General features: G+C 42.2%; 2 protein-coding genes across 4 annotated transcripts; one reads left to right on the forward strand and one right to left on the reverse strand.

The window, feature by feature from the left end:
• Nucleotides 1–3,153: 3,153 nt before the first annotated feature.
• MSANTD3 (Myb/SANT DNA binding domain containing 3) lies at nt 3,154–19,605 on the reverse strand. 3 transcript variants are annotated; one of them, XM_085310705.1, is made up of 4 exons: nt 18,873–19,172; nt 13,475–13,920; nt 11,851–12,274; nt 3,154–4,322 (listed from the first exon to the last, which is right to left on the reverse strand). In XM_085310705.1, exons 2-3 carry the CDS (start codon nt 13,887–13,889, stop codon nt 11,865–11,867), a joined length of 825 nt encoding a protein of 274 aa, XP_085166831.1. In that variant the 5' UTR covers nt 13,890–13,920; nt 18,873–19,172; the 3' UTR covers nt 3,154–4,322; nt 11,851–11,864. The 3 variants fall into 3 exon arrangements, with proteins under 3 accessions (XP_085166831.1, XP_085166832.1, XP_085166833.1); XM_085310706.1 differs by lacking the exon at nt 3,154–4,322 and adding an exon at nt 19,552–19,605 and having other exon boundaries at nt 10,953–12,274; nt 18,873–19,016; XM_085310707.1 differs by lacking the exon at nt 3,154–4,322 and having other exon boundaries at nt 10,953–12,274; nt 13,475–13,523; nt 13,617–13,920.
• A 696-nt stretch (nt 19,606–20,301) lies between these two features.
• Nucleotides 20,302–46,306, forward strand: LOC146592632 (uncharacterized). Its single transcript, XM_085310708.1, is given in 15 exon segments — nt 20,302–20,334; nt 20,875–20,952; nt 23,644–23,712; nt 24,185–24,215; nt 32,097–32,177; nt 32,892–33,028; nt 34,765–34,887; nt 37,016–37,058; nt 38,288–38,407; nt 39,238–39,285; nt 39,288–39,372; nt 41,176–41,221; nt 41,661–41,720; nt 44,288–44,340; nt 46,117–46,306. Coding segments are annotated over 15 exon segments (1,197 nt in total).
• Nucleotides 46,307–71,643: the final 25,337 nt, after the last annotated feature.

The raw sequence follows: 71,643 nt of genomic DNA on the forward strand, positions 1-71,643 counted from the left end.
AAAGATTGATGGTATCCTTGGACCTGTAATGATTCAGAAGAGCCTTAGAGGTCGGCAAGGCAGTGCAGAGAACAAGTTGCCATGACTCCAGGTGGTTGGTGGAAGTCGCAAGGAGGTGGCTTGTGAGCAACTGGCCAGGAAGGCAGTAGGGAGCAGCAGTGGCTGCTGTGCTGCCTAGTGCTCAGGCCACTTCCTGGAGCAGAAACACACTATTAGGACTTCTCTAAGCAGTCACAGAACTTCAGCCTCTCCTGCTGGGACAGGTGATAGATACCCTGTCCTACAGGGTGAGAAAGTCGCAGCCCAGTCCACAGAGAGACTGGACCCTTCCACGCCTGAATGATGAACTGTGAGTGGGTTGTAACTACTCGACAGGGCAGTCTTCTGTCTCAGCACAGTGCTGTGAAGGAGGATCAGGTTAGGACACTTAGCAGCAGCTGATATTTTTTCCTACTATTAGTTAAGCAGTGGTAATTTTTCTCTTTTGTGGCCTCTCTCATTGGGTCAGAAAATGTGTATGTTGTTTAGAACCCTTTTGTTTAGATCTCAGTTGGGGAGTGASAAAAAATTACTCACTGCTGAACTCTCATGAGATGATTTTCTGGGTTTCTGCATGATGATTTAAACTGGTGTTGCTTAAGTGTTTTCAGTCAGAGCATGGAGAAGTTGCATTGGCAGAAATGATATGACAAAGTACAGGTATATTTTCTTTGAAAAATAGAAACAAACATGAATGCTACCAACAATGTCAACTCTCTGGAACTTCAGTTGTTTTGTGTGTATTTCAGTGTTATCTGCTCATCAGCCTCCCTAGTCTTTAGTTGTCTTTGTTTTCATTATCACATGAACACAATGATGGTGCTTTTCGACTGAGGTATTTCAGGCACTGCATCTTACGCAATGTTGCTTTTAAACAGCTGAAACATGGGTGCCTATCTGTGTATGACAAGGATTACTTTATTGCTCATTTAATAGAGATCTTGGAAACTTGTTTATAAATGTTTACATGCAAATTTTTCAACAATTCTGACTGCCTAAGGCTACAGCATGTTCAGTGTGCTTATGTGCATAACCCCCATTTGGCCCCAGGCAAATGTAGTAGTTAAAAGATTTATGCACTGTGTAGATAAACAAAATCTGGGAGAATTTCTCTGAGGCTTTGCCTGGATTGGCAAAATGGTGTGATTTTAAAACATGATAATTAGTACCTGGCATTTCTTGATGAGGAAAAGCCTCTGCTACCTGCTCTCCTACTAGAAAAATCTACCAGCTACGCTGATGAGGAAAAACTTGTATCAGAAAACCGGGGTTTTAAGAAAAAATATACTAAAACAGTATATGGTTCAACCAATAGGTTGACTTGGCTCACTAACTTTTACAAGACAGTAACTATTGTCATTTTAGAACAGCCTTTTTTCCTAACGTAGATGCAACGCAGTGCGGCGACGGCGAGGCCGGGCGGCGGCGGCCGCGGCACCGAAGCGGCTCGTGGCTGCCCCCCGCTGGCCGCAGCTGCTCACCTCCCGGGGCTGGCGGGCAGGAGGCGGTGCGCGGCCGCCGTCCTTCATCTGTGCGCTGGCTCCCCGGTTAAGGCCGCGGGAAGCTTGAACTGAAGTGTCAGCACTGCGGAGGTTGGCCTTGAGGGCGGTGGGGAACTGCATCCTTTTGTCTCGCGCAATAAGGTTTAGAGCCAGGCGAGGCTTGACTAGTTTGACTCCTGTTTATCTCCAGTTGCTGCATTTGACCCTCCAGCACTGGCATTGGCTCTGAATCAAGTCCATTATTAACTTAATTCTGACAACAATATCCCCTAGAACAGTGTTCAGTCTCAACACGATGACATCAACACAAAAATATAATTACCTTTGGTAGTTTTCTTCTCCAACGATTGATTATTACCACCATTAATATTTTTATCTAATTCTCAGGCTTACTCTGCTAGAGCACATTTTTGCTAGATTAAAGAGCCCTTCAGAAATTCCTAAAGGGAATTTTTATGTACTGAAATCAATGTATGTAATGAAATTTCTTTTTCAGCCAAAAAAGATTAAGATAATCTAAGGAAACATCTTTTATCCATCACTTGGAACACTTAACAGCTTATGTCTTTACCCTCACCTATTCAGTTTTAATATCATTTTCAAATGTAGGCATGAGTACAGCATACAATATTTTGTTGTAGGACTCCTAAGGGCTATATAGAGACACATTACTTCCAGCTTTTACTACTGTTACTTGTTTATATTTCCATTTAATCCTCTTTACTGGAGCAGCCTTCCAGGAGTCCATGTCAATCCAAACTGTCTTTGGTAATCCAAGAATACTGTTCAGAGTGTCTACTTTTCCATTCTTAGGCAAGACCTTTGTGTGTTAATTCCAAATGCTTTGTTTCGCATTTTCCTCTACATATACCCATCATGAAATCACACACGTACTCTAGGTAGGTGAGACACCAATGTAAAATCTCCCATAGCAACATGGCTTTCAGTTCCACAGGCCTGCACAGAAAACCCAGGAGATGCAGGGAGAAAGCACAGATTGTCCTTATTCTCACATTGTTCTCTTTTTCCTCTTCTTGCTTCTAATGTTAAATCTTGTTAGTTTTTAAACCTTGCTGTTCAATTTGCTGCTTGTGAGTGGGAGAGACTTGCACTTTCTTTAATGTGTCACAGTGTAATTTAGTTTCCTGTAGGCTTTGAAGTGATGTTGTTAAGATGCTCTTAATAGAAACCCAATTATTTTTATTGCCAATTAGTGTCTGACACAAAGGTTGTTCATAAAAAAAAGTTGTAGTGCCTAGCTCAGGTTCAAAACTGATCCACTCAATAGACATACAGGACAAAGATTTCAGAGGAMATCATAACTATCAATATTTGGTCAAACAAAACAAAATTCTGTAAAGAATATGTACAATAGCCCTTACAGATAGCACTTTCTCCCACATAATTTGATAGTGCAAAAACTGAGAAACAGTTTCTTTGCTACATGCAGTTGAGCAGAATTCAGTTTAAGACAGAAATGGCATAGACATATTTAAGTTAGATGACATTATTAGAAAACACTGAAAGAATGAAGACTAAAAATCTCATCTAATTAATACTTAACAATAATTGATGATTTATTGACTTCTCTGTGAATATACAGTTTCTATTAACAATATTTAATTACATTTTCTCAGAAATCATTTGCTTAGTAATTTATGATTAACCAATTTACTAGAAACAAGGCACTAAAATATACAGCTAGTCTTCATATTATTTGAGTTTCAGACATACAGTAGATACCACTCACTTGGACAAATATTGAATCTCTTCCTCCAATATTACTTTTGTTTTGCATTTCTTGCATCCCCAATCATCATAGAGTATACATTTTAGAGCCTACTTTTGCCTCCTTTTAGTCACTGCTTCTATTGGAAAAACAAATAATTTGCTCTGAAAATTTGCTACACAATAATGAAAATCCTCTATTCCTTACATTCCTAAAGACTCAGATATATTATGAGCTCCTTAGAGATTCAAAGTAGAATGTAAGTATTATTTATCAGTTAAAAAAAAAGGTGATGATATAGAAAATAACTTGCTTAGAAGTGCAGTTCCTTAAACTATTTCTGTGTGGTGCAGAAACAGCTTTTGTGGTATCTGAGGAACTAAAACACTAAACAAACACTTTACAATAGGTGAGATAATAGAGGTTGATATATGATAGAAAAATCAGACTAGCCTAGTGGGAAACCATCTGGCTAAAAAGGGGTTAGTTCTTAAATGATGTATATTTTTCAGTGCAATTTAGAAAACAAACCCAGAAATTGCTGCTAATAAAAGGCAAAGACCACAAGAAGTACCATCTAATACTTCATTAAAATATATAGTATCAGAAGGAATGTATACATTTTCAAGTATCTTATGACAAATGGCCCGGTACTTAAGTGCTAGTTTTGTTTCAGATGCTCAGCAACTAGAAGCACAAACACTATACAATGTAATTTTATATACTGTTAAAATACAACAGAATCTAATATTACAGAATAAACACAACACTATGTAAATAARGAGTGGATGCCTAATGATTTGACCACTTACACAGAAGTGACAAAGGGGATGCCTAGACTCAAGTTTTTCTTGGGATAGTGTGCTGGCAGTATTTTAGAGGTCAGAGTTTCAGTTCCTCTGCATTTACACTGCTGTGTTTTTCAGCACTCTGAACACACATGGGAAGATTACCAGTTTGGTTTTCAGAAGATCCTTGCAGTCTCTTCGACCAAAGGAATTCAGGTGCAATTCCATGGATGGCAGAACAGAGATGCAAAATCGGTGAAGTCTCTGCAGGATAAAAAAATGACAGTGGAAAGAGAACTTCTGACAATAACTTTTAACAATACCCTGAGTTGTTGACGAGTTAAATTGAAGGTTGCTTTTTCCCCTTGGGAAAGGTATCACTTCTCAAAACCTGGCCAACATAGTGTACTATCACAAAATGGTAATATTGCTAAGGATGGCAATAACACATTTAGAAGCAAATGATCTCTTAAAGCATTCTTGCTTCTCAGGCACTCTAAAAATACTTCTGTAAAACTGAATGAATTTTTGGAAAAGAGGGTTTCTTAATGATTTGTCAGTAACAGTGACTCAAAGATCACAGAAAGAAAAAAGTTAAAGAAAAACTATATGCAGTTTCTTTTGATAAGCATTTTATTTTCCTTATCAGTCTCAGAGAAGAAATTCAAAAAGATGCCTGTGAGATATAGGGCTTCAGTGTTTGCTAGAAATCAGTGAGACCTGAAAGTGTAACTATCATGCTCTGTTGAAACTCCAGTCCATAGTTTCTAGAGCCCTTTTTGCCCAGAAATCCTAAATTGCTGTGACCTCAACTGAAGAGAATGGGAGCTCCACCAGACCAGTACTTCAGAAAAATATGCTTGATAACTTTACTGGTGTTGCTGAATGCAAGTTGATGACAAGATAACTTGTACAGTTTATGACTGGAAGTTCAGAAACACAACCACAAAATGAAAGCTAATTGGGGCTATGCTTTCTACTCCTATAGGAAGTTTTAAAAAAAATGAATATATTTGAATTTGCATTTACAGAATGCCAGAACTTTTTCTGGTATAGATCTAAAATAGTAGGACAGTTGGCTATGTAGAACCTGAAGACTAGATCTCTTGTGATTTAAGTCTAAGACTCTTTAGAAAGAAAGGCAGAAAGTGTAAACAAACACAAAAGACCACACACAGCTGAAAATATGAGATTTTAGAAGAGTATTTGTTATATTGTTCCTTTTGTTGAATTATAGATATACTTCCATCAAAGGGATGACTTAGGATAGTTGGCTTGCATTTTTGTTTGTTTGAAAAAACGTGAACTAATTTCATGGAAGTATCCAAGATTTTATGAGGAAGAAAGATTAGAGGTGTCTGTGTGATATATTAGCCATACCAGTTAACCAAATCCTAGCAGAAAACTGAACCTAGCAGACTGAAGCTGTGTTAATGTATTGCTCTTGCTGGTTGAACACTGACAGGTTATATTTTAACCTCTCCTATGATTTGCAAGATTTTAATAAATAACAATTTAAAATTTGCTTGGCACCCAAAGCCATTTTTACAGTACACCGAAGTGAACTACTCCTATTATTATGTTCATACTTGTTTTTTTAAGTTGCAACAGGGTTTGGACTTGAGTTTGCCATAACATGTGGTTTGAGCCACTTACAGCCATCCTGTTTGTAGGAGAAAGGATGAAGTTTAGGCCAATCTTCTCTCATGCCTGATTGTCCCTGCTTGGCTCCCCAGCAGGACACTTACTTACGCAAGCAGTTTTGGTAGCCTGGAATTTGGATGAGAGTGAAAGCTGAGATCTGGACTTATCCACCAAACCCAGTAACGTGTAGAGAAACAAACTGGCTTCAGCAGAACTGTGCAAGTGTTAAACTGGAAGCAAGCAATTAATTGGTGGGTCTACAAGTGAACTAAAAACAGGATTTGCCTCAGAAGAAATTGTTGTAATTGGCTGGGATAAAGATACAGGTACTGGTATGATTATGTATTGATTWTATCACTGACTGTATATTGATTATATCTCTGACCTTGCCACATTCTCAGTGTGATGAGACACCTCAGTGATGGAATTAGTAATGGCAGCTGTCATTACTGCCAAGGCCTCTCAGTTTTTATTTAAATTAATCCATCACTGCTGATTGGGTAATTAGAAAAGTTGTAAGGAGTCACTGCAGGACAACCTTTGCATGATCTGGTCAGCACCACTGCATGACTAAGTGCATCCACATAGAAGTACTGCAGTTAAGACCAAAAGACCGAAATCACTACAGAAAATTTCCTTAAAATGCTATCAGCCAACCACAGACTGCAACATAAAGTCCACTCTAGCCTTAGAGCCCTTACGTAAGCTGGTACTTGAAATTAAATCAAATAAAAACGAATGCATTTTGGGAACTACTGTTGCTTTATTTGGCAAGGACTTCTCATTATACCTCATTCAGATGGAAAATTGGAGATAAGGATGTATTGGATTGGATATTACTGTTTTTCAAGCAGAGGTTGAACCTCTGTTTTAGGTCGGCATTGATATCTCCCAGTCCACCAAAATTTCAGCTCTGGCTTAAATACCAARTCCATCATGTCCCCACCTACTATGTACTTTCTGGAGTCTTAAGATGTGACACCATTTACAAGATATTTTGCAGGCAAAGGAATTTATCATGTGTGTGTCAATTCAGACTTCAAGTCCATAGGCTTGGCATTCAAAAGCTGAAAGTCGAGTGACTCATTTAGTTGAAGGACAGTTCTGTGGGAATACGTAGACGTCTAACAGTACAATACAATTTTAAATAGAACTTCAGTGAGAGGTCAAATACTCAAAACTCCAGAACTGAACAAAAACAGAATATTTTTTCCCTGCATTATACTACAGTACAGAATGCATTGCAGGAATTTACAAGGGTAACTCAGCTGGTCCATTTGTGGTGTAGTATTTTATTTCATGGCATAATTCTAAGAAAATGGAAGGGTTTTGTACATGACCAAGTAATACACAGAGCTTGGTGAACTTGTATTTCACCTTGTTAGTGATGTGTAAATAATAAATTACTACTAAATTGGCATATAATGCTAATTCCAGATTCAGGACTGTCCACGAATAGCTCCTTATATATGAGAAGAAATATCTGAAGACTAGTGGAAAACTACCAATCTCAAGTCCTATTTAATGCAAATTTTCCTCTACTCTCTTGCTAAACAAATTTGATTAATTATGTGCATTAATGTTCAGTAAGAAACTGAAGCACACAGGTATTCTGCTGCTCAACTGAATAATTGAATAACAAATTCTGAGAGCTAAAAAAATCTTTCCCCCCGCCATTCTCTGTTTTAACAGAATTGGATGAATTAGAAGACCCGTCAAAGATATTTCATGATTCTTACTGTTAAACTGGTTGACCATCCAGTGAGATACATCTATACATCTACCCACATCTACCCTGCCTCATCAACAGATTTTTTTTTTTTTTTTTTTTTTTTTTTTTTTTTTTAGTCACATAGCCCACTGCATTTGACTGACTACATGCTGGACGAATTTCACACCTCTTTTCTCAGTATGTAGCATGCATACCTGGACTGTGTTACAGCCTAAGAAAACTGTCCAACTTAATTTAGTATAGAGGGAGGCCTGGTAATTCTGGGGGGACTTCTACCTGATACAGTTACATTTTTTATGGTCAGACACCCAGAGTTGTGACTGGTATGGTGGATGTGTCTAGTTTCTCAAAGGAAAAGGTAGTCAGGGAGAGTGAAGACCATAGGGGAAGAAATATTTGATGTATGTGACAGTGTCATCTATTAGGACATCTCTTAGCTGTCTTCACTTCTGACTCTCTTGAAAAGCTATCCCAGCCCAATTTTTGCCTGTGCAAATGTTTAACATTAGTAACACAACTGATGATGTTGTGGGATGCCTAACCCCTTCACCACCAGAATTCTAAAACATTCAGAGACACAACTGGTAGTTTTCTATTTTATTGCTCTTGTATTAGCTCCAGAAATCTGTCCACATTTCTACATGCCCCTTCTTTATGTATTAGGAAACCAAACTGATTTCTGTAATTGCATGTTTTAAAAAAATAAAAAGCTAAAAGCAAAATCATCAGCAGCACAAAAGTTAATCTTTTATACTGGAAATAGAGATCATAGCTTGCTTTCACTGTCAAAACTATTAACCTATGGCAGAGATGGCAACAAATTATCTTCTTTTTTTCTATCAAACATATTGAGCTGTCTTCTGTAATTGTTTTAAAGTTAACTAACAGTGCTTGCATATTATCCTATTATCCTGTTACTTGTTTTATTTCATTAGCCAAAATAGATTAATTTCAGCACACATCRGTACTTATTTTGCAAGTATACATATCTGAATATCTAACTAGGGACAACTGCCCCTTGTATGGACCAGTACTCTGAACAATGACTGGCCAGGAGCACTACATATTCTAGCTTTGGCTAAACAGGTCTTAGCAGTGTAAGAAGGCATGCTGAAGAGGATTTACATGGAGCAGTAGGATCTCTGCTGCTCTGACAGAGCAGCTTGGGAGCCAAGAGAAGTAATCTAATAGACTGTAGGGTGGGTAATTTTGCCAGGGTAAAAGTGTTGAGTTGAGGAAATATCCATGAAAATCTTGGCCCGAGACTCTTCCACTACCCAGAAAGAAGGAATTTTGTTTGCAGGAGCTCAAACCTAAACTTGCAGAACCCCAAGGACTTAGKAAGATTCAGTGCTACACAGCACTGATACACAGCTACAGCACCTTAACTTAGCTCTGATCTTGATGTACAACTTTGTAGGCAGAGCCTCTCCTCCCAGAACTGCATGCAGCTGAAATGGAGAAAGCGCTTTTCTCTTTACACCTCTCTCTACAGTGACCATCTCCTTTCAGAGTCCTCTAACATGCTTTCTAGCCTGTGCCCAGAACCAGCAATGTCTGGGCAGCTGGGCAGCAAAGGCTAAGCATACTGTCTGTGGAAGTGGAAGAAAATAGAGCTGAAGAAAACCCATTTCATGCTCAGATGATGTATGATATAGGCAATCCAGGCAAGAGAAAGAAAAGAGCAAAATGTTTACTTTTGGATGAAATCTCCTGCTCATATTGCTGGTTAAAAAAATAATGGGAAACTGATGTAAGGAAGAAATACAGAATCCCACCCCCCCTCAACAGTTAAGACAGGTTTATACCGGATAATCATAGAATGGTAAGGTAGGAAGGGACCTCAGGAGATCATCTAAACCAACCCTCAGCATAGTCCATATGGGATTGAACCCGCAACCTCGGCATTAGCAGCACCATGCTCTAACTGAGCTAAACATGACTTACATGATCTCCAAGGAGAGATACCACTAGAAGCAGGATAGTGGCATTTTCGGGAACATAAAGGAATTCTTCGTGTTTTGGCAAGAACGTCATATTTTCTCTCCCTTAGAAACAAAGAGGCTGAAAACAATAAGCCACAATGTCTACCTAATATGTATTTTTTTTCTTACAGAGTTAAAGGGATCATTGTGCCCAATTTATCTTTTAATTCCATTCTAGAAAGGTGTAAACAACTTGTAGAACAAGTCCAGAGAAGAAAAACAAGTATTTTAGTCCAGCTGTAATTTATGTATGAAGAGATGTGGGAAATACCTATACAGCCTAGCCAAACACTTAACAGAGAAATACAATTACGTGGAAATATCTGAACTAGGAAAAAGCAAGAGGAACAAATGCTAGTGTTGCCTGTATTACATACGGTCATATTATATGAGAAAAGTTGAGCAAAAGAAAAGAAACACTAATATCAAAGGAAGTAATTGCAAAAATGTGGCAAAAGTCACATTCTCAAGTCATTTGAACTCCAGGCCAGACAATCACTTCATAAACCAAAGAGAGAAGCCAAAAGCTGGCAAGGAGACGTGTTACTTCACTGTGTTGATCCTGCAATGTATCCTGCTGTATCCTTGTCTATCAAACAACCTTACAGCGACCAAGATAGGAAAGCAGAAGCCTGTCAGTAAGCCTTCTACGTTACCTGTATAACAAAAGCATCCTTTATCATTTGTGTTGGGTGTGATACTCCCAACACTTCCTGTATGTATGTACTGACCATTCTTTCCTTCCCATCTTCACAGTATGAAGATTAGAAAGAATTAGGATGCTTTTCTTTCCTTTAAATAAAGGGTGCATTAAATGGTTCTCTTGTTCAGTCTAAAAAGGAAACATTTTGGATTCTTAATTAACACAAGCGTTTCCCTATGTGAATGAGTATAGATACCAAAATCCAAGGCATTGCCCACTTAGTACAGTCCTAAAACATGCATATTTAGATGATTTTTTTAAATATAAAAATAAAACAAAAATAAAACAATCTTTCATGATTCATGGTATAACTTTCAGGAATCAGAAACACATTTATCTCAAATACCATGAGATTCTCCCTGGACTATTCTACACCTTCTCACAGGGCTATCTAGACCTGGATTGTCTCTCCATTCTTGATTTCTTCACAGTGCTCAAATTATTTCCATTCGTTAGCTTTTTACACCTTTAACATGCATGCTTTCAATTTTGTAGTTTCAAATTACTCTCACTTAGTAACTGTACGGGAGGAGTCCTGCCATTTTTAAGAGAATGTCATTAGTCTTTCCTATCCTATCCTATCCTATYYCTGGATGATGCCTGAACAATTGTCATTACCGCTGAAATAGCTAATTCATTCTCCATACCACAGAATGCAACCTCTAAACAGAGGTCTTAACTTCTGTTCACTTCTTTCCTTTGCCTCTACCATTGTTTTACATTATTGTCCTGCCTTTCAGTAATGGTTCCACTCAGCAGAAAAAAAAAAAAAAAAAAAAAAAAAAAATACTGTTCTAAGTACCTGAAAAAAAAAAAAAAAAAAAAGAAGCGTCCATAATTATATCCTACTTTGGAAGTCCTGTGCTCCCTTGATATGGCCAATTTATAAGAAAACTAAGTTTGCTGCCAAACAGATCTGACACCAGATTCCATACCTGGCCTATTTTTGATCTTGCAGTAGCTCTGCAACATTTTTTTTCCCCCCCTCTGTTGTGTAAAATAAGTTGCACTAAATCATTCCCATTGTGTTTTCTGTATTAGCATGTTGAAGGGAGCAATGCATGTACCACAGTATGGATCGGGATCAGGGCTCAAACTAGAGGGCTAGTCCACAACCAGCTGGCAGAAAAACATAACTGCAGTTTTCCACAAGCAAAGGACTTTACTACTGTGTTTTTTTTGCCCTTTGCTACTTCCTTCATTTTCGTAACTTCTCTGAAAAGTAAACTATAAAATATGTAAACCAGGCATAGAATATTTTCTATGTCCCAGTATAATAATCCAATCAATGCCTGTCAAGTATCTTTTCTCTCGATAGCAGAGAGAAAGTCCAACCCCTCCCTTCATTCATGAAATGGCAGGTAGGAAGATCTAGGAACAAAACAGACACTTCAACCTCTTTAAAACTTTTTTTTTTTTTTTTTTTTTAAGAACATCCAAATGTATAGACTATTCTGAGACATTATCTTCATTTCAGAAAGATGGTAGGGTGAAGAGGGAAAAATGCATTCATCTTTTTAGAATATTGTGCATATCTGAAAGTTAAACAAGTCAGCATTTACTTAAAAACAAACAATACAATTTTCTACTTTGTAGACTCTACCACTGTTTCCCTAAATGTTCAGAGTCAAAACGTGATCACTATCAACTGAGCATCCATTCTGTCACAGTACATTTTCTTTAAACACTCTTTCCAACCTACATTACTTACAATGTGCTCAGACTTACTGTCACTTTATATTCTATGGTGAATTAGGAAAGGGTCTATTAAAGGATGATACAGGCCATTCTTTTGTAATTGTCTGCAGTTTTCTCTCCCAATACATTTTCTTTTTGTTCAGCACTTCCATTTTTATCCTATGTTCTTCTTCGGCCATTTCACACTCTCTTTCTATTTGCTGTATTTTTGCGACATGAACTTCATTCATTTGGATTAACTGTAGCTGCAAAATTGACATTTGCTGATGATGCTCTTCCTCATGCATCTTTTTCAGAGCACTTTCCTGAGATGCTTTACTTCTGTAGTTCTTATCTGCTGCTATTCTGACATCAGAACATGAAGGCTCAGGTTGGGAGGTACCTTCACATACTGGGAAATGTACCAGCTCTTTCTCTTCGTCGCAGAGTTCTCTGTTTGAGACAACAAATGACTCTGTAAAACACAACAGAAAAAGTATTATTCCTTCTTCTCCSTCTTCCCCTCAGGTAACACAAACTTGTGATTATAAATGTAATTATTGGTGTATACATCTAAACCTTCTTCTGTACAATAATACAGGAGAATACATAATGCTGTTCCATTAGAGAATCCTATGAGCGTAGCGGTCTAGTTCAAGGTGAACTGAGCCACTTCAGGCTCTTTTGACAGACCTCCATGACTACAATGGAGGCTTCAAATCCTAAAGTGAACAGAGACTTTTATATATTTATATAAAATATATATAAATATATATAAATATATAAATATATATAAATATATAAATATATATAAATATATAAACGTGGGCACTTAAATTTAGGTGCCTAAGCCTACAGATAAACTTTAATGTAGCTGCTTAAGCCAAATGCGTATGTGACTAGCAAAACTTTTATGAAAGATCTACATCTCAGATGAAGAGCAGTGTCTACATTAACACCAAGAGAGACAGAGAATACTAAGAAGAATACTATATATATTTGCCTTCCTTATCACTCCTGTATAAGTTGTATATCTTCAGGGAAAAAATACATTATTCTTATTTTGAGAAGATTCTGACATAATAAAGTTTGCAAGAGACTGCTCCAGCTACCATCCCTTCTACTCTTAGATTATTCTGTCTGTGCATGCTTGGTAAACAAAGAAGAATGTAGTACTTAACCTTTTTAAAAAGGTCATTCTCCAATGTGGACTCCAATGTGAAATATAACTCTACAAATTCTTTTTAGTCCTTCCTGAAATAAAGTAGGGAAGACCTGAAGAGAACTCTTGCAGCATGAAACACTTCCATCAGACAACTGTGCATCGATTTGCTGCTGGGAGCTTCTTCCCGCCCCAATAACCTTTTTCCCAACAAAACAATACTTTGTAAAGGATCACTATATCCTTGGGGCTCTTCTGTTCCCTGGAAAGCGAGCATGATGGCTACTGTGATGCTTGTCACAAAGTGGCAGGTATGTTGAAAGCTGTCTAACTGACTCTCCCCTTTGAGGGCCTGTGGAAATATATAGTGTCTTGTAATACCACAGCTCCGAAATTACTTTTCTGTAGCCAGCAGTCACAGCCAAGTGTAGAGATTTATACTGCAGAAAGAGAATCACTGGCAAAACCACATACAAAACAATACTACTTGCATCATCACAGTAACATTTATACCTTGACTAGAAGCATCAGGCTGATACTCTGAATCTTCTTCTGGTGGGCTCTGCAAAAAGTACATTTGCTCAGGCATTATGCTGGCAATCTTCTCTCTCCCTATGATGTGAGTATTTATAAGTGGACTAATACTTCTTTTTACCTTCTCCCGTCTTTCATGTGCCATTATCTTTTTTGTCCGTGCCTTGATATTTTCCCAGCATTTCTTTAATTGTTTGAAGTCTCGTAGTGATACACTGGGTTGTGAATTATATTCATGAGCTAGTGCTTGCCAAGTACGCTGTTTGAGAGCGATAGTTCTTGCATCACTCTTCTTACATTCAAGTACGTATTTGTACTTTTCAACTAATGCAAGCAGCACACTCTTCTCCACTTCTGAGAAGTATTTAGCAGGCTTAATTATTTCGTTTTGCATTTTCTACTGTTTCTCCAGGAAGCCAAAAATCCTATGAAAACAATATTGAAAACAAAAAGGAGATAAGAACTAGTTACAGTATCAAGAACATTTGTTTCAGCAAACAATTCCTAAACATAGCATTTCAGTACACAACATCTAAACATCTTCTAAAATTCTAAAATTTTTTCATTTCTAGAATAGCTTGCGTGTAGTTTCAGAGTAAAAAAATGAAACATTCAGGTTATCTGTATTATAATTCTATGTTGGTTTACATTGCCACTTTAGTGACTATGTTGTTACAATTTATGCCTCCTGCCTGTTACAATTTGTGCCCTATTCTACACTTTGATATTAAATACTTAATCTTTAACTAAAAAAAAAGTCTCTTCTCCTATTCATTACATCAGGTGAGTTTTCAAAACTCTGAGCTACAGAACATTTTAACAATACCTTTGATAGCTTCAGGCTAAAGTCTAAAGTCATTTTCAGCAGGTTTGTGTTTGTTGCAGAAAGACCCTCTTTCTGCCTGTGTCTTTCATTCTGTCCTTGCTAATTGAGGGTACCAATTTCTCCTCTCTCTCCTTTCTGTAATATTTGAAAGTTATATGATAAATGACAGTAAGATCTCCTTTTAAAGACTTCAGTTGGTTTGGTTCTCCCCTGAGTTCTGCCCGCCTTGATTGACATTCAACAGGGGCAGGACCCTGACCAGAATTATGATGCTGACAAGAAGCAAAGTTTGCAAGAAGACATGGATTAACTACAGGAACTAACCTCTCTGTGAAGGTACAGGTTCCTAGCCCTTTTCTGCTCACTCTGCATGTGTGCCATCTTCTCCTACTCTTCCTTGTGCTTGCACTGCTGGCCACTCTCAGTAACCAGCTACCAGCCTAGAATGCCATGTTAACTACACTGCCTCTTTCCTCAAGCCTAGTGCTTATGTACAGAATAAGAAAAGGGCAATTGATTTTCAGGAATTCTTATCCATAGTAAAAACAAACAAACAAAAAAACAACCCCCCCCCATAATAATTGAATAATTAACACATGATTGTGCTGCAAAAAAGTAGCTTTTTCTTTTATCTTTCTCTTCTTTCATCTCATTCACTCCCACTACAGCTGTGTGGCCAAAATTACTTTTAAGTTTTATGCAGAAACTCTTGGGTAGTTAATTAGAAAAAAAAGGTGTCCATCTTAGCTTACAATTCATCTGTTTTTAATAAAAAGGTCAGAGATGGAACATACACATTAAGATACTTGGTTGATCTTCTTAACAGTCTAGGACTCCTTCCTAAAATGAATTTTCTAGTATTTTGCCTGCTGCTTCCCTCATAACACTACTTGATAATTCAATAGCTTTCACCATTAGATTTCTTTCTTCTTTTACAGCCCAAGCATTTTTTTATTCAGTGCACTAATCTTACTTCTCTTTGTACCATCTTTTGCAATTCCTCTCCTCCAAATGTCTTGATATTTACAGTTATTCTTGCCTTTTCCTGTGATGGCAACCCTATCCAAGAAAACTAATGGATAGGCTATATAAAAATTTCAAAATGAGAAAACATCTTTTACATAAAAAACAGAAATGTCCCAAATAACCCCTAAAAATCTGATAAAAACCAGAAAACCTAAGAAGAGGAATCAAGGAATAGACAAGGCAGTAAAACAAAGTGTAGAATAGCAAACTGAAACAAAGTGAAAATAAATAAATAATGGTCTGAGTTCAAGATAATATAACATACAGTTAAGAGCTTGGGTTTGCAAGAAAAGGAACAATTGAAAAAATTGGTTTAGTACAGTAATAGAGATGAAAGGGATTATTGAGGAAATACGGCTCCATGACCATACTCTCCATCTGTTTGTGTCTCTCCACCCACAGTAAATTCTTGTGCCCAGTGAGTTGAAATTTGACAGCAAAGTAGATATCTCAAAAATAATTACATTTCTGGAAGTTTCATGAAAGTCCGCAGCTGTATCTAAGTCATACTCCTAGTGAAAAAGAGACAAGCTACACTTACTTATGTATTTTCTTTCTAACAGTACTCACGTGGGGCAATCACCATACAGGTACTGATTAGCTGGTTGGCACCTACATAGCTCCTGATTATTCAATTCTACCATCTCTTAAAAGAATAATGGTGTCATAAAGACACAGGAGATCTGGAATTTTTGCAGTGGGCAGAATTTAGATTAATAGGAAGCCAGCCTCTATTAGTTCTACTGTTCACAGAAGAACCTGTTTAATTTCCAAGAAAGAAAAAAAGTGGGAGAAGAAAGAGAGCTGGCTGACCAAGTGTGAAGATGACAGTTCTCTGATCCAGTATTTCATCCATCACACTACATCAGGTCATTTATTGTTCTCTGTGAAAGCCTGCATCACTCCATTTGCTGCTGACAGAAATTCTTAAATACCTGTAATTCTAAGTGAACGTAAACAAACTTGAGGTATCACATACCAATCATTGTAATATCTAGGTCTAATACACAGAAGAGAACATCTGCTTCAGAAGTTCCTTAAGTTAAAAAAAAAAAAAGAACAAATTAATCAAAAACATACATCCTAACAAGGATACTGAAAACTGGGAACTTAGCTCATCCATGAAACAGCTCTCAAGACCTGTAAAATATGATAGACCTATAATGAAATGGAGTCTATCTGCTTCTCTCTCTTACTTAGGGCTTACTGTACCATTCTAAACCATTGAGCTATTTTAGATAGTTTCTTAAAATCTTGGGACCAAATATTGACTCTTCAGCCTGTCTTAAGCTCAGTTTCACTGAGCAAAAGGATGAAAAGCATCACCATCACCAGCAAAAGTCACAAGGTCCAATACCATATGATCCTGGTTCTCAGGATCAGAAAGGACTGACACTACCTTCCATTGAGGTACATGAATCTTGTTTCTAGCTTCAAAATGTCTGATAATTTCAGATTAAAAATCATGACATGTTCATGCATAGAAAGGCCCTTTAATAAGCAAAGCAAAGGATTTTCAAGAACTTTGTAGACTTTTCTAAGCTKAAAAAAAGTTAACAACATCTAAACTTCTGGATTCCAAGGAGTAAATATTTGGCAACACAGACTAACAGAGATTAACTGATATTGGTAAATATTTAAAGCATTACTAAACAGGACTTCACATATATTAATATCCTACGTATTAGGATGAAAGTTTCTCTCTCATAGCAAACCTGTAAGTATTGCTTTTATACCATGCTATCATTTCCTTCTATTGTTTTTACTGTGGTAGCATCTGAGATCACCAGTCATAAGCTCAAATGCTGTACATTTAAGAACAGAAAYGTAAGTCCCACTCTTGAGACTTAGTCTTTTCCCTTTCCCCATACACATTCTTAATTATCTTTTTCCACTATACACACTGTACTTGTAATTCTGAATTCTTCATGGAATGGACACAATCTAGGATGCATAAAAACTCAAACTGCTGAAAGAGTTTAATGCACTTATTGGAAATTCTTCTCAAGATGTTACATACTTGGCCTACTTCCTTCAATACATTAAAATGCATTTTCAATTATGTGAATAGAAAGCACGCTGAGATGCTGGAGAACTTAGGGCACTGAGAAGCTGCAGCAAAACATCATCATGTATTTATATTCACTCCTGTTTCTCTGTGCATACTAATCACTTTCTGGAAGTCTGCTGGCTCCTCCATCGAGTATGAGAAGGGACTCCTTTAGGTCTATATCTCATGGACAAAATTTCCATTTTGAGGGTGAAAGAGCCTTCTACAACATACACCCAGGATATAATTTAATATGTATGAATCTGTTGAAATGGAAGTAGTTTACAATGTGGCTCAGACAGTAAACAGAATCAACTTGGGAACATGTAAGTATAGAAGGACAGCTGTAAAGTAAATTCTAAGAAACAGAGATTGAAAGGCTTCTCATGCTCTTACAGGTGCCTGAAGATGCATGCAACTTAGGATAAGTACCTTACCCTAAATATTTTCCCATGGCACTGCTCAGTGACCTAAGTACTTTTCCTGTTACACAAGCTTTTATCACTTTAAAATAAGTATCTTCCAAATCCTGATTTTTACAGGTATGTATATATGTATTATGTTGTTTGCACACCTAAGTATACACAGAAACTTAAGCCAGTTGCAAATAAGCCTCTCCCCCTAAAATCACTTCAGGTTGGCATAAGTGAACATTTTCAGCCCCTGAAATATTTTTTTTTAGGCATGAGAAAACACAAACAGAAAGTTATAGTGGAAAGTTTAACCCAAACATTTGCACTAACCAGAAACACAGATCATAGTTTATTAGTGAACTGTTGTCACTTCTGGTGCGGAAATGGAATTAATTTACCAATGCACAACACGCCTACAACCAGAAACAGTTAAAAACACAAAAATTATTTATCCAAGTTGAATTGCAGATAAAACTAAATATAACTAGTAATTAACACAACTGGAATCCAATCATAATGATGCCTTTTTTTATTCAATGTTCAAGGGAGAAAGGGAGAAAGGAAATGCATGACCAAAACCAGTTAAAACTAACAGATTTACATTTCATTTGAATGACAGAACCAGCAATAAACAGTGTCCTTCCTCCTCAAATGTTAGGTTTTCCCTCACTCAGCTTCCATCAGAGTATTCCAGGCCTGACCCCTGCCTACCTTGAGATTTGAAATCATATAATTAGATGCAAGTATGAATTAAACGTATACAGAAACTGTGTTACACATAATCAATTAATCCCCCCCCAAATGCTTTTAATTGTTTTAACAAAAAATAATAGTTATCATGGATTGTTTGGTAAATGAATAAAATAATCTATTAGTTAAGGTACTTTGCCTACTTTTCTCCTGGCAAAATTTACACACACACGCACACACACTTTAAACAGGTCATCCTGATAGCTATGGAGGACATCCAAAGCAGCTTGTGTAAAGCAAAGATAATGGATGCAGGTTATTTCAAATGACTGTGTGAAATTCACCAAAAATAGGCATAAATAAGAATCCTACCAGACTCTCGTGCATCAGAGCTCCTCAACCACTAACTTGAGCTTGGTTTTATTTCCTTTTCTCCTCTTCTACTTGAAAGAGAAAGAACGGGTCCTTGCTTGACAAAGAAGAATGCACCACCCAAGACGCACACGCAGCCTGCAGCTGGTACACAAATTCAGGAACATCTATCGTAATAAACTGAATGAAAAGCCGCTCACGCTGCTGCCCTAATCCCATGCAGACCAAGCTCCGATGAGTATATAACCGCACTCCAGGGCCCTCGCTGAGCCGCGCGCTGCCTCCGCGCTCCTAACAAAGCGCCGCGGTGCGCAGCGCGCGCCCCTCCCCCTCCGCCGCCCGCGAGGCCTCCCCCTCCCTCACCTCCTCGCCGGCAGGTCACCGGCTCGCCCTCAGCTCCCACCAAACCCCGAGCTGGATTGCCGGCTCCCCAGAGGGACCGCGGGACGATGCCAGCCCTCCCCGGCCTCGCGGAGGGGCGAGACCAGCCCGCGGCCGCCGCTCACCCTGTGCCGCGTTGCTGGGCACGCAGGCCGAGGCGCGCGCGGGGCGACGGTGCTCCCTGCGCCGCCCTGGGGGAGCCTCGCCCGTCAGATGCAGCTGCCCTGAACGGCGCCCTGGGGAGCGCCGTGTAAAAACCTAAAGCCACTCAAAAGAGGATGGGGAAGCCGTTTTGCACCTGACACTGGCCCGCGGACAAAGCTGCCGGCGCAGGCGCTGCTGGGGTGGCAGCGGCAACCACAGCAGCGCGTTGCCTCGCTCTCCTGCTCAGTCTCGTGGAGGGAAGAGGGGCCCACGCGCGCCACGGACACAGACRCGCGCGCACAGCCAGCAGGGTCGCCCGCAGGGGCGGGGTCGCGGCCCCGCCCCCGCGCCCCGGTGCTGCGCGAGGGGACGCCAGCTCGGGCTTTACCTCCGGCAGCGGCGGGGGGAGTGCTGCGCATGTGCACGGGCTCGCTCAGGCCGGCCGGAGAGGCGGGTAAGCGGCGTTTGCGGGTGATTCTGCTGTCTCGCAGCTCCCGTTTCGTGGCTCATCTCCTTCCGCCGGCGTGGAGGTCTCAAACCCTGGCACCCGCTCTCCCATCTCTGCCCTGGGGCGGCCCTGTGCCGTGCATCAAGGGACGCCGTTCCTGGCCGCGCCGCGTGCCCCCGCCGCCCTCGCGCGGGGAGAGCGGCACCGGCCGCCGGCCGTTGGGTGCGTAACGGCGGGTGCGCGAGAGGGGCTTTCGGGAGCGAGAAGTCTCCCGCCGGCACTCCCCTCCTGTAGGCTGAGAAGAAGAGGTTGCTGGCGTCCACTTGTGCGGCAGGAGTCGCCTCTCAAGTGGGCCTTCATCAAGGAAGGAGCCCATTCGGGCATGGGGGGAGTGCCTACAGCGATCTGTGCGCCGGGAGCCGTCGGTGTCTCTGCGTGCCTTCTCCCTTGGTGGCCATGGGTGCAGCGGTGGCCCGGCTGCAGGAGCAGGTGGGGTGTCAGTCCTGATGGCGCTGGCACGGTGTCCCTCCCAGCTGCCTTGCCCTGCCGCCTTGGGTCACCTCTGCGGATGGCTCTGGGGCCAGCTCTCTCTCTCTCCCTGCCTCACGTTGCAGAGAGTTTATAGGTTTGGGCCCTCCTGCCTCAAAGGTCGGRAGTGGGAGCATGTGTTTAGAAGAAAACTGCCCTTAATATTGTTATAAATAAGCACTTGGGGCTCTGCATGCCTGGTTCTTGTTCCTGTGTGTAATCTGTCCATGTATGTGTCTGAATCGCATGAAAGGAAGGGAAGCGTTAAATAATTTGAATTTGTTTTGTTTGAAGGTGTGTGGCTTTTTGAGGTAAACGCTCAGGCTGAAAGCTAATCATGTTCTCTTAAAAAATATTGTTATTAACCTGGAGATTTAAAGGTTTAGTGTGACTGAAGATGAGGCATAAATTAAGACTAACACTTAGGTGGATGGAACAAGAATTTGAATGGCTTTGTGAAGCTAAAGTAACAGTTTGTAATCTTTTTTGTAGTTTTTCTAGAGATTCCGTATCATCTAAAGATCGAATATGGATCCTGAAGCTGAGCTAAAGAAGGAATTAAATCCTTTCTACTGCAATGTAAGTATTCTTTACTGAAAATCTTAACTAATACAAATTAGTTTTACTAGAAAATGTATACTTTTAGTACATGGTCTATAGCAGGTTAGCAATCTCTTGAAGGGTTTTAGCTTCAAACTAGAGTCCGGTGATACAGTCTTCTTGGCGCTTTCTTTGTTGAAGAGTGTTACGTTTTTCAACTGTAACTGGTTTTAAAAAGCATCACTTGTTTGAATTTGAATGAAACAAGGGCAACTTCAATTACTGTACTGGCTCTGCTCCTTGCTGAATACCAGTGAAAACTATAGCTGTGTTAAAAGTATCTTGTGACTGCGTTGGTTTGGCTTGCATATCTTCTTCTCAGTTTTAGAATATCTCAATTTTTAAGCTACATCAATTTTTGTGTGTTTAGTAGACCTTGTTGTGCAACATCCTTGCAACAGTATTGCCTGTGTGCCCTCTCTTTTCTTGAGGGACCTTCCATGTATTAGACTAATTACTTTGTGAGATTCTTATGAACTTAAAAATTCAATAGTTGCTCTATTTTCTGAGACCATGAGAGGCAGTATCTGCAGAGGCTGCTACATTTAGTGAACTTCGGAATCCTAAGTAACAACTAACTGTAAAGTCTTGCTGGTGTTGTGCAAATACAAAACCTGTTAACATGCATAGTTGCTTGGTTATAGGTTATAACTGTTAATGCTGATTGAGCTACTGTGTAAGAGGCCATGACAGTTCCCATCCCAATGTATAGCTTTATTTATGTAGCATTTGATCTATAATCTTAACATTCATTCCTTTCCTTTAGTTTTTCCAGGGCAGTAACCTGCTAGGGACAGGCTTGTAAATCTACCTGCTGAATACCTTTATCTGAGCAGGGGCAAATAAGAATGCTGTGATCTACCTTTTTCTATTGTAGTCCATTAGAGGTTCRCATAAAAAGATATTTTCACATTTTTTAACTGGATATAAGGCAAAAAGGAAAAGATTCTTATTTTCTTTTCCTTTAGATTTTCTGAGGTGTGTCTCAGCACCTTTTCTGAGATGAGAGTGCTGATACATCATACTGCCAAAACACAGATATTGGTTTATTTGAGCTAGTGGAATCTGTATTAGAATGGCCAGTTGAGTATGGAACTCTGTTTGGCTCTTTGGCTACTGCTAGACTCCATCGTCTTATATATCTGGATCTAGCAGGCCTCCAGTATCATGTAAGAGTGAGGGCTGTGGTGACATCTTGCATCCTAGGGCATATGCTTTTATGTGGTTTTCCTTTGGCCATGAAGCCACTTGACTGAAAGCCCATCCTCCTCTTGGGAGGAGCCTCCTGCTTTGTACTGCATTCAGCTGTATAAAACTGCTGCTTTTAAGTTCTTAGTACACCCAGGATGCAATGAAAGTTCTTGCATACAGGTTTTGCATGTTTGTGGCTTGTTGCTGGTAGCTGGTGGATAGGAATGCTGAGGCCCAGGGAACTAGGTAATAGAGACTGAAAACTCCGGGCCTGTATTGGAGGATATGAGAATCTTAGACACAGATTGTATATTGGAGTACAGAGTAAAGGCCATGACTTCTTCTAGATTTGTAGTTTATAGCCTGGCACTTGAAAGAAGAAATAAGTGTAAGCCATAAATGCATGGTTAGGATGTGGTAGGAGGATGAAGTAACCATTTTTGAATAGGACTTGCACAGTTGGGAAGCCTTTCTGCCTTAGCATCTTAATCATATTCTAATTTTGTATATAGCAGTTTTTAAAAAGTGCATATAAAGAGTTATGTTCTCACTTCTCCCTAAAAATATATTTTGGGGTTGCTGTTATTTTCCTTGTATGTGCACATATCTGTCAAGCTTGTTTTAGTCCCAGATCGTTTTATGCAAGCTCAATGGACATGGAGAAGATAGAACCATCCTTCTAAAAGGATGTAGGGCGCAGGAATGCAAAATATAGGGAACTGAAAGTTAAAAAGTTAGTGCTCTGTATGCAACAGATGCGTTGAAAGCTTTTGAAAGAATTAAAGAGCCTAAAGCTGACTTTGCTCTTCGAAGGCTTGTATTACTTTGCTGCTTTTCTGCTGGAAATAATAGGAAGATGCACTAAGACCAGTAATTATTATTAGAGCACTTATCTGGATGTATGCAAGGATGAAGATACCTGCCAACTCGTTTCACATTATATCAGTTTGTTTGTCCTTTTGCTGTTTCCTGAAGTAATACTGGAGTCAAACATAGTATGCTGTGCTTGTCATGTTTGACGTGCATGTATGTCAGGAACCAACTTTTAATAATGAAAATAATCTTAAAAATAGTATGTTTCTAAATAAAGACTTTATTTTTTTTGTAAAGAAGAAGACTAAATTGCAACTGCTGATGGCAAAAATCCTAAATACAGTGGTTTTCAAGTTTGTTGTTTTAGAACATCTTAGATTTTTAGGGAAGGAGAAGATTTTTAGCCTGTATTTGTTCATCCACATGCACTKAGACCTGATCTCTTCTGCTCCTGTTCTGAATTGACCCAGCTATAAACCAGATGTGATTAGAAAACAGTATGCTTGTGATGGGGGCAGGTTCCTAATTGCTTGTCTTTAGAGGAATAGTACTTTAATAGAACTTATATAAACTGACACTTAGGTAACAGATTTATTTTGGTGTCAGCGGTAATCTTGCAGTTTGCATGGTATGCTAGAAATGTTTCTTTTTTTTTTTTTAATCTAGATCTGCAAAATCTGGTGTGCTTCTGCATTAAACTTGCAGACTCACTTCCTTGGATTCAGGCACAAGACAGTAAGATCAGTTTTTAAACTCACCTTTTGTCAGATTTTATAGATTTATTTAGCAACAGACTGTAGTTATTTTTATGTAGTTCAAAATACACAGTTTCAGATGTTTAGCTAGTTTTCTCACTTTACTACTTTGTTTATTACAATAAAGTAGAACTTAATTTTGTATATTAGTACTCTCAGAAAAAGTTATTACAGCCTTGAATCTTGTATTCTGAGTTAGTAAGGACAGAGAATACTTGCTTCAGAATTTATAACTGTTTAATAAATGCAGAATGAGATTTAAATAATAGATAATTTAGGAAAAAGTCTTGTGTATATTTTTCTGTTTAAAATGGTTCAGGTAGTCTATGGTGTTGCTGTTAATCTAATTTATTTGATTAATAATTAAACCTTTGCATTGTTACCTTTGAGTATTAAGTGTCTTTCCTCCCCCCTCCCCTCCTCCTTGTGGGGATGATGACTTGGTAAATAAGATTGAAGAAGCACTGAAAGCTGATGGCATTGGTAAGTGCAAAAATTTTTACTTCCTACTCTTTACCTTTCTCCCCTGCCTCAATTCAGGTGTGTATGAAAAAAAAAAAAGAAACCAACCAACCAACCAGCAAGCTTTTCAGAACTGTACTTTAAGACCTATCCTATTTTCTTTAATGATGTATCTATGTAATCCTACAGAAATCAAACAGCAATGTATGTTAAAACATAATAGCTATAATACTAATGATCACCTACATTGAAGTTTTGAGAGACCTTGAAGAATTCAAGACCTTTGAAACCTTCAGGTTTTAAAATATGCTAAAAATAGTCTTTTGAGAGTATGTAGAAATGTTTTCTGTACGTACTTCTTATTTGGCTTTAGAAAGAGCTTATTAAAAATTTCTTAGTTAGCTGAAAGAAAGTATTTTTAGTAGGTTTAATAAATCATTAAAACTTCCCCAGTTCTGTAAGAACTGATTTAGTTCCAATAGAGATGAAGACATAACCATGTTCATCATTGTTCCCCTACTTTTGTTTCACAATGCGCCAAAAATGTATTTTTTTGAAATACATTTTGAAATACGGTTTGAAAGTTTCAGTCCAAGTGTGCATAGGCATTGCATCTAGCAAGTCTGGGGTATTGCAGCCTATAAATATGACTGTAAAGCAAAGCATAAATAGATTAAATCCTCAAATGTAAGCTCAGAAAGTGCGAGTTAGATGAGTGGACAGTGAGGTGGATTGAGAACTGGCTGAATGGTAGAGCTCAGAGTTGTCATCAGCAGTGACAGTCTAGTTGGAGGCCTGTAGCTAGTGGTGTCCCCCAGGACTTAATAATGGGTCCAGTCTTACTCATCTTCTTCATCAGCGTCCTGGGTGAAGGGACAGAGTGCCTTCTCAGCAAGTTTGCTGATGATACCAAACTGGGAAGAGTGGCTGATATATCAGAAGGCTGTTCTGCTGTTCAGAGAGACCTGGACAGGCTGGAGAGCTGGGTGGAGAGGAACCTCATGAAGTTCAACAAGGGCAAGTGCAGGGTCCTGCACCTAGGCAGGAATAATCCCATGCCCCAGTCAAGCTGAGGCTGGGAATTAACCTGCTGGAAAACAGCTCTGTGGAGAAGGACGGGGGAGTCCTGGTAGACAACAAGCTGAGCATGAGCCACCAGCCATGCGCTCTTGTGGCAACCAAGACCACCAATGGTATCTTGGGGTGCGTTGGGAAGAGTGTTCCCAAGCAGGTCAAGGGAGGTGATCTTGCCACTCTACTCAGCCCTGGTGAGGCCACATCTCAAGTACTGCACTCAGTTCTGGGCTCCCCAGTACAAAAGAGACATGGAGCTACTGGAGAGAGTCCAGCATAGGCTACAAAGATGGTTAGAGTACCGGAGCATCTCCCATAGGTGGGAAGGCTGTGAGAGCTGGGCCTGTTTAGCCTGGGGAAGAGAAGACTGAGGGGGGATCTAATCAATGCGTACAAGTACCTGAAGGGAGAGTGTCAAGAAGATGGGGCCAGACTCTTTTCAGTTGTCCGATGAGACAGGACAAGAGGCAACAGGCACAAACTGAAACACAGGAAGTTTCACCTGAATACGAGGAAAAACCTCTTTTCTGTGAGGGTGCCAGAGCATGGGAACAGGTTTCCCAGAGGGGTTGTGGAGTGCCCTCTGGAGATACTCAAAACCCTCCTGGACATAATTCTGTCTAACATGCTCTAGGTGACGCTGTTTGAGCAGGGGGATTAGACTAGATGATCTCCAAAGGTCCCTTCYAACCTCAACCATTCTGTGATTCAACATTAGCAGCCTGGATATCCTGAAATGTTTACAGGTAAATTAGTAGACACTCATCATATCCTTTTTTGAGTCATTATGCCAGAGTTTTAGTGACTACAATATTCTCCATGCTGTTACAGTCTTTTTGTCTTTGTAACACTTGAATTTATTTTCCTTTTACTCTCTTTACTCTTACTTTTCACTAAAGTCATTTCAGGAGGTTGATGGGGAAGCAGCAAGTATTAACAGTCATAGAATTTACAGGAATGAGCTGGGACCTTCATTGGTTGTCAAGACAATCTGGTTTGTAACCTAAACAATCCAAAAGAGCTTTCGTGAAGACTGTAATCAAAACTTATATGACTCTTTCTGATGCAGCTGTCTAGCTTTAATCATTCCTACTACCATCATCTATTTAGGATTTATTGTGACCCTTAGGCTCTACTTCTTATCAGTATCAGTTGTTTTGTAACAGGTGACTTTTAACAGGAGAATAACAGGGTCAACTTTTGGTGGCAGGAAGGTGTTTAAGAGACAAAAAATGCAGGTTGTTTTCTAGGTTTGGCCTTAGGCAGCATTGTTTTAGGTCTTGGTGGTGTGTCTTGGTGGTAGAATGCTAAGCTTGTTCTTTTTATTGCCCTGTAGTGCATTAACTTGTTAACACCTTTTCTAAGGAATAGCAGCTTGCTTCCTTTGTGTATTTAGCATGCACTCCTGAACTCTGTCTCTGTCCCAAATACTTCAGTGGTCATGTGGTCATTTCTGTCACCTATCCTTCTTAAGGGTCTGCAGTCCCAGCCCTCTCACATCATGTGCAGATAGAATAAATATTTGATTGGAGAAGGGACTGCTGCTGAGCTTCTGAAAAAGACAGAAGGGTTATTAAGTGCCCTGGCAGACAACATGGGGGCCAGTAGTTTAAGCACCTTTAGTTTAGGGGTTTTAACTGAATTGCTGTGATGTGTTGACTTAGTCGCGCCAAAATTTGTGAAACGAAGCTTTGTTCATTACAGAATGAAAGACACTTGCATTGCAATCAGTCAATGAGATTTTTCCCTTGTTACAAATAGGTTTCTATCTAAATTAAATTACAGCCAAAATTACTCACTATTTAAGCCACTCTTAATGATGAGTAGTTTGATATGTGTAAATCTACATTTTAAGGTAAGTTATGGCTTGATTAGTCTTAGTCTCTGTCTGCTTCACTAAATTGTTAAGTAACTTCTCTGTGGGTGTAAATGTTCTTGGTCCATTTCTTGCTGACAAAATCTAACAGTACATTCAAAACTAAACATAACTTATTTATCTCAACAGAAGCTCAAAGAGTATTATAAAAACATCTATTCTGATGCCAGCTCAGTTTTTGGTCTTAAGAAAAAAAAAGTGAAAATAATTTTTTTAGTTAAAACTGCAAGTGGCTTAGAGGAGCAAGTGAATGCACCTGTAAGATTTCCTGATTATGGTAAGAATGTTTAATGTATTAAAACAGAAAAGATATTACAGGTTTTCACAGACTCAGCAAGGTTGGATGGGACCTCTGGAGATCATCTAGTCCAACCCCCTGCTCAAGCAGGGTCACCTAGAGCAGGTTAGACAGGGTTGCATCCAGGCAGGTTCTGAATATCTCCAGAGAAGGAAAATCCACAGCCTCTCTGGGCAACCTGTTCCAGTGCTCTGTCACTCTCACAATGAAGAAATTCCTCCTCACATTCAGGCGGAACTTCCTGTGGTTCAGTTTGTGCATGTTGCCTCTTGTCCTGTCTCATGGGACAACTGAAAGGAGTTTGTCCTYGTCCCCTTGACACCCTCCCTTCAGGTACTTGTACACATTGATTAGATCCCCCCTCAGTCTTCTCTTCCCCAGGCTAAACAGGCCCAGCTCTCACAGCCTTTCCTCATAGGGCAGATGCTCCAGCCCTCTGATCATCTTTGTAGCCCTACGCTGGACTCTCTCCAGTAGCTCCATGTCTCTCTTGTGCTAGGGAGCCCAGAACTGGACACAGTACTTGAGATGAGGCTTCACCAGGGCTGAGTAGAATGGCAGGATTGCCTCCCTTGACTTCCTGGGAACACTCTTCCTAATGTATCCCAGGATACCATTGGACTTCTTGGCCACAGGAGCACATTGCTGGCTCATAATCAGCTTGTCGTCTACCAGGACTCCCAGGTCCTTCTCTGCAGAGCTGCTTTCCAGCAGGTCAGCCCCCAGCTTGTACTGGTGCCTAGGGTTATTCCTCCCTGGTTGCAGGASCCTGCACTTGCCCTTGTTGAACCTCATGAGGTTCCTCTCCACCCAGCTCTCCAGCCTGTCCAGGTCTCTCTGAATGGCAGAACAGCCCTCAGGTGTATCAGCCATTCATTCCAGCTTGGTATRATCACSAAACTTGCTGAGGAGGCACTCTGTCCTTCCATYCAAGTCATTAATGAAGAAGTTGAACAAGACTGGCCCCACAACTGAGYCCTGGGGAACTCCACTACCCACAAGCCTCCAACTAGACTCTGCGCCACTGATGACGACCCTCTGAGCTCTGCCATTCAGCCAGTTTTCAAGCCACCTCACAGTCCACTCGTCTAACCCACATTTCCTGAGCTTATCTAGGAGGGTGTTATGGGAGAGAGTGTCAAAAGCCTTGCTGAAGTCAAGGTATGCAATGTCCACTGCTCTCCCCTCATCTCCCCAGCCAGTCATTCCATCACAGAAGGCTATCAGATTGGTTAAGCAGCATTTCCCCTTGGTGAATGCATGCTGACTCCTCCTAATCACCTTCTTTTCTTCCATATGTCTGGAGATGACATCCAGAAGGAGCTGTTCCATCTCCTTTCCAGGGATGGAGGTGAGGCTGACTGGCCTATAGTTGTCTGAGTCCTCCTCCTTGCCCTCCTTGAAGACTGGAGTGACATTGGCTTTCTTCCAGTCCTCAGGCACCTCTCCAGTACTCCAAGACCGTTCAAAGATGGCGGAGAGCAGCCTGGCAACAACATCCACCACCTCTGTCATTACCTGTGGGTATATCCCATCAGGATTTGTAGATGTCTAGCCTGTCCAGAAGGTCTCTAATCCCATCCTCCTCAACCAAAGGAAAGTCTGCCTTTCTCCCTTGCCTACAGGCTCTGGGATTCTTGAGGGCTGCCCTTAACAGTGAAGGCTGAAGCAGAGAAGGCATTCAGTAATTCTGCCTTCTCTGTATCCTTTGTCAACAGGGCTCCTGTCCTCTTGCTACTGATGTATTTGAAGAAGCCCTTCCTGTTGTCCTTAACATCCCCTGCCAGACTCAATTCCAAATGGGCCTTAGCCTTCCTCACAGCATCTCTGCATACTCTGACTGCATTCCTATAATTCTCTCAAGTGGCCTGTCCCCTCTTCCACATTCTGTGTATTTTCTTCTTCTGTCTGAATTTGGCCAAGAGCTCCTTGCTCATCCATGCAGGTCTCCCGCCCCCTTGGCTGGACTTCTTTCTCCTTGGGATGCACTGCTCTTGAGCTTGGAGGAAGTGATGCTTGAATATTAGTCAGCTCTCGTGGACCCCCCCCTTCCTTCTAGGGCCTTAACCCATGAGATTCCTCCAAGTAGGTCCCTGAAGAGGCCAGAGTCCGCTCTCCTGAAGTCCAGGGTTGCAGTCCTGCTTGTTGCCTTACTCCTTTCCTGCAGGATCCTGAACTCCACCATCTCGTGGTCACTGCAGCCAAGGCTGCCCCCAACCTTCACATCTCTAACCAGTCCTTCTCTGTTGGTTAGGACAAGGTCCAGCAGGAGACCCTTCCTCRTAAGCTCTTCCACCGCCTGTGTCAAGAAGTTATCATCAGTGCACTGCAGGAGCCTTCTGCACTGTTTGTGCCTTGCTGCGTTATGCTTCCAGCAGATATCAGGGTGGTCGAAGTCTCCTATGAGAACCAGGGCCTGTGCTCACGAGGCTACTTCCAGCTGTCTATGGAAGGCCTCATCGACTTCCTCTTCCTGGTCAGGTGGCCTGTAGCAGACACCCACAACAGTGTCCCCCATGCTAGCCTGCCCTTTGATCTTTACCCATAAGCTCTCATCTGCCTCCTCCTCCTCCTCCACCCCTAGGCAGGACTTGATGCATTCCTGTTGCTCTCTCCACCACCTTGCCTTCCTGGCCTGTCTTTCCTGAAAAGCACATAGCCATCCATAACAGCATTCCAACTATGTGAGCTGTCCCACCGTGTCTTTGTGATTGCAATGAGACCATGGCCCTACAACAGCACCCAGATCTCCAGCTCCTCCTGTTTGTTCCCCATGCTGCGTGCATTGATGTACAGGCATTTCAGAGAGGTAGTCGTGTCTGCAGGTTTCCCAGGAAGGGTGTAGGGGGGTCCCCCATTGCCATATCCCAAACGGACATCCCCAGCTGCGTGCGCCCGTTGGAGGGCCCCCAGAGTTGTGTCTTGCTGACTACCTTCTCTCTATGACTGTCCCCTTCCTACCTAGTTTAAGGCCCTCTTTACCAGGCTCGCCAACCTATTGGCAAAGACATGTGCCTAGCTTGGTGAGGTGAATCCCATCTGTTCCCACCAGTTGCTGATCTTCAAACCATGTCTTGTATCCTTGCCCCCAGCAGGCAACAAACCTCTCTAGAGAAGGGGACAGRTCGGCAGATAGGTGCCTCTGCCCCCCACAGCATGGAATCACCCACTACAACCACTCATCGCCTCTTCCGAGTAATCACACAAGGCACAGGGTCTGAGGGCCCAGTTGCTTCCCTTGAAGTCAGGTCTATGTCCTTCTCATCCTGGAGTGTATTAAACTGGTTCTTCAACTGTTACTCCAAGTCTACAGGAGGAGTAGGGGCCTTTCTTCTTCTTCTACAAGAAGTAACTAGTTTCCAGCTTTCTTCTCCAGTGCTGTGCTTTCCTATTTCACTCTGCACAGAGCCTTCCAGCAACTCCCCTGCTGCAGGGTATTGGGACTCTGGGAGCAGTAGTCTCCAAAAATGCCCTGTCTGTCTCCTGCTCACTTTCTCAGATGCTTTGCAGTCTACTGACTTCATCCTGCAACTCCTTGACTTGAGGACACATATTGTCAACAGCAGCACACCTCCTGCAGGAGGGTGGACCATCAGTTCAGGCCTTCTGGAAAGGCTCCAAGCACTCACTGCAGCCTGAGACCTGTAGGGCAGCATCCGCTGTCAAAGGCTCTGTCTGGGCTGAAGCTTCCAACACAGCTGATGCTGCAATTCCAGCAGCTACAGGCAAATATGCTTTGTGGTGGGTTATAACCATGTTTGTGAGTAGGTACTGCTAGCCCTGGAAAAAAGAAAGAAGTTCTCTTGCACCTAATTGTACTTCTCCTGCACAAACTGCTGTATCTATTCACTGGCTCTGCTAGCTGCACTCCAGGCCTGGCTCTTAAATAGACCTCTCTCTACTATTGACTCACAGGGTACTTGACCTGCCCTAAACAAGGGTTATCTGGATCAAAAGCCCCAACTCCCTCTAATGGGGGGGGGGGGCAGGGCAACCTAGACAACTCATTAGCAGCAGCTGTGCCCAGCTAGAGTGGGTGATAAGTGCTGGAGCTTCTCCCAGGAGAGCTCAAGGCTTCCTGCAGTTGTCCTTGTCCAGCTCCTCTTACCTGTTAGCAGAGTCACTCTCTAGTCCCCTTGTTCCACATGTGTCAGCAGACCACAATGTCCAACATGGGTCCCAGAAGTTCAAGGCAGAGCCGAGATGATACTGTGCAAACTGCTGTGTCTGTTTACTGCCTCTGTTTAAGATAATAATAATAAAAAAAATTAACAGAAATAAATCTTTCTAGATATAGTGTTACAAGTGATGTCTGTAGCTTAGAGGTCATTGGGAGTTCATTTCTTTTCATTGTATTTTCCATCTGTAGTAATATTTTATAATAATACTTGGAACAGTACTTACAAACAATACTATAAAAAGTGCAAAAGTCAGATTTTGGAGATAATGCTTTACAATAACTGACTYAATGTGATATGAGGCCCTATGCAAGCAGAGATCCAGTTGAATCTGGACTTCTTAGCATGCCTTGTCTCAGTCAAAGGTTTCATTTCATTTTCTTGAATTTTTTCTTGTGACCTGASTTGAGACTATGAAGACTGATAGCTGGATGATGTTGAATTATCAAAAAAAAAATATTGCTTTTATCTTACAGTGCAAACTGAGCCAGAGAAGTTTCATGGACAGACCTTGGAAGAACAGCTTAATACATATAAAGATTCAGAACCTGCGCTTGGTGAGGGATTTTAATACTATAATTGCTTACTTGTGTGATGTAGGCATTTGTAGAGCGTTGAGTAACCTTTTAAATGTAAAATTAGATAATATGTAATAAATGTTATTAAGTTTACATTGAATATCTATTAAAGTGGTACAGCAATGACTCATAAAGATCTTGGATTTAGCACTGAATATTTTCGATTGGGATAGATATCCGTACGTTGAGAGCGTGATCTAGAAACAACTTGAAGTCATAGACTTTGAGAGAGACTTTAACTTTAGCGATCGTTACTATTATTTGTAACGTAGTTGCTGACCTTTAAAATTTTTCATTCTGTTGAGATAGGGGAGAGCGGAGTGGGCAGGAGAGATGTGAACTACATGGGCAGGTATTAGAATGTATGAAAACCTATTTAATTCTAAATAGGTATGATAGAATTATTACTAAGTTTTAGAAGTGAATTTTTGATTGTTCCGAGTTCTGTATGGTAAACATGAAGCATCTTAAAGAAGTTCGTATTTATAACTTTAATGCTTAGGAATGCTAGATATCCTAAAGCTAAAATAACTGATGATTTTGAAAGTCTTGATTCATGTGTCTGGCATGTAATAAGAACAGTTTAATATCTGTTTTGAAACTAGCACTGATTATTTTCTTGGACACCAAAACATAAAACAGGTTGCTTTCAATAAACATCAAATTTCCTAACTTTTTTTTTAATTAACACAGGACTTAATTATATAATTGAATACCAATCAAAAGACAATTTCCCTTTTCTCTATGAATGTCAGCTGTGCCACTGTAAAATAAGACTGAGTAATGTGTTCATGCATGTTTATGGCTCCAAGCATAAACTGGCATACCTGGTAAGTTTTTAGAATAAAAGTGTTCTTCTGATGTAATGGTTTAAGTAGAGAATATGCTAGCCATTCTTTGATTAAAGCTCTTCTTCTATAAGCTTTTTTGAAAACGGCTGTGTTCATGTTACAGCCATGCAACTTGATTTATACTCTAATAAATGGATTTAAAATTCATCACATCAGTAATGTATATGCCTGTCTGTTGCTGACACTGAGTTGTCAGCTTGTTTTGTGTTTGCTCAACAGAAATGCCAGTAATAAAATCAACAGCTGTAATTGGCTAGAAGCAGGTTTTTCAAAACAGAACTTGCTCTTATCTTAAAGAATTGGATCAATGAAAAAAAGCTTTGTGTTTCAGATACTTTATAGTTTTGTTCCTTTTAGTCTGAAGAAACACTGTACATACTGGATAGAGTCTATGGCCAATAAAAAACTAAAGTATTTTATTCCGAGTTTTGTGGCTCGGCAAACTATGTAACTTCTGTGCCTATTTTCTACTCTAAATGTTTGCAAAACTCTTAATACTCCTTTCTGTCCATGAATGTTTAAGTGCGTTTTACTTTGAACTGTTTATTTTTTTCAGTATATTTAGTGATATGGCACTGTCCAGTGTTTGAACGTTTACCTGAATGTATTTGTTTAGGATGGGCTTTAACAAAGCAGAGAAAGCAATACTTTGAAAAGTATTTTATTCTTCATAAAAGATTTGCTGAGATTTGGTGTTATATCCCATGTACGTTGAAGTTGTAAGCTGTCGAATTCAGCCAGTTCAGCTAGATATGCTGAGTGCCTATTGTTGTAGCTCTGGTATTAGGTACTTTGGTCTCTGTTTCTGGCAATTCTGAATCTTAYACTTTTTTACTATATGTCTGTTATTCTTAAAAATATAATAATAATTCAGCAAGGACAGCAGTTAAATCCTGTACCTGTGTTGGCTGCAGCAGGAAAGGCAGGAGACTAACTGGCTTGGGATTTGTCCTGCGGAAAAGGAGCTGGGCTGGGGTTCATGGTGGAATAAGTTCAAGATGAGTAAGTAGTGCACCCGAGCAGCTATGAAGGCTAAGAGCAAACTGGGTTGCATCAAGGGAAGTGATTAGGCACTTGTACTTGACATTGGTTCAACCATATTAGATTGTGTGTCTGCTTTTGTGCTCCCCAAAACAAAAAAGGGTATTGATTAAATCTAAAGCCCTGGAGAGAGCTGCCCAGATGGTCAGGGAGCTGGAGCACTTGCCTTGCGAAGAGAGGCTAAGGGAACTGGGCTTGTTCAGCCTTGAGAAGAGAGACTTCAGGAAGATCTAATAGCAACCTTCCAATACCTTAGAGGAGGTTATTGAGAAGACAGAGTACAGAGGTGCATGGCAGAGGATGAACTGAAACGTAAGTTGAAAGAGGAGAGGTTCCTGTTTGACACAGAAAGTTTTCCACTGTGCAGACAGTAGAGGATTGGGGCAGCTTGCCCAGACAAACTGTGGAATCTCTGTCCTCTGAGGTTTTCAGGACCCAAGTAGACAAAGCCAAAGCCATGGGCAATCAGATCAGAGTTCAATGTTGACCCTGCTTTTAGCAGAAAGTTGGACCCCTCAATTTATCTGTGATTTCATACATAAAAATTTTAAGAAGTTCAGTTTCTTATATATACAAGTTGATTTTCTCCTATGATTTTTAGCTTTGCTAAGTCTAAAAAGGGGGTCAAATGATAAAAGTCTGACTTCCAAGATTTTTATTTCCTTATTTTCTAGAAAAAACGTTATCCTGAGATAGCAGAATCTGATGAAGTTAAAGGCAAAGGCTCCGAACTGAACAGAAAAGTTAAGCAAGTTGCATTAACAATTGAGAAGAAGGAAAGAAGAAAACAAATAAAGGTACATTTCTTTAAGAATTCCAGAAGTTACATATTTATAATTAATCTAAAAGTAATTGATTTTATGTTGGGGAGATCTACTTGAGATAGTAGACAAATGTTGCTTGCTTTCTTCACCTTCATTACAAATGCTTTTTGTCTGTATTTTATTTTTGTTCCAGTATTACTCTGGACACGATTTTCCGTTAGTCACTCTATCGTAAGTATTTCTCTTGTTTGGAATAATACTCGTTTCTCTTAGTCTATAGAAAGAGGTCTTTGGAGTGTACAAATACAAAATATCTATATTAATGCTTAATAAATTTCCAGCTGGGGCATGTATGCATGTGGAAAGTACTTATTTCATTGTTGCTAGGAAAATACATTTATGACTTTTTCTTAATTAGTTTCTGCTTTCTTAGCACCCTGTGGCAATTCGCAGAGGAACCAGATAGAAATCCTGCCATAACAAAGGGAAGAGTGGGTATTTACAGGTGAATATGGGTTTATTAGCAGTGTCATGGGACTGTAGGAGCACTATAAGCTTAAATTCTTGTGGAGCTGCATTGTTAGAAGCATGTTCTCGTAGAGATATTGTCATACGCCTTTTTATTGTTGATTTAACWGCAATAGTGTTTAGAAATGTTTATGGCCAGGATATTGACACGAATTCTCCTTGAAGTGTACCTTGCCAATCGGATTATCACAACTTGACTCAGGTGCTTAGTGTTCTTTATGCTATTCATTACTTTTGTATTCTGTACCAATTTAAATGTCTGTCAACAGTGTGCTTGTTAAGTGGTGTTTCTTGGTGGCAAGGTCTCCAGTCAATGCACTTAATTTGTCTAGGTTGAGTCTTGGTTTCAGAGTGGTGTTCACAATATTACTAGGTTTTAATCTCATTAGGACTTGCCTATCTGAAAAAGACCCATGTTTCTTCCTGTGCTCTAGTATCACAGTTGCGCTAAAGGATGAGAGCTTATATTGATACCATTCTTTCTTGATTAAAAAGGTATGGGCGTATGGGAAGAGAAGGGCTTTTTTCCAGAGTTAATGAATGGTTTGCGCCTTAGGGCTTAAAATAGTACGATTTTTTTTTTATTAATCTGGTATACTGCAACTTGTGGAGATCGTTAAAGATGAGAGACTTTAATGAGAGACTTGGGTAGAAGAGCACATCCTGAATTTTAAACCCCACTGAATAGAGAGTGGGGAAAGGAACGTAGAAGGGCATATCCTTCTACCTTAGCCTCTAGTTTTGACATCTATTAAAAAAATCAATAAGTATCACTTGTGTACAAGAACAAAACTCTGCTAAATTTTGCAGGGATTGACTTTCAGCAAAGTTGCAAGTGCTTAAATCTGACATTTGTTGCATACATGCTATTCTTGTTTGGAGGTGAATCTACAACATGACGTGTGACTAATATTCTTTCAATCTGTGTATGGAAATAAAAATGTATATAGATATTTGTTCAGTGATATGTCTAAATAAATACATGTTAAAAATTTATAGGAAAAAAAGCCATATTTCTGCTCTGTCCAACTCAGTGTAAATGTTACCAAATAGCTTTTCTAATATAGAAAGTAGCTTTCAAGAAAGAAGAAAAAAAGAGGGGGGTGGAGTCAACTTCAATCCATCTATATATTTTTTATTTTTAAAGTCTGTTCAGAAAAAAATATATATATTGATTTGACTATTTTGGTGACCTAGCCATCTAACTGAAATTTCCTGTAGGCTCAAGCTGTATATTTTACTTGAGATTTTTATTTATGATATATAAATGATTAATTCCAGGTATATTTTGTTTTGTTTTTTTAGGGACAGTTTCATTGCTTCCACAGCAACTCCATCCTTGCTTTAAGGAATTGTTAAATAGATGGTGCATAATCCATTACTAGTTGAACTAGTATATTTAGTGAAAGCATCTACTTAATTTTCTTAGCTCTAGCAAAAATATTTCATTGCAATAGATAAGTGTTAAACTAAATGGCTTTTTGAATATGCATTCAATGTGTTACATTTATCTGCTTGACACTACTGGTTATATCTCTTTTTTTTTTAAGAAAAAAGAGATAAGGATTTAATGAAATACCTACATAATAATTTTATTTATAGAATAGTTAACATAAGTGGACTTTTTTTTTAGGTTGTTACAGATGCTCCAATTATGAGGAAGAGATGTCAAGAGTGTAAGTATGTGCTCAGTGAGAGGTAAGTTTTATTTTCCTAACTTGAGTAAATCCCTTTGACCTAGGGGAACTTGATTTAAGGGCACATGGAAAGATTTGGTCAGTGATTATAGCATTTGCTTAAGTTTTGAGCTTTATTTTTGTAAGGTTTCTATTGAAAATTTGATAGGTGAACAAGTTTTTCCATGAGCAACAGAACTAGGGACATCTTTTTTCCTTTTTTTCTTTTTTTTTTTATGGGTTTATATTCCCTCTCCCTCTTTCTACCCCAGACCCTGTCTCATCTGCAGTACTTCTAAGCCCTCTTTACTTCCCAGGATCCCAGAATTCCTTACCTACAATTTCTTTTTATCTGATTATCGGCTGTAGTCCCTGCAGTGCCAGATACTCATTTGCATTCTGGTGAGCTGGGCAAAAGGAGCAGATATGTTATTGAAGCTCTGTGTGTACATGTAATTTGCAGTCTAGAAAGACAGGTGGAATACTGCTCTTATCTGTGAAAGAAAACTTGTTCCTGTTTTACCAGCTGTTGGTTCTCTTAAAACTGTAGGAATGTAGTATCTGTGAAACTTCTCTGATGTTTAATCTTTCATACTTGTATGTCATCTAAATGGATGGACAATTGCGTGCTTATTTAGGAAATGGCTAAACATTGCAACAGGATGTTCTCACGGTTGCATGAAAGTAGAAGTTTGAATTAAAACTAACATGCTTAATTTTACTGCAGTTTATATATAAACTGTATTTTAAAATAGCTCAACAGAAGTATTGAGAAGATTATTTTTGTAATTATATAGATTAGCAGTGTCATACTTGAATAGGAAAGATTACTATTTTGAATCTTGACAGGTGTTTAGAAACAAATTGAATTTATTCACATTAGGTTTATTCACTATGAGCTTTTGGTTATTGTATCTGATTTTGCACAAGGCTATGTAGCACTCTGCTGAATTTTTAATATTTGCATCTTTCAGAAAGAAATTCATATGTATATTTGACCAGTGCTAGGGTATAAAATATTAAACTTCTCTTATTAATCTGTAGTTCCCATTAAATATGTAGGTGCATAATGTTTTTGAAATTATTCTTAATGTTTGGATCTAATAATGCAAAGAAAGAGCTAGTAAAACTTTTTCAAGTGCAGTTTTAGAATCCGTGTAAATATTTTTTTGAACATTCTCTATGAAGAAATGTCATTTTTGCTACATATCAAGCATCAAGTTCACTAGATCCTAATGCATATGGCAGCCTTTCAAATGTTAAAGTTCAGCATTTGGATACATCGGTTAGCATTGAAGAAAAAGCAAATGGTAAAAATAAGGATGAGGAAATACCAGACTCTAAGCAAGGTAAGAGGAAAAGGACTTTTCTTTTTAACTTTTACCATTATATTAATTAATATTTACTCTACATGTGTGTTTATAACTTCTGTAGGCATGTTCAGCATATTTGCAGTGTGTGTGGATGGGTTTGGGTTGGTGGAAGGGGGAAAAGAACGCTTCTGACTTTTGCGAAGAAAACTATTCAGATTTATTTAAAAATACACTATTGCTATAGCCAGATCACTTTAGAACATAAACAAGGCAAGATTCAAAGTAGAAGTTTATAGTGTAAGTATTGTTCAGTGAGGGAACACAGAGAGTGTTTAGGCATGTAAACCACTCTTCTGTGGCAGGAAAAACTAGGGAGACTTTTTGCCAGACTTTTTGTTTAGGACACACAGAGGAATACAAAAGATACAATGATTAAAGGATCAGATAGATTGTGGATTGATTTTTGTTTGTTTGAACTACATCTAAAACACATTGCTAATGCATATTTTCTTAAAAACAAATGCAAAACTAAATACAAAAATGAGTGAACATTGTGTAAATGAAGAAACCTCAAAAGTTTCTGCTTGGTTCTAGGCTTAAAGTCGGAGGAAAAATGAGAGTTCAGTCTAAATGCATTCTAATTATTTTCATCCAGAATATTTCTAATCAGAAAATATGCTGTGCTTCATGACTGAATGAAAATTTTTGATATTTATATTCATTTTTTATTTTATTTCTTAAAGATAACTATACTTTCATCATCAGGATGTATTTCTGGTGTCTTTTTAAAACAATTCTGCAAAAAGAGAACTTTTGAAATAAAATATTGGAAAATGTTATCAAATATACCTTTTCTATTATTTTAGATGAAAAGAATGCTCAAAAGGAGGAGAAAAGTCAAAGTGAGCAGGCGAAGCAGATGAGAAAGTTGAAGCTAATAGGGCTATTGAAGGTAGAAAAGGCAATAAAACTGAAGAAAGCAGTACAGGCAACAACTCCAAGTAAATTTAAAGCTTTTTTAAAAAAAACTTTTTTTTTTTTAACTTTTCTTAGAAAAAAATGTTGCAGATGATGACTTTCTATGTTGGATTTGCATAAAGCGCTATGAGACAAAGATGTGTCCTACAATATAAAATGCTTATCTTCTGAAATTGTTTGGCTGTAAGCTTCTCTCCATCAACAGAAAACCTGCAGTAAAGTGATCTCAGATTTTGCTCTGTTTGTCTGTGTTAAATCAGCAGGTGTGTGAGGGGATGTCTTCAGTATCAGTCATTCATGCGACTCCAGGAACCACAGCAAATCGTTTGATACGGACTATACATGCATCAGGCCAAACATAAGACTGTTTCAACAGTTAGTTCTTTGATACTGTTCTAAAGACATTCTCTTGGAATGTTTCTTAGCTTCAACTCAGTTGTATCTCTGTCAGATACGAAAAGCTAATCTTTTGCTTGTTTACTGTTACCAAGTAAAATAAGCAGTTTTCTTCTTCCTGAAATAAGACTTCTAACCTCTCTATGGAGCAACCATTAAGCAGATGGGTTAGTTGAAACCTGATTCAAGTCCAGGCTTATGAATCTCAATGTTTACTTCATATGTCTGACTTTGAAATAACAGTGACAGTTTTTAATCTGAAGAGTGGACTATTTTATGAAAGCACTGAAAATGAAGAATAAAGCAAGGTTTAAATGTCTCCATCCAGATGGATAGACGGAATGGTGCTGTCTAATTCTGCTTGAAACTGATCCTGGCTGTGTAGTCCTGTACTTAGAAACTCAGAACTGTGCTGTTTCTAAGAACAACATCCTTTCAAAAAGTCACTAGATTTTTTTTAAGCCAATTGTTGGTTAGATCATGAGTATCCATGAGTATCCCAGTGTTCCAGTGAGAGACTGATTTGGAGGTTATAGTTACTAAAACAGGATTTCAGCTTTTTCTTTTACTGTTTGTTTTGTGGGACTTCTGAGAGAAATGAATTCAGTGTATGCTTTCTTAAAAGGAATAAGATCAGATTCCCTTCTGACAGCAAGAAGTCAAATGATGTTTCCACTTAAAGATTCTGTCACATCTGTCTGAGAATTTCTAATTATTGTTAATTTCTTTGTAGTGAAATTCTGCAGACAGCCATCTGTAGGTGTAAGTTATTTTATTTGAAGTTGTTAACTACATCATCCGTTTTTTCTACACGTTTGACTCCTAAGATAGATTTCAGGAAAGAAGTGACTTAGGCTTGGCTATCATATTGTTTTGATTGCTTATAAGAATCCATTCTCTGGGTTGATGCAGCACATCTCTTTATAACTTCTTGTGATAGTTCCTGGGCTTGCAAAAATACAGAAGGCATTATTTTAGTTGTTGCAGAATAGCAAAAATATGGGTAAGTAACTTCTAGCCATATGAATATCTGGGACTACATCATAAAACACTTCTTTTTATAACTGAGTTTTTGTAAAGGCAAATTTGTTAAGTGCTTATAAAAATCATGCTGTAATTGAGGGGACTTGTCTTTCTACAACATATATAGAAAGCTTACAGCTTCTTACCATCTATGTCAAAATTTTTTAGTTCTGGGGTTTAGAATCTAAGCACTTGCTAAATGCACTAAAGAGCTCAAATCAATTTTATGGGAATGTCCAAGACCCCCGGGATTTCTGCAAGGAAATATGTGACCTTGCAGAGAATAGTTGCACTGTAGCATATCTGTAACATAAACTGATTATCAGTTATTGGCTGGCCACATATTTTTGATAAGTAAAACAACTAGATACTCTGTATAATGTATTTATTTATTTTTTAATCTTAAGGTGTGAGACCAATATACAATTGCAGGAAGGAAATGAACAAGTACACGTGAATATTTACTCTGTTAATGGGTTGTTCCAGTTTACAAACAGTTGAGGAAAAAAATTAATATATGATTAGCAGTATTTGACATTTGCTTATGCTTATTCAAATTATGAACAATATTTATTGGCAATAAATGAGCTGCAAGTTACTAAGTAGAACTTCTAATAACAACATATTCCCTTTCCCCTCTTTTTTTGTCAGATATCCTAGTCCTGGTGTTTTCTTTACAGAAGAGTTATGTAAAAATTTTGAAGACTAGTAAAAGATTTTACTAATTTTACTAGTTAAGAAAAAAAAGATATTTCAGTACAAGAGCACACARTCTATCTATTTAGAGCAAGGAGACTAGAATAAGCATAATAATAATTACTTTTCAGTTTCTATTATGTAAATAATGCACATAGATCTCTGGATTTTTTTTTTTATTATTATTCTTAAACAGCAAGAAGTTGCACGAAATCCTGAAGAATTTACTAGCCAAGAAGAACTATTGGGATATTTGGTAAGTGTTCCCTAGCAATGAAATTTTTGAAAAGCTTTCACAGAATTACCAAGTTAAAAATGTGGCAGGTAACATAGAAGCCAAAATGCAGGCAGTCTGCTAATCTAACAACATATATTATCTGAAAGTATCATTTAAAATAAAATTAATATCAGTGGGGTTTCATTTTTGTTTTTTTTTATTATTAATTTTATTATTTTTTATCTTGATATTAACATCGTCCCCTTATCAAAGATTATATGCTGTACAATTCAGATAGGAATCCATCTATGTCCAGGCCTCAAAGCTTGCTTTCTACCCTTTGATGTTTGCCCCGTCTCAAGATGCCCCAGCCTGAGATGGCGATGCCCAACTCCAGCCTGAGATGCCTTGCCCCTTGATGCCCCAGCCCTAGATTTCTGTGCCTCTGCCTCAGACCTAGATGGCCCAAGCCTAGATTCCTATGCCTCTGACCTTGCCCTAGCCCTCGATGCCCCAGCCCTAGATTCCTGTTCTTCTGCCCCAGCCAGCCTGAGATGCCACAGCCCTAGAGCTCTATGCCTTTGCATGTGCTCAGGCCCTAGATGCCCCAGCAGTAGATACCGCAACCCTCGCTCTAGATTCCTATACCACAGTCCCTTGCCCCATATTCCTATGCCTTTGCCCTTGCTCCTGCCCTACATGCCCCAATCCTAGATGCCGCAGTCCTAGATTGTCTCAGCCCTAGCTCTAGATGCCTCTGTCCTAGCCCTAGACCTTGCCCTTGCACAATTCCCATCCCTTAGCCCTTGCCGTTATYCTTGCCCCACTCCTAGATGCCCCAGCGGTAGCCTTAAATTTCTCTGCTTCTGCCCTTGGCTCTTGCCTTAGCAAAGGCCTTTACCTCAGCCCTTGATGGCCCAGCCCTTGATGCCCCTGCCCTAGATTCATATGCCTCTGCCTTTGCCCTGGCCTCAGCCTTTGATGCCTCAGCCCTAGATTACTCTGCCTTGGCTTCTGCCCTAGTCCTAATGCTTACTTTACCCTTTCCCCTAGCCCTTCCCCTAGCTCTTGCCCTTGCCCTCGCCCCAGCCCTTTGCCCCAGCCCTAAATGCTCCAGGCCTAGCTCTGGATGCCTTTGCCCTTGCCGTAACCCTAGGTGTTGCCCTAGCCCTTGCCCAACCTCTGCCCTTTGCCCCAGCCCTAGACCTAGATTCCTCTGCCTCTGCCCTTTCCCTTGCCCTTGCTGTAACCTGAGCTCTGGATGCCCCAGCCATAGATGACCTAGCCTTAGATTCCTCTGCCTCAGCCTTTGCCCTAGCTGTTGCCCTAGCCCTTGCCCATCCCTAACCCTTTGCCCCAGCCCTTTGACTCAGGTCTAGATTTCCTTGCCCTTGCCCTTGTGCTTGCCTTGTCCTTTGGCTCAGCCCTAGATACCTCTGCATCTGCTCTTTCCCTGGTCCTTGTCCAATCCTAGACCTTTACCTCAGGCCTAGATGCCTCTGCCTTTGCCCTAGCCCTTTTCCCCAGCCTTAGCCCTAGATTCCTCTGCCTCTACCTTTGCCTACCCTAGCCCTTTGCCATTGCCCTTGCGGCTGCTTACGCCCCAGCCCTTCCCTAGCCCAACTCTAAGCCTTTGCCCCGGCTTTCTGCCTAACTCTAGATGCCCCAACTCTTGCCTCTTCTCTTTCCCCAATCCTAGATGCCTCTATCTCTGCCCTTCCCTTGCGCTAGTCCTTTCCTCTGCCCCAGCTCTTGCCCCAATCCTAGATGCCTCTGCCTAACCATAGATGCCCCAGCCCTAGCCCTGGATGCCTCTCTGCCTAACCATAGATGCTTCTGCCTCTGCCTTTGCTCTAGCCCTTTCCTGCTGCCGTTGCCTCTGCCCTTGCCCAACCCCTTGCCCCAGACCTTTCTTAGCTTAACCATAACCCTTTGCCTCTAGTCTTAACTCTAGTCTTAACCCTAGATGCCTTTGCCTCTGCATAACCATAGCTGCCCCACCCCAGGCTCTAAATGCCTCTGTCTAGCCTTAGATGCCCCAGCCCTAAGTCTTACCCTTGCCCAGCCCTAGCCCCAGCCCTAGATGCCTCTGCCCAACCTTTGCCCCAATGCTAGGTGCTTCTGCCTCTGCCTAATCATAGATGCTCCAGTCCCAGTCCTACATTCCTCTGCCTAACTCTAGATGCCCTAGCCCAGCCCATGCCCTAGCCCAGCCCTTCCCCCAACCTTAGCCTCAACCCTAGATGCTTTTGCCTCTGCCTAATCATAGATGCCCCAGCCCCAGCTCTAGATGTCTCTGCCTCAACCTAAACCTAACCTTAACACTAATCCAAAACCTAGATGTTTATGCCTCAACCCAAATCTAACCTAAACCCTAGATGCCTCTGCCTAACCCTAGATGCCCTTTGMCTACCTCTAACTCAGACCCTAACCCTAACCTTAACCCCAACCCCTAGATGCCTCTGAGTGTGCCTCACCCTAACCCAAATCTGAACTTTAGATGACTCCGCCAAACTCAAGATACTTCTGCATCTGCCTCTGCATCTACCTCAGGCTCTGCCTAACACTAACCTGAACCTTTACCCTATCCCTGTCCCTAACCCTAGGTGACTTTGCATCTGCCTCTCCCTTTGCCTTTGCTTAACCCTGACCCTAGATGGTATAGATGCTATTATCTTTACCTTTGCCAAAGCCTAAGCCTGACTCTAACTGTAGATAACTTTGCCTTTTCCATTGCCTTTGCATAACCCTAAACCTAAACCTGGATGACTTTGCCTTTACTTTTGGCTTTGCCTTTGCCTTGGGCTTTGCCTAACTATAACCCTAACCCCAACCGTGATCCTAAACCTAGATGCCTTTTCCTATGCCTTTGCCTAACTCTAATCCTAGAGGCCTTTGCCTTTGTCTTTGCCTAACACTGACTGTATCCACAACCCTAACTCTGACCATAGATGCTTTTGCCTTTGCCTAACCGTAACCCTAACTTAACCCTCACTTGAACCCTAGATGCCTTCATCTTTGCTTTTGTCTAAACCTAACCCTAATGCTAGATGCCTTTGCCTAAACCTAACTCTAAACATTACCGTTCATGCCTTTGCCTTTGTCTTTGCCTAACCTTAACCCTAACCTTAGATGCCTTTGCCTTTTTAATTTTGGCTTTGGCTTTCCCTAACTCTAACTCTGATCTTAGATGCCTTTGCATAACCCTAATGCTAGACAGCTTTGCCTTTACTGTTGCCTTTGTCTGATCTTAATGCAACCATAACATTAGATTCCTTGGTGTACCTCTAACCCTAGATGCCTTTGTCTTTCCTTTTGCCTAACTCTAACCCTAATCCTAACCCCTAACACTAGATGCCTATGCCTTTCACTTGCCTTTGGTGTTTTCCTAACCTAATCCCAATTGTAACCATAACCCTAGATATCTTCACCTTTCCTTTTGTCTAACCCTAAGCATAGATGCATTTGCTTTTGCCTTTACCTCTTTGCCTTTACCAAAACCTAAACCTAACCCTACATTCCTTTGCCTTTATACTTTCCTTTGGCTTTGCTTTTGCCTTTAGTCAGTGTGAACTCTAACCCAAATCCTAGATACCTTTGCCTTTGCCTAACACTAACTCTTAATGCTAACCTAAGCCTAGATGTGTGTGCCTTTGCATTTGCCTTACCAAAACACTAGATGGCTTTTCCTTTGCCTTTCTGCTTTTGCCTTGCCTTTTTGCCTTTGCCTTTTCTGAATGCTACCCTAACCCTAGATGCCTTTGCCTTTGCCTTTATTTTTGTCTAACTTTAACCATAACCGTAACCCTAACCTAAGTGCCTTTGCTTTTACCTTTGCCTTTTTTGCCGTTGCCTTTTTGCTGTTGCCTAACCCTAACCCTACATGCCTATTCCTAACCCTAACAGTAGATGGCTTTGTCTTTGCCTCTGCCTTTTTACTTTTGTCTTTGCTTTTGCCTTTGTTTTGCCTTTCCCTTTGGCATTGCATAAACCTAACCCAACCCTAAACCTGGATGCGTTTGTCTAATATTTCTTTCATTTGCCTTGACCGTTCCTTTTGCTTGTGCCTTTGCCTAGCCCTAACTCTAACCTTAGATGCCTTTATCTTTTCCTTTTTGCCTTTGCCTAACCCTATCCCTATATGGTTATGCTTTGACCTTTTTTGCTTTTGCCCTTCATTTGCCTTTGTCTTTACATTTGCCTTTAGCTTTGTGGAACCCTAATCCAAACCTAACCCTAGATGCCTTTGACTTTGTTTTTGCCTTTACATTAGACTTAGTCTTAGCCTTTGCGCTAGGCTTTGCCTTTTTTTGTGTCCTTGTCTTTGCCCAGCTGCAACCCTAACTCTGTCCCTAACCCTAAACCAAGATGCCTTTGCTTTTGCCTTAAACTTTGCCTTTGTGTTTGTCTAATGTAACCCTAACCCTAAACCTAGGTGCCTTTGCTTTCACTTTCCAAACCCAAACCTTAACCATAATTTTAACCCTAGATGCCTTTGTCTTTGCTTTTACCTAACCCTACCCATAGTGATAGATGACTTTGCATTTGTCTTTACTGTAACCCCTACCCTAACCCTTACCATAGTAGATTACTTTCGCTTTGGCTTTGCCTTTTTTTTATCCTAACCCTATCTGTACGCCTAACCTTAACTGTAGATTCCTTTGATTTTGGCTTTACTATTGCCTTTGACCTTTTCTTTGCTAACCTGAAGCCAGGATGACTTTGCTTTGCTTTTACCTTTTCCTTTGCCTAAATCTAACCTTAGATGCCATTGCCTTTACCTTTGTGTAACATTAACCCTAGCACTAGATACCTTTGTATTTGCCTTTACCTGAACCTAATCATATTCTTTACCCTAACCTTCACTGTAACCTTAACAGAAGATTCCTTTCTGTTTGCTTTTGACTTTCTTTACTTAACCCTAACCCTAGTGCTAACCCTAAACCTAATCCTAGATACCTTTGATTTTGTATTTGCCTGATCCTGATGCTATCCCTAGAAGCCTTTGCCTTTTCCTAATCCTCACCATAACCCTAACAGTAATCCTAATTGTACAACCCTTTTCTTTTGCCTTTTATTTGCCTTGACCTTTGCCTTCGACATGGACAAACCCTAACCCTGCTCCTAACACTAAATGCCTTTGTCTTTGCTCTTACCTTTGCTTTGCCTTTCGTAAGCCTAAGCCAAAGCCTACCCTAACTAACCAAAATCTAACTCTTGGTGCCCTTGGCTTTTGCTTTGCTTTTGCCTTTCTTAATGCTGACACTAACCCTTACCCTAGATACCTTTCATTTTGCCTTTATTTTTGCCTTTTTTTTTTGTTTGCTAGCCCTAAGCCTAGCTGCCTTTGCCATTGCCTTTGCTTATGCTTGATCTACCTACCTGTAGATGTCTTTGCCTTTCCTTTGCCTAAACATGACATTGACCCAATCCCTAAAATGCCTTTGCCTCTGCCCTTTCCGAACCCTAACCGTAACCCTATCCCTAGATACCTTTTCCTTTGCCTTTGGTTAGTCTTTCCTAACCTTATCTCTAACCGTAACTGTAACTCTACATGATTTTGCCTTTTCCTTTCCTAACCCTAACCTCTGCCTTTGAATAACTCTACATGCCTTTTCTTTACCTTTGACCTGGCCTTACCCTAATCCTAACTCTAAATGCTTTTAAATTTACTGTTACCTTTACTGTTACCTTTGCTTTTGCCTTTTCCTAACCCTAACGCTAGATGCTTTGCCTTTGCCAATTCCCTAACCCTAGCTCTAACCTTAGATACTTTTGCCTTTGCCTTACTTTTTCTACCTTTAATTGTAACCCTAACCCTAGATGCATTCCTTTTCCTTTTCCTTTGCATTTCACTAAGCCTAACCCTAACTGTAACCCTAACCATAACCCTAACCTTGACCCCAACCATATTTCCACATTTCCTTTGTCTTTCCTAACCCTAACTTAAATACTAACCCTAACCCTAGTTCTAATTCTAATCTAAAAATTCCCTTGACTTTTGATTTGGCTTTGCCTTCTTAGCGCTAACCTTAACCTAACCGTATCCTTACCTTTAGATACATTTTACCTTTGCCTTACTGTAAGCCTAGATGCGTTTGCCTTTACCTTTGCCTGACCTTGATCGTGACTGTGACCACCTTTGCCATTATCTCTTCCTAACACTCAGTGTAACCCTAACCATAACCCTGACCCTAGATGGTTTTTCTTTGACCTTTGTTTTGCCTTTGCCTTTATAGGCAAAGATACTTGCTTTATCTTTACCTTCTCTTCTTTTTAGCTTTTCCTTTTTCTTTGACATTGCATTTCCCTAACCCTAACTATAACCTAACTGTAACCCTAACCATAGATCCCTTTTCTTTTCCTTTGCCTTTCCTAACCCTAGCCCTCAGCCTAATTTTAGCTTTGTATGCCTTTGATTTTGCCTCAGCGTTTGCCTTCACCTTTGCCAAATTCTGACCCTGCAGATGCATTTGCCTTTGCCTTTACCTTTTCCTAACTCTGAAAGTAACCCTAACCGTAACACTAACCCTAGCTGCAACTCTAAGCTTTTTCTTTTGCTTTTGCTTTTGCCTTTACCATGGTCTTACCCTAATCCTAACCCTTAATGCCTGTACCTTTACCTTTGCCTTTGCTTTTACCTTTGCACGTTGTAGAAAAGTAGACTTGCTGGCCACCATAACATTGTCTGACCCTAGGTTCCAGCTGAAACAACACAGGAGTTCGAAGCCAGGTCAGAGCAGACTAAGTTTTAATGGTGCATCTGCAGTAATTACAGCTCAGGTTGGGTTCCTCTTCAGAGGAACCCTGAACAAGGAAAACCCTGGGCAGTTATATACTTACAGTCTAAATTCCCCCACCATGTGACAGTTGGGAACCATTCTGCAGGTGGGCCATTTCTTTTCTAATCTCTGCAGCTTCAGCTTCTGTTGTCCCTGTAGCTTCCTTATCTTCCCAGCTTGAACCAGCTCTGGGACCTTCTTTTACTTAACTAGATGAAAATTCACTGCTTGCAGGCTAAGGCTTCAGCAAATTAACTACTAATGCTAAGTGAGTTTTAAGTGACTAACTCTAGACAGCTTCAGTCCAATATTCTGTAACATTGCATTTTGCCTTTGCTTTGCATAACTCTAACTGTACTCATAGATGCCTTTTCCTTTGTCTTTACCTTTGCCTAGCCCTGCCTCAAGAATAAACCCAATGCTAGATGGCTTTGCCTTTGCTGTGGCCTTACCCTAACCTTAATCATAACCCTAGATGCCTTATCTTTGCCTTTACCTTTTACTAATGCTCACTGTAAAACTAACTGTAACCCTAACCTTAACATTAACTCTAGATGCTTTTTCTTTTGCCTTTGATTCATCTTTATCTTTACCTTTGCCTTTCCTTACCATAGCCTTACCTTAACCATAGATGTCTTTTCCTTTACCTTTATTTGCTTTTCCAAACCTGAATTCTAACACAAACTCTAACTTTAAATGTAACTGTAACTGTAGATGCCTTTGCCTTTGTAGATGTCTTTCCTAATCCTAACCAACCATAACCCTAACTCTAACCCCAGATGCCTTTGCCTATCTATAATGCTAGATACCTTTGCCTTTGCTTTCACTTTTTCCTAACTGTCACCCTAACCCAAACCATCATTGTAACCCTAGCTGCAACTCTATCACTAAATGCCTTTTCTGCTGACTTTTCTTTGCCCTGCCTTTGCCATGCCCTAACCTTTACAAGAGATGTCATTGCCTTTTCCTATTCCTTTGCCATGCCCTAACCTTTACAAGAGATGTCATTGCCTTTTCCTATTCCTTTGCCATTGCATTTCTCTAAACCTAACCCTAACCATAAACAATCATCTGACCCTAGATCCCTTTCCTTTGCCTTTCCTAACACTAACCTTAACCCTCAGCCTAATTCTAACTCTATATACATTTGATTTAGCCTTTGCTGTTGCATTTGCCTTTGCCTAATGCTGAGCTTGACCCTGACCATAAGATGCCTTTTCCTTTGCCTTTACTTTTTCCTAACTCTCACTGTAACCCTAACTGTAATGCTAACCCTAACCATAATCCTAACCATAGAAGGTTTTTCTTTTGCCTTTGCCTTTACTATGGCCTTAGCCTAACCCTAACCCTACATGTCTTTCCCCTTGACTTTGCTATTACCTTTGCCTTTACTTCTGGCTTTGCCTTTCCTAAGCCTAATCCTAACCGTGGATGCTTTGTCTTTGCAAGGCATCTAGGCTTACAGTTATAGTTAGGTTTGCCTAACCCTAGCCATAACTATAAGCCTAGATGCCTTTACATTTGCTTTGCCTTTCCTAAATCTATCCCTAACACTAATCCTAGGTGCCTTTTCCTTTGATCTACTTTTCCAAACCTTAACACTAACCATAAACCTAACTGTAACCTGGGCGCCTTTTCTTTCCTTTTTCTTTGGYCTTCCTTACCATAACCCTAATTCTAACCATAACTCTAACGCTAAATGCCTTTGCATTTGCCTACCTCTCATTGTAACCATAACCATAATGTTAACCCTAACTGTAACCCTAACCATAGAAGCTTTTTGTTTTTCATTTGCCTTTGCTGTGGCCTAGCCCTAACTCTAACTCTAACCCTAAAAGCCTTTGTCTTTGCCTTAACCTTTTCTTTTCCTTCCTAACCTGAACCGAAATCCAAAACATAATTCTACCCCTAAATATCTTTGATTTTGCCTTTGCCTTTGGCTTTCCATTTGCTAACTTGAACCATAACCATAGATGCCTTTCTGATTTACTTTAACTTGGCCTAACCCTAAACCTAGATGCCTTTTTTTTTTCTTTGTCTTTGCTTAACCTTCACCCTGACTCTATTCTTCAGTGCCTCTGCCTTGACGTTTTTCTAACATTTACCGTAAAATAATGTAACCTTAACCATAACCGTAAGCCTAGGTGCCTTTTTCTTTTGCCTTTGCTTTGTTTTTACCTTTGCCTTTCCTGTGGCCTAAGCCTTACACTAACCTTAACCTTGGATACCTTTACCTTTTCCTTTGCCTAACCTTGACCAAAACCCTATCCTTTAGATGCCTTTGCCTTTACCTCTTCCTAACCCTCACCATAAATAACCATAACTCTAATCCTAAATATAACTCTAATGCTAAATACATTTTGTTTTGCCTTCCCTTACTTTGCCCTTGCCTTTGCCTTTCCTGTGGCCTAACTCTAACCTTAATCCTAACTCTAAATGCCTTTGTCTTTACATTTGTTTTCCCTTTCCTAAACTTAAGCCTTAAACCTAATCCTAACTTTAACCCTAACACTGGATGCTTTTGCCTTTTACTTAGCCTTTGCTGTCTCTAATGTTAAGCTTTGCCTGTCCCTAATCCTAGATGCCATTGCCTTTGACTAATTCTATCACTAGAAGCCTTTGCCTTTGCCTTTGCCTTTCCCTAACCCTGACCATAACCCAAACTTTCACTGTAACCCTGACTGTAACCCTGACAATAGATATCTTTTCTTTTGACTTTTCTTTACGCTTTGTTTGCCTTTGCTGTGGCCTAACATTAACCCTAATCCTAACCCTAAATACTTTCATTTTTCCCTTTGCCTTTACCTAACTCTAACTCTAAGTATCTTGGACTTTGCCTTTACCTAACTCTAACCCTAACTACCTTGCCCTTGGCCTTTCCCTAACTCTAAACCTAAGTGGTTTTGCTTTTGCCTAACTGTAACTGCCTTGGCATTTGCCTTGGCCTTGGGCTTTGCCTTTGCCTAGCTCTAACCCCCAGCTGCCTTGGGCTTTGCCTTTGCCTAGCTCTAGCCCTTACTGACTTGAGCTTGGAGCTAGGTGTTTGGGACTTAGGGCTTGGGCTTTGCCAAACTCCACCCCTTACCTTTCTTTACGCTTTGCCTAAGTCTACCCCCCTACCTTTCTTATTCTTTGGCTTTGTGTTTGCCTAACTCTAACCATAACTTACTTTGCCTTTGCCTACTCTAAACCTTTGCCTAGCGCTAGCCCTGCTTTCTTGGGCCTTGCCTTTGCCTAATGCTAACCCTGCCTGCCTTGGGCCTTGGCCTTGGCATTTGGCTTTGCCTAACTCTAACCCTACTTTCCTTGCGTTTTGCCTGACTCTACCACTAACTTCTTTTGGATTTGACTTTGCCTAACTAGCCCTAACTTACTTTGCCTTTACCTACTCTAAACCTACTTTCTTTTGTCTAATTCTAACCCTATCTTCCTTACACTTTGCCTAAGCCTACCCCCCCCTTCCTTTGGCCTTGGCTTTGCCTTTGCCTAACTCTAACCCAGACTGTCTTGGCCTTGGCATTGGCCTTGGCATTGGCCTTGCCTAAATCTAACCCTTATTGGCTTGGCCTTGGCCTTTGGCTTGGCCTAGCTCTAACCCCTAACTGCCTTTGGCTTGGTCTAGCTCTAACCCCTAACTGGCTTTGCCTTTTCCTAACTCTACCCGTAACTGCCTTACATTTTGCCTAACTCTACCACTAAGTTCCTTTGGCTTTGCCTAATTCTAACTGCCTTGAGCTTGGAGATTGGGGCTTGTGGCCTGGGCTTTACCAAACACTACCCGTGCCTTCGTTATGCTTTGCCTAACTCTACTTTGTGCATTCCTTATGTCTTGACTTTGTCTTTACCGAATGCTAACGCTACTTCTATATGCTTTGCTGAACACTTACGCTACATTCCGCACTCTTTGACTTTGGCTTTGCCTTTACCGAATGTTAATGCTACCTTCCATGTGCTTTGACTTTGGGTTTGCTTTTGCCAAACGCTAACCCTAACTTCCCTGGGCCTGGGCTTAACTCTACTGCTAACTTAATTTGGCTTTGCATTTGCTGAACACTAGCCCTGCCTTCTTCATGCTTTGCCTAATGCTAACCCTCCCTTCCTTATCCCTTACCAATCTCTAACCCTACTTTCCTTTGGCCTTGCCTTTGCTTAGCTCTAGCCCTCCCTTTCTTTGTTTCTGTCTTCTCTTTTGCCTAACTCCAGCCCTATCTTGCTTTGGTGTTGTCTTTGCCTTTGCCTAACTCCAACCCTCCCTTCCTTTGGCCTTGGCTTTGCCTAATTGTACCTCTCCCTTCCTTTGGCCTTGACTTTGCCTTTGCCTAACTCTAACCTGAACTTGCTTTGCTTTTGCCTACTCCAACTATACCTTCATTACGCTTTGCCTAACTCTAACCCTACCTTCCTAATGCTTCCGTTTGCCTAATGCTAACTCTGCCTTTTTTGGGCATTGGGCCTTCCCTTTGCCTAATGCTAACCCTACATTACTTTGGCACTGGGCCTTGTCCTTTGGCTTTGCCTGACTCTAACCCTAACTTCCTTATGCTTTACCTAACTCTACCACTGTCATCCTTTGGCTTTCACTTTGCATAACTAACCCGAAATTCCTTGGGCCTTGGATGTTTGGTTTTGGGGTTTGTCCTTGGTCTTGGGGTTTGCTTAGCTCTACTCCTACCTTATGCTTAGGGTTAGAGTAGGCAAAGACAATCTTCCTTACTCTGMCTAACTGTACTCCCTACCTTCTTTAGGCTTTGTGTAGCTCTAACCCTCCCATCCTTACGCTTTGCCTACCTCTAACACTTGCTTCCTTTTGTCCTTCTCATTGCCAAACTCTAATCCTCCCTTCCTTGGGCCTTCCTTTGCCTAACTCTATCCCTAACTGCTTTTTGGCTTTGCCCTTGCCTGACTACATCCCTATCTACCTTTGCTTTTTCCTTTGCCTAATTCTACTTGTAATGGCCTTGGCCTTTGACTTTACCTAACTCTAACCCTAACTACCTTTGCTTTGCCTAACTCTACCCTAACTACCTTTGCTTTGCCTAACTCTAACCCTAACTACCTTTGCTTTTGCCTTGGCCTTACTCTAACCCTAACTGCTTTTTGGCTTTACCTTTGCCTAACTCCAATCATAACCATCTTTGCTTTTGCCTTTGCCAACTCTGCCCATAACAACCTTGGCCTTTGCCCTTACCCAACTCTATTCTTAACTGCCTTGGCCTATGCCTAGCTCTAATCCCAATTGTTTGGTCTTGGTGTTTGCCTCGGCGTTGATCTAACTCTAACTGCCTTGTCTTGGGCTTTGCCTAGCTCTAACCCCCAACTGCCTTGGGATTGAAGCTTGAGGCTTGGGGCTTGGGCTTTGCCAAACGCTACCCCTGTCTTCCTTACTCTTTGCCTAACTCTACACCTAACTTCCTTATACTTTGGCTTTCCCTTTGCCTAACTCTAACCCTAACTAGCTTTGCTTTTGCCTACTCTACCCCTACCTTCCTTAAGCTTTGCCTAACTCCAACCCTACCTTGCTTTGACCATGGCTTTGTCTTTGCCTAACTCTAACCCTACCTTATTTGGCCTTTGCTTTGTCTAATTCTAATGCTACCTGTCTTGGGCCTTGGGTTTCGGAGATTGGACATTGGCCTTTGGCTTTTGCCTGACTGTACCCCTGACTTCCTTGGCCTTGCGACTTGGGGCTAGGACTTGGCTTTGGCCTTTGGCTTTGCCTGACTCTACCCTACATTCCTTACGCTTTTCCTAACTCTATCCCCTACCTGCCTTTGGCCTTGGATTTGCTTAACTCTAACCATAACTGCCTTTGCTTTTGCTTTTGCCTAGCTCTATCCCTAACAGCCTTTGCTTTTCTCTTTGCCTAATTGTAACCCTAACTATCTTGGAGTTTCCCTTTGCCTAACTCTAACACCAACTGCTTTGGCCTTGGTCTTGGCATTTGCCTTGACGTTGGCCTAACTCTGATTCTAACTGCCTTGGCATTGACCTTGACATTGACCATTGTTTTTGCCTAGCTCTAATGCCTGGCTGCCTTGGGCTTTGCCTAGGTCTAACCCCTACCTGGCTTGGGCTTTACCTAAGTCTAACCTCTAGCTGCCTTTGGCCTTGGGCCTTGACCTTCGGCTTTGCCTAACTCTACCCCTAACTTCCTTATGCTTTTCCTAACTGTACGCCTAACTTCCTTTCGCTTCGCATTTCCTTTTTCCTTTGCTTAACTCTAACCCTAACTTGCTTTGCCTTTGCCTACTCTAACACTACCTTACACTTTCCCTAACTAACCCTTCCTTCCTTTGGCCTGGCCTTAGCCTGACTGAACTCCCTAGCTCCCTTTCTGCTTTGCCTAATTCTGTCGCTTGACTTCCTTTAGCCTTAGGCTTTGCCCAGCTCTAACCCTCCCTGCCTTTAGCCTTGGGCTTCACCCAGCTCTGACTCTCCCTGCCTTTGTCCCTGCCTTTGGCAATCTCTGGCCCTCCCTTCCTTTGCCTTTCCCTAACTGTAACAGTTCCTTCCTTTGGGTTTGGCTTTGCCTGTCTCTAACTGTGCCTTGCTTGGGCCTTGGCTTTGCCTAATTCTAACCACAACTGCCTTCAGCTTTGCATTTGCTGCACTCTAACACCAACAGCCTTGGCACTGACCTTTGCATGGCTCTAACCCCCTACCTGGCTTGGGCTTTGCCTAGCTCTAACTCCTAGCTGCCTTAAGCCTTGGGCCTTGGTCTTGCCTAACTCTACACCTAACTTCCTTGACCTTGGAACCTGGTCTTGAGCCTAGGCCTCTGCCTTTGACTTTGCCTAGCTCTAACCCTAACTTCATCGTGCTTTGCCTAACTCTACACCTAACTTCCTTTCTCTTTGCCTTTCCTTTTTCCTTTACTTAATCTAACCCTAACTTGTTTTGTCTTTGCCTGCTCTAACACTACCTTCCTTCCACTTTCCCTAACTCTAACCCTACCTTCCTTTGGCATTGCCCTTACCTGATTCTACCCCCTAGCTTCCTTACACTTTACTTAATTCTATCCCTCGACTTCCTTTGGCCTTGCTTTGACTTGTCTAACTGTAACTCTCCCTTCCTTCTGCCTTGTTTTTTTCCTATCCCTAACCTTCCTTTTCTTTAGCCCTGGGCTTTGCCTAGCTCTGACCCCTAGCTGCCCTGGGCTTTGCCTAGCTCTGAGCTGTACATGGCTTCCTTTGGCCCTTCTTTTGCCTAGCTCTAACCCTACCTTCCTTTGGCCTTGGCTTTGCCTAATTCTAACCCTAACTGACTTTCTTTTGCCTTTGCCTACCTCTAACCATAACTGTCTTAGACTTTGCCTTTGCTGAGCTCTAACACCATCTGCCTTGGCGTTGGCCTAACTCTAAGCCTAACCTCCTTGGTACTGGCCTTTGCGTTGGCCTTGGGCTTTGCCTAGGGCTACCCCCTAGCTGCCTTAGGCCTTGGTGTCTGACTTTGGCTTTGTCTGTCTCTACACCTAACTTTCTTTGGCTTTGTCTAACTCTACACCAGACTTCCTTGGCCTTGGGTCTTGCGACTAGGCCTCTRCTTTTGACTTTGCCTAACTCTACACCTAACTTCCTCGTGCTTTGACTTTCCTTTTTCCTTTTGTTAACTGTAATCCTAACTTGCTTTGCCTTTGCCTACTCTAACACTACCTTTCTTATGCTTTCCCTAACTCTAACCCTGCCTTCCTCTGGCCTTGCCTTTGCCTGACTCTACCCCTAGCTTCCTTATGCTTTGCCTAATTCTATACCCTCCCTTCCTTTAGACTTGCCTTTGCCTAGCTTTAACCCTTAACTTTCTTTATGCTTTGCCTAGCTCTAACCCCTAACTGCCTTCAGCTTTGCCTAATTCTACCCCTAAGTTCATTTGATTTTGGCTTTGCCTAACTCTCGCTGTAAGTGCCTTGAGCTTTGAGGTTAAGGCTTGGGGCTTGGCCTTTCCCATACTTTCCTTATGCTTTGCCTAACTCTACTCCTATCTTCCTTACACTTTGGCCTTCCCTTTGCCTGACTCTAACCCTAACTTCCTTGCCTTTGTCTACTCTACCCCTTACTTACTTGCTTTCCCTAATTCTAACCCTGCCTTCCTGTGGCCTTGCCTTTGCCCAACCCTACCCCCCATCTTCCTTTACCTAATTCTCTCCCTTGACTTCCTTTGGCCTTGCTTTGCCTTTGCCTGACTATAACCCTCCCTTCCCTTAGTCTTGGGCTTTGCCTAGCTCTACCCCTTGCCTTCTTTTGGCCCTGCCTTTGCCAATCTCTAATCCTACCTTCCTTTGGCCTTGGCTTTGCCTCACTCTAGCCCTACCTTCCTTGGCCTTGGCTTTGCCTAATTCTAACCCTAACTGCCTTTCTTTTGCCTTTGCCTACCTCTCACCATAACTGTCTTGGACTTTGCCTTTGCCGAACTCTAACACCAACTGCTTTGGCATTGGCCTTGGTGTTTACCTTGGCGTTGTCCTAACTCTAACCCTAACTGCCTTGGTGTTGGCCTTTGGCTTTGCCATCTCTAACCTTTACCTGGCTTGGGCGTTGCCTAGCTCTAACCCCTACCTGCTTTGAGCTTTGCCTAACTCTAACCCCTAGCTGCCTTGGGCTTTGGGCCTTGGCGTTGGCCTCTTGGTTTACCTAGCTCTACGCCTGTCTTCCTTGGCCTTGGGTCTTGGGGCTAGGCATCTGCCTTTGACTTTGCCTAACTGTACACTTAACTTCCTTTCTCTTTGCCTTTCTTTTTTTTTTTCCTTTGCTTAACTCTAACCCTAACTTGTTTTGCCTTTGCCTACTCTAACACTACCTTTCTTATGCTTTCCCTAACTCTAACCCTGCCTTCCTTTGGCCTTGCCTTTGCCTGACTCCACCCCTAGCTTCCTTTATGCTTTGCCTAGTTCTATCCCTTGACCTCCTTTGGCCTCGCTTTGCCGTTGCCTTACTCTAACTCTCCTTTCCTTTAGCCTTGCCTTTGCATAGCTGTAATCTGAACTGCCTTGGGCTTTGCCTAGCTCTAACGCCTAACTTTCTTTATGCTTTGCCTAGCTCTGACCCCTAGCTGCCTTGGACTTTGCCTAGCTCTGACCCCTAACTGCCTTGACTTAGCCTACTTCTAAACCCTAACCTTCCTTACATTTTGCCTAACTCTAGCCCTTACCTTCCTTATGCTTTGGTTTTCCTCTGCCTAATACTAACCCTAACTAACTTTGCCTTTGCCTACTGTATCCCTATTTTCCTTACGCTTTGGCTAACTCTACCCCATATCTTCCTTTGACCTTGCCTTTGCCTCACTCTAACCTTCCCTTCCTTTGGCCTTGCCTTTGCCTAGCTCCAACCTTACATTCCTTTGGCTTTACCTAACTCCAACCATACCTTCATTTCTTCTTCCCTTTGCCAAACTCTAGACCTACCTTAATTTGGCCTTGCCTTTACCTGACTCTAGCCCTACCCTCCTTTGGCCTTGACTTTACCTATTTCTAGCCCTATCTTCCTTGGCCTTGGCTTTGCCTAATTCTAACCCAAACGGCCTTTCTTTTGCCTTTGCCTACCTCTAACCCTAACTATCTTGGAGTTTGCCTTTGCTGAACTCTAACACCGACAGCCTTGGCATTGGCCTTGGCATTGGCCTAACTCTAACCCTGACTGCCTTGGCATTGGCCTTGACATTGACCTTTGACTTTGCCTAGTTCTAACCCCTACCTGCCTTGGGTTTTGCCTAGCTCTATCCCCTACCTGCCTTGGGCTTGGGCTTGGCTGTAGCTTTGGACTTTGGGCTTGGCTTTTGGCTTTCCATAATTGTAACACTAACTGCCTTGGGTCTTGGGGCTTGGGACTTGGGGCTTGGGCTTTGCCTAACTCTACCTGTACCTTCCTTACGCTTTGTCTAACTCTCCCCCTCCCTCCCTTTGGCCTTGCCTTTGCCTAACTCTAGCTCTACCTTCCTTTGGCCTGATCTTTGCCCTTGCTCTTGTCTAATACTATTGCTCCCGTTCTTCAACCTTGCCTTTGCCTCACTCTAACCATCCTTTCCTTTGGCCTTGCCTTTGCCTTTGCCTAACTCTAATCCTACGTTTCTTTGGCCTGTTCTTTGCCCTTACTGATACCTAACACTAGCTCTCCCTTCCTTTGGCCTTGCCTTTGTCTATCTTAACCCTGCCTTGCCTTTACCCATCTCTAACCCTCTCTTCCTTTGGCCTTGCCTTTGCCCATCTCTAGCCTTACCTTCCTTTGGCCTTGACTTTACCTAACTCTACCTGCAACTGCCTTTGGCCTTGCCTTTGCCTACCTCTGACCCTAGCAGCCTTTCTTTTGCCTTTGCTTAACTGTAACCCTATCTCGGACTTTCCCTTTGCCGAACTCTAACACCAACAGCCTTGGCGTTGCCTACCTCTAACCCTAACTGCCTTGGCATTGACCTTTGGCTTTGCCCAGCTCTATCGCCTGCCTGCCTTGGGCTTGGACCTTGGKCTTGGGTTTGGCTTTAGCCTTGGACTTTGGGCTTGGCCTTTGGCTTGCCTTAACTGTAACAATAACTGCCTTGAGCTTGGGGCTTGGGGTATGGGGCTTGGGTTTTGCCTAACTCTCCCTTCCTTTGGCCTTACCTTTGCCTAACTCCAACCCTACCTTCCTTTGGCCTGGCCTTTTTGTAACTCTCTCCCTAACTGCCTTTGCTTTTGCACTTCCCTAACTCTAACACTAACTGCCTTGGCCTTTGTCTTTGCCTAATACTAACCATAAGTATCTTGGCCTTTGTCTTTGCCCAACTCTAATACCAGCTGCCTTGGCCTTGGTATTTGCCTTGGCATTGGCCTAACTCTAACCGTAACTGCCTTGGCATGGGCCTTGGAATTGACCTTTCGCTTTGCCATCTCTAACCCCTAACTACTTTGGGCTTTGCCTAGCTCTAACCCCTAGCTGCCTTGGGCCTTGGCCTCTGACTTTGGTTTTGCCTATCCCTATGCCTGACTTCCTCTGCCTTTGCCTAACTCTACACCTAACGATCTTGTGCTTTGACTTTCCTTTTTCCTTTTCTTAACTGTTATCCTAACTTGCTTTGCCTTTGCTTTCTCTAACACTACCTTCCTTTACACTTTCCCTAACTCTAACCCTGCCTTCCTTTGGCCTAGCCTTTGCCTGACTCTGCCCTCTAGTTTCCTTTATGCTTTACTTCTATCCTTTGACTTCCTTTGGCCTTGCTTTGCCTTTACTGAACTCTAACTCTCCCTTGCTTTGGCCTTGATTTACCTATCTGTCACCCTCCCTTCTGTTAGCATTGCCTTCACCTCGGTCTCACCCCTAGCTGCCTTGGGATTTGCCTAGCTCTAACCTCTAACTGCCTTACACCTTTCCTAACTGTACCCCTTGCCTTTCTTTGGCCCTGCCTTTGCCTAAATCTAACCCTACCTTCTTTTGCTTTGGCTTTGCAAATCTCTCTCCCTACCTTCCTTTTACCTTGGTTTTCCCTCAATCTAAGCCTACCTTTGTTGGGCTTGGCTTTGCGTACTTCTAACCATAACTGCCTTTGGCCTTGTCTTTGCCTATCTGTAACCCTAACTGCCTTCTTTGCCTAACTCTAACTGTCTTGGACTTCGCCTTTGCCGAACTCTAACACCATCTGTCTTTGTATTGGGCTTGGCGTTGGGCTAACTCTAGCCCTAACTTCCTTGCTATTGGCCTTGGCATTGACCTTTGTCTTTGCCTTGCTCTAACCCCTACCTGGCTTGGGCTTTGCCTAGCTCTAACCCCTACTTGCCTTGGAGTTGGGCCTTGGACTTGGGCTTGGCTGTAGCCTTGGACTTTAGACTTGGCCTTTGGCCTAATCCTGAATGCCTCTGCCTAACCCTGAATGTCTTACGCTCTGCCTCTGCCTAACCCAAAATGCCTTAGTTTCTGCCTCTGCCTGACCATAAATGTGTAAACCTCTGCCTCTGTGTAGCCCTAAATGTATAAGCCTCTGCCTCTGCATAACCCTAAATGCCTTGGCCACTGCCTAACCTGAAATGCCTTGGCCTCTGCCTCACCCTTACCCTAAATGACCATACCTTTGCCTCCCCCTAATCTTAAGTGACTTTACTTCGGCCTCTGCCTCACCCTAACCCTAAATGCCGTTGACTCTGTTTCTTCCTCACCCTAAATGCCTTAGCCTCTGCCTAACCCTAGCCCTAAATGCCTTGGCCTCCGCCTCCCCCTAACACTTCATGCCTTGGCCTCTGCCTCCCCCTAACCCTAAATCCCTTACGCCCTGACTCTGCCTCACCCTAAATGCCTTGGCCTCAGCGTCTGCCTCAACCTAAATGCCACTGCCTCAGCCTCTGCCTCACCCTACCCGTAAATACTGCTGCCTCTACCTCACCCTAGCTCTAAATGCCGCTGCCTAACCCTAAATGCCTTAGCCTATGCCTCTGCCTAACCTAAATGCCTCTGCCTCAGCCTCTGTGTAACCGTAACTGCCTCAGCCTCACCCTAACCCTAACAACCTCGGCCTCGGCCTCACCCTCACCCTCAATGCCTTACGGTCTGCCTCACCCTCAATGCCTTCGCCTTTGCCTCTGCCTAACCCTAAATGCCTTTGCGTCTGCCTCACCCTAACCCAAATGCCTTAGCCTCTGCCTAACTGTAACCCTTAACGCCTTACGCTTTTCCTGCCTAACTCTGAATGCCTAACACTCAGCCTCTGCCTCACACKCAATGCCTTACGCTCTGCCTCACCCTCAGTGCCTTTGCCTCTGTTTGTGCCTAACCCTAAATACCTTAGCCTCTGCCTCACCATAACACAAATGCCTTAGCCTCTGCCTAACTGTAACCATAAATTCCGTACGTTCTGCCTAATCCTGACCCTAAATGCCTTACACTCTGCCTCTGCCTAATCCTAAATGCCTCAGCCCCTGCCTCTGCCTAACTCTAAATGCCTCAGCCTCACCCTAAATGCCTGAATGTGTTAGCCTCTGCCTGACCCTAAGCCTAAATGCCTCAGCCTCTGCCTCTCCCTAACCCTAAATGCCTTAACCTTAGCCTCTGCCTAACCCTGAATGCCTTAGCCTCTGCCTCACCGTAACACAAATGCCTTAGCCTCTGCCTAACCGTAACCCTTAATGGCTTATGCTCTGCTCTGCCTAACCCTAAATGCCTCAGCCTTTGCCTCTGCCTAACCCTAAATGCCTTTAACTCTGCCTCACCCTAACCCAAGTGCCTTAGCCTCTGCCTCTGCCTAGCCCTGAATGCCTTTGACTCTGCCTCACCCTAACCCAAGTGCCTTAGCCTCTGCCTCTGCCTCACCCTGAATGCCTCTGCCTAACCCTAAATGCCTTTGACTCTGCCTCACCCTAACCCAAGTGCCTCTGCCTCTGCCTAGCCCTGAATGCCTCTGCCTCGGCTGCTGTTGCCACTGCTTCACCTAACCTATAAATTCCGTACGTTCTGCCTAATCCTAACTGTAAATACCTTAGCCTCTCACGCTGCGTAACCCTAAATGCCTTATCCTCAACCTCTCCCTAACCCTGAATGCCTCTGCCTCTTCCTCTGCCTAACCCTGAATGCCTCTGCCTCTTCCTCTGCCTAACCCCATATGCCTTTGCCTCTGCGTCACCCTAACTCTAAATGCCTTAGGTTCTGTCTAAGCCTAAATGCGTTAAGCTCTGCCTGACCCTCACCCTGAATGCCTTACCCTCTTCCTCTCCAAAACCCTGAATGCCTCAGCCTCTGCCTCACCCTAACCCTAAATGCCTTTGCCTCTGCCTACCCAAAATGCCTTACCCTCTGCCCCACCCTTACCCTAAATGCCTTACACTCTTCCTAACCCTAATTGCCTTAGGTGTCTGCCTCTGCGTACCCTAAATGGCTTAGCCTTTTCCTCTGCCTCACCCTAAATGCCTTAACCTTTTCCTCTACCTCACCCTAAATGCCTTATCATCTGCCTCTGCCTAACCGTGAATGTCTTAGCCTCTGCCTAACCCTAAATGACTTAGCCTYTGCCTCTGCCTAACCCTAAACACGTCAGCCTCTGCCTAACCCTGAATGCCTTAGCCTCTACCTCACCATAACCCTAAATTCGGTAGGTTCTGCCTAACCCTAAATGCCTTATCCTCTGCCTAACCCTAAATGTCTGAGGTTCTGCCTCTGCCAAACGCAATATCCCTTAGCATCGTTCTAACCCTTGGTCTTTGCCTCTGCTAACCGTAAATGCCTGAGCCCCTGCCTCTGCCTAACCCTAAATGCCTAGGAGTATGCTTGTGCCTAATGCTAAATGCCTTACACTCTTCCTAACCCTAAATGCCTTGCCTTCAGCATCTGCCTAACCCTAAATGCCTTAGGTTCTGCCTCAACCTACACCTAAAAGCATTAGCCTCTGCCTTACCCTAACCTTAAATGCCTTAGCCTCTGCATAACCGTCAATTGCCTTGTCCTCTGCCTCTGTCTGACCCTAAATGCCTTATACTCTGCCTAACGCTAAATACCTTAGCCACAGCCTAGCCCTAAATGCCTTAGCGTTTTCCTGTGCCTAACCCTAAATGCTTTTGGCTTGACCTCTGCCTAACCCTAAATGTCTTACCCTCTGCCTCACCCTAACCGTACTTGCCTTAGGTTCCGCCTCTTCCTAACCCTAAGTGCCCCTGTCTTTGCCTCAACCTAACCCTAAATGGCTTAGCCTCTGCCTGTGCCTAACCCTAAATGCCTTAGCCTCTGCCTCACACTAACCCTAAATGCCTGTACCCTCTGCCTCTGCCTAAGCCTAAATGCCTTAGCCTCTGCCTAAGCCTAAATGCCTTAGCCTCTGCCTCTGCCTAAGCCTATATGCCCTGCCTGCTGCCTAACCCTAAGCCTAAATACCTTACATTTTGCCTCTGCCTATACCTAATGCCTTAGCCTCTACCTCAGCCTAACCCTAAATGCCTTAGCCTCTGCCTAACTGTAAATGCCTTAGCCTCTTCCTAACCCTAAATACATTAGCTTTTTCCACTGCCTTATCCTAAATGCCTTGGCCTCTGCCTAACCCTAAATACCTTAGCCTCTGCTTTACTCTAAACCTAAATGCCTTAGCCTCTACTCCGCCTAATCCTGAATGCCTTGGCCTCAGCCTCTGCCGAACCCTACATGCCATTACCTCTGCTTCTGCGTAACCCTGAAGTCCTTTCCCTCTGCCTCTGCCTAACCCTAAATACCTCAACCTCTCCCTCTGCCTAACCCTGAAGGCTTTAGCCTTTACTTCTGCATAACCCTGAATGCCTTAGCCTCTACCTCACCATAACACTAAATGCCTGCGCCTTTGCCTAATGCTAAATGCCTTTAGTTTTGCCTAATATTAAATACTCTAAATTCTTTTGCCTCTGCCTAACCCTAAATTCCTTTGCCTTTGCGTTACCCTAACCCTAACCCTCACCACACTTGCCTAACCCTAACTCTAACCGCCTTTGAGTAATTTGAACCCTAACCRCCTTTGCCTAACCTTAACGCTAGCACTGACTGACCAGGCCTAACCCTAACCCTAGSTGCCTTTCTGTAACCCAAAACCTAACCCTAACTGCCTTTGCTTAAGCCTAACCGTAACCCTAACAGTACTTGCCTAACCCTAACCCTATCCCTTACACTAACCCCAACCTGCCACACTTATCCCTAACCCTAATCGCCTTTCCGTAATCCAGCCTTAACCCTAACTGTCTTTGCTTAACGCTAACCCTAACAGCCATTGCCTAACCCTAACCGACCTTGCCTAACCCTAACCCTAGGCCTAACTCTTTGTTTGTCCTTTGGCTAACAGTAACCCAAATGACATTTTGCCTAACCCTAACTGCTTTTGCGTAACACTAATCCTAACCACCTTTGCGTAAGCCTAACCCTAACTGCCCTTACCTAACCCTCTCTCTAACCCTAACCGTCCTTGCCTAACCCTAACCGTCCTTGCCTAACCCCAACCACTGTTGTGTAACCTTAACCGCCCTTGCCTAACCCTAACCCTGTCTTTACCTAACCATAATCTCCTTTGCCTAACCCTAACCCTAACTGTCCTTGCCGAACCCTAACTGCCTAACCCTAACCCTAACCCTAACCGCTCTTACCTAACCCTAACCCTAAACCTAACCKCTTTTGCCTAACACTAACTGCCTTTGCCTAACCTAACTCTAAATGCCTTTCCCATAGGCTAACCCTAACCACCTTTGCCTAACCCTAACCCCCCATGCTTAACCCTAACCATAACCTCCTTCACCTAACCCTAACCGCCCTTGCCTACCCCGAACCCTATCCACTCTTGCATAACCCTAACTCTAACCCTAACTGCCTTTCTCTACCCTAACTGCCTTTCTCTACCCTAACTGCCTTTCTCTACCCTAACTGCCTTTGCCTAACCCTAACTGCAGTTGCCTAACCCAAACCCTAATGGAGCATGCCTAACCCAAACCCTAAAGCGCTCATGCCTAACCCTAACTGCCTTCTCCTAACCCTAACTGCACTTGCCTAACCCGAACCCTAACCCCCCTTGTCTAACCCTAACAGCCTTTGTCTAACCCTAACCCTAACTGCCTTTGCCTAACACTAACTCTAACTGCAGTTGCGTAACCCAAACCCAAGCACCCATGCCTAACCCTAACTGCCCTTGACTAACTATAACCCTAACTGCCCTTGACTAACCCTGTCTACCTAACGATAACCCTAACTGCCTTTGTCTAACCGTAACCCTCACCCTAACCACCCTTGCCTGACACTCACCATAACCCTATCTGCTTTTGCCTAACCCTAACCACCCATGCCTAACCCTAACCCTAACCGCCCTTGCCTAACACTAACTGCCCTTGCCTAACCTACCCCTTACTGCCTTTACCTAACCATAACCCTAACCTTAACCGCCTTGGCCTAACCCTAACTGCCTTCACCTAACTGTTACACTAACTCTAAATACCCTTACTTAACCCTAACCGCCCTTCCCTAACCTGAACCGTAACGGACTTTGCCTAAGCCCAACCCTAATGGCCTTTGATTTTACCTAACTGCCTTTGCCTATCCGTAACCCTAACCACTCTTGCCTAACCCTAACTGCCTTTTCCTAACCTGAACCCTAACCCTAGCTGCCTTTGCCTAACCCTACATGGCTATGCCTAAGTCTGCCCCTAACAGCCTTTGCCTAACCCTAACCCTAACCACCTTTGCCTAACCCTAACCACCTTTGCCTAACCCTAAACCTAACCGCCTTTGGATAACCCAAACTCTAACCCTTACCCTAACCCTTCTTCCCTGACCGTAACTCTCACCCTCACCCTAACCCTAACCCTAAATTCCTTTGTCTTTGCCTAACCCTAAATTCCTTTCCTTTGCCTTTAGTTTTGCCTAAGCATTTGCTGTTGCCTTTACCTAACCCTAAACATAGCCCTAAGCACCTTTTGTTTGACTTTGCCTAACCTTAAATGCTTTTGACTAACCCTAACCCTAAATGCCTTTGCCTAACCCTAAATGCCTTTGACTTTGCCTAATCCTAACCCTAACCGCCTTTGCCTTTGCCTAAATGCCATTGCCGAGACTTAAATGCCTTTGCCTTTGCCGAACCCTAACGCCTTTGCCTTTGCCGAACCCTAACGCCTTTGCCTTTGCCGAACTCTAAATGCCTTCTTTGCCTTTGTCTTTGCCTAATCCTAACCCTAACCCTAACTGCCTTTCCTTTGCCTAACCCTAACCGCCTTTGCCATTGCCTTTGCCTAACCCTAACCACCTTTGCCTTTGCTTAACCCTGACCCTAACCCTGACCTTAACCCTAGCCCTCACCCTTACCCTCAACGCCTTTGCCTTTGCATTACCCTAATTGTAACCCCAACCTTAATTCTAACCCTAACCATCTTTTCTTTTTCCTTTGTGTTACCCTAACGCTAACCCTAACTGCCTTTGCCTTAGCCTAACCCTAACTGCCTTATCCTAACCCTAACCCTAAACTGCCTTTGCCCAACCTTAACCCTAACTGCCTTAACCTTTGCCTTTGCCTAAACCTAAATGCCTTTGCCTTTCCCTTACCCTAATTGCCTTTGCTTTTACATTCGCTTTTGTGTTACCTTAACCTTAACCCTAATTGCCCTTGCCTTAGCGTAGCCCTAACTGTTACCCTAACTGACTTAGTCTATGCCTTTGCTAAACCCTAACTGCCTTAGCCTTTGCCTAACCCTAAATGCCTTTGCCTTTTCCGAACCCTAACTCTAACCCTAACCCCCTTTGCCTTTGCCTTTTCTAAACCCCAACCCCAACCCCCTTTGCCTTTACCCTAACCTAAGCTGAACTCTAACACTAACCACTGTTGCCTGTGCCTTTGCATTACCCTAAACCCAACTCTAACCCTAACCCTTTGCCTTTGCGTTACGCTAATCCTAACCCTAACCACGTTTCCTAACCCTATCCCTAACTGCCTTTCATTTACCTTTGCTTAATCCTTTGCCTTTGCCTTTGCCTAACCCAACCTTAACCGTTACCCACACCCTGACCCTCACACTAACATTGACCCTCACCCTAAATCTCACCCTAACCCTCAACCTAACCCTCACTCTAAATTCCTTTCCCTAATGCTAACTACCTTTGCCTTTTCCTTTACCTTTGAATAAGCCTTTGCTATTGCCTTTACCTAACCCGTACCATAACCCTAGCCGTAAGTGCCTTTCATTTGATTTTGATTAACCTTAAATGCCTTTATCTTTGCCTAACTCTGACTCTAACCCTAATCCTAACCCTAACACTAACTGCCTTTACTTCTGCCTAACACTAACTGCCTTTGCCTTTCCCTAACACTAACTGCCTTTGCCTTTACTTTTGCCTTAGCGTAAATGCCTTTGCCTAACCATAACGCCTTTGTCTTTGCCTTTGCCTAACCCTAAATACCTTCTTTGCCTTTGCCTAACCCTAATTGTAACACCTTTAATTTTGCCTTTGGCTAACCCTAAATGCCTTTGCCTTTAMCTTTGCCTTAGCCTAAATGCCTTTACCTTTACCTAACCCTAAATGCCTTTTGCCTTTGCCTTTTCCTAATCATAAGCGCCTTTGCATTTGCCTAACCCTAAATGGCTTCTTTGCCTTTGCCTTTACCCAACCCTAGCCTTAACACTAGCCTTAACCCTAGCCTTAACCCTAACATTTGCCTTTGTCTTTGCATTACCCTATCTCTAACGCTAACCCTATATGCCTTTGCCTTTCCCTAATCTAAATGCCTTTGCCTTTGTCTTAGCCTAAATGCCTTTGGCTTTGGCTTTGGCTAACTCTAAATGCCTTTGCCTTTGGGTCTGCCTTTGCCTTTTCCTAACCGTAACCCTCACTGCCTTTGCATTTGCCTAAGTGTAAATGCCTTCCTTGCCTTTGCGTTTGCATTTGCCTTTGCTTTTGCCCTTGCCTAATACTAACCGTGACCCTGTCGCTAACTCTAACCCTAACTGCCTTTCACTTTGCCTTTCTGTTACCCTAACCCTAACCACCTTGGCCTTTGCCTTTCCGTTACCCTCAACCGAACCCGAACCACCTTTGCCCTTGCGTGACCCTAACCCTGACTTTAACCCTAGCCCTCACCCTTACCCTCAAAGCCTTTGCCTTTGCGTTGCCCTAACGTAACCCCTAACCTTAATTCTAACCCTAACCGCCTTTGCTTTTTCCTTTGTGTTACCCTAACTCTAACCCCAACCCTAACCGCCTTTGCCTTTGCGTAACCCTAAACCAAACCTTAACCGCCTTTGCGTTTGCCTTTCCCTTTGCATGACCCTAATTAACTGTCTTTGCTTTTGCATTAATCTAACCCTAACTGTCTTTCCTAACTCTATCCCTAACTGACTGTCATTTTCCTTTGGCTAACCCTAAATGCCTTTGCCTTTACATGACCCTAACTCTAACCCTAACCCTAACTCTAACCGCCTCTGCCTTTGCCTAACCCTATATGCCTTCTTTGCCTTTGCCTAATTCTAAACCTAACCATAATCCTAACTGCCTTTGCCTTTGTGTTACCCTAACCCTAACTGCCTTTGCCCTTGCCTTTGTGTTATGCTATCCCTAACCCAAACTCTAACAGTAACTGTCTTTGCCTTTGCCTTTGTGTTGCCCTGACCCTAACCCTAACCCAAACTCTAACCGCCCTTGCCTTTGCATTACCCTAACCCTAACCCAAACTCTAAAAATAACCGCCTTTGACTTTACCTTTGCGTTACCCTAACCCTAACCGCCTTTCCCTAGTCTTTGCGTTATCCTCTCCCTAATCCTAACCCAAGCTCTAACAGTAACCGCCTTTTCCTTTCTCTTTGCCTGTGTGTTACACTAACTCTAACCCTAACCCTAATCACCTTTGCCTTTGCCTTTGACTAACCCTAACCATGTTTGCCTTTGCTTTTGCCTTTGCCTTAGCCTAAATGTCTGCCTTTGCCTAACCCGAAATACCTTTGTTGCCTTTGCTGAACGTTAACCCTAACCAACTTTGCCTTTGCGTAACTTTAAGCCTAACCCAAACTCTAAAAATAACCGCCTTTGCTTTTCCCTCTGCCTTTGCTTTAACCCAGCCCTAACCCTAACTCTAACTGCCTTTGCCTTTGCCTTAGACTAAATGCCTTTGCCTTTCTGTTACCCTAACCCTATCCCTTACGACCTTTGCCCTTGCCTTTGCCTTTCCGTAACCCGAACCCTAAACGTAACCTTAACTTTAACCCTAACCATAACCGATTTTGCTTTGCCTTTGCCTAACCCTGACCGCCTTTGCGTTTGCGTTACCCTAACTCTAACCATAATCGGAACTGCCTTTGTGTTTACGTTACCTTCACCCTCGCCCTCACCGTCACCTAAACTTAACCGTAACCTTTACCTTTGCCTTTGCATTACCCTAACCCTAACGCTAACCCTAAATGCCTTTGCCTTTGCCTAACCCTAAATGCCTTTGCCTTTCCCTAACCTGAATGCCTTTGGTTTTGGCTTTGGCTTTGCCTAACTCTAAATGCCTTTGCCTTTGGGTTTGGCTTTGCCTAACCCTAACCGCCTTTGCATTTGCCTAAGCGTAAATGCCTTCCTTGCCTTTGCCTTTGCGTTTGCCTTTGCATTTGCCTTTGCCTAATACTAATCGTGACCCTGACAGTAACCCTAACCCTAACTGCCTTTCCCTTTGCCTTTCCGTTACCCTAAACTGAACCCGAACCGTAACCTCTGCTTTTGTCTTTGTGTAACCCTAACCCTAGCCGCCTTTGCGTTTACCTTTCTCTTTGCATTACCCTAAACCTAACACCTTTGCATAACCCTAACTCTAACCCTAAGTGTCTTTCTTAACCCTGTCCCTAATCAACTTTCATTTTCTTTTGGCTAACCCTAAATGCCTTTGCCCTAGCCCTAACCCTAACGCTTACCCTAGCCCTAACCCAAAACCTAACCCTAAACCTAACCGCGTTTGCCTCCGGCTTCGCCTAACACTAACCACCTTTGGCTTTGCCTAACCTTTATCCTACCTTAGCCCTAATCCTAACACTAGCCCTAACCGTAACCGCCTTGCCTCTGCCTTTGCCCTAACCCTAACGGCCTTGGCCTTGGTCTCTACCTCTACCTTTTCCATTGTCTTTGCCTTTACCGCACACTAACCCGAACTGCCTTTGCCTTTCAGTAACCATAACCCTAACCTTAACCCTAACCCTAACTGCCTTTGCCTTTGCTTTACCCTAACCCTAACCCTACACCTAACCCTAACCGCCTTTGCCTTTCCCTCTGCCTTTGCGTTACCCTAACCCTAACACTGACCCTAACCGCCTTTGCATTTGCCTTTGCCTTGACCTAAATGCCTTTGCCTTTGCCTTAGCCTGACTGCCTTTGCCTTTCTGTTACCCGAACTGTAACACTAACCCTATCCCTTACAGCCTTTGCCTTTGTCCTTACCTTTTCCTTTCTGTTACCCGAACCCTAACCGTAACCCTAACTTTAACCCTAACTCTAACCGCCTTTGCCTTTGCATGACCCTGACTCTAACCCTAACACGAACCCTAACTGCCTTTGCCTTCCCTAAACCTATATGACTTCCTTGCCTTTGCCTAACCCTAAACCTAACCATAACCCTAACTGCCCTTGCCTTGCCTTGCCTAACCCTAACCATAACTCAAGCTCTAACAATAACCACCTTTGCCTTTCCCTTTACCTGTGTGTTAACCACCTTTACCTTTGCTGTTGACTAACCCTAACCACGTTTGCCCTTGCCTTAGCCTAAATGTCTTTGCCTTTGCCTAACTCCAAATACCTTCTTTGCCTTTGCCGAACGCTAACCCTAACTGACTTTGTCTTTGCTTAACCTAAATGCCTTTGCCTTTGTCTTAGCCTGAATGCCTTTGGCTTTGGCTTTGGCTAACTCTAAATGCCTTTGCCTTTGGGTTTGCCTTGGCCTTTTCCTAACCGTAACCCTAACCACCTTTGTATTTGCCTAAGCATAAATGCCTTCCTTGCCTTTGCATTTGCATTTGCTTTTGCTTTTGCCTTTGCCTAATGCTATCCATCTTTGCCTTTGCCTTTCCGTTTGCCTTTGCCTTTGGCTAACCCTAACCCTAACCCTAACCCTACCTTAATCCAAACCCTAACATTAAACCTAACCGCCTTTCCCTTTGCCTTTCCTTTGCCTTTGCCCTTTCCCTTTCATAACCCTGACCCTGTGCCTGACCCGGACTCTGGCCCTAACCCTAAGGCTAACCCTAATCCTAACCCTAACCATAATACTAACCTAACTGCTGCCCTTGCCTTGGCCTTTGCCTTGGCCTTTGCCTTTGCCCTGGCCATTGCCGAACCCTAACCCTAACCCTAAAGCTAACTCTAAGTGGCTTTGACTTTCCCTTTCTTTTTCCATTTGCCTGACTCTAACCGTAACCGCCTTTGCCTTTGCGTGTGACTTTGCCTGTGCCTATGCCTTTGCCTTTGCATAACCCTAACCCTGACCCTAAGCCTAACACTAACCGTAAATGAAAAAGTCTTTGCCTTTGCCTAACCCTAAGTGCCTTTGCGTTTGCACTTGCATTTACCTAACCCTAACCCTAAACCTGACCACCTTTGCCTTTGCCTAACCCTAACCCTAACTGCCTTTGCCTTTGACTTTTTGCTTTGCCTAACCCTGAATGCCGCCTTTGCCTTTGCCTTTGCCTTTGCCTTTGCCTTTGCCTTTGCCTTTGCCTTTGCCTTTGCCTTTGCCTTTGCCTTTGCCTTTGCCTTTGCCTTNTGCCTTTGCCTTTGCCTTTGCCTTTGCCT

Source organism: Rhea americana, unplaced genomic scaffold (genome assembly GCF_003343005.1).
Source record: "Rhea americana isolate MKP2758 unplaced genomic scaffold, rheAme1 scaffold_323, whole genome shotgun sequence".
Lineage (NCBI taxonomy): Eukaryota > Metazoa > Chordata > Aves > Rheiformes > Rheidae > Rhea > Rhea americana.

Excerpts from the sequence above, each read along its gene's own strand:
- MSANTD3 (XM_085310705.1), bottom strand. The coding sequence starts at position 13,889 with ATGCAAAACGAAATAATTAAGCCTGCTAAATACTTCTCAGAAGTGGAG. Across the intron at positions 12,275-13,474 it reads GCCTGATGCTTCTAGTCAAG|AGTCATTTGTTGTCTCAAAC; the intron begins GTATAAATGTTA and ends TGTGTTTTACAG.